Genomic DNA, 69,994 nt, shown 5'->3' on the forward strand with positions numbered 1-69,994 from the left:
GCTATGAAGAGAGGCGAAAGTGAACTGGGATCTGGGATGATATGGAGGCTGGCTGCCGGGCTCCTTTTATAGGGCCAAGTCCGCGACCCCCTGTGCTTATCCGCCCACGAAAATCTCGCAATTGATTGTTGAGATTTTATAGCGATCGGTTAGGATAAGCGTAACAGCCAAGAAACCAAAAAATCAAACGGCAAAAGGTAGTCGCGCCCCCGCAAGGCGAGGGGCCGGATTTCGGCGGACCATTCACGCGCATGTCGTGCGCCCGCGCCCTTCGCCCCGGCCCGGCCAGGCCAGGCCAGGCCAGGCCAGGCCAGGCGAGGCGAGCGAGCGCGCGCGCGCGTGTGGCTCTCCACACTCTCTCCTCTCATCCATGACTTGGTGAGTGAGTGTGGCTTCCATATTTAAGCTAGCTCTACTCCACAAGAGCTAGCAATATGGTGCTATTGGTTCCACCTATCCCTTTGCCATCCACTTATATGGGCTTTTGAGATTTTCCTGGAATTATTAGAAATTCTTAATTGGGCCAAGCCCATAAATCCTAACAATCCCCCACCAGATCTCAAATGCCCATCTGCAGTTTTCGCCACTGTTCACTACTGTTTAATATACTAGTTTTTCAGCAGAGACTGTTAAGTTGAACTTCCGCCTAGAACTCCAAGTTACACCAACCCACAACTTGGACAATGGACTATGCCTTGAATTGCAAGTTTTGCGTGAATGGGTTTCACTTGAAGTCATGACCAGTACTTGGCTACCAGTAGTCCCCTTCTCGGGTGGAGCATATACGTCGTACTCCAAGGTCTCTTCATGAGTTTACTAGAGATCACCCAAATCTCATAGACTGCGACGTTAGACAGTCTAACTCATATAGGTGTGTTCTTTCAAAGAATGTTCTGCAGGACAACATCTTCGCTAATACAAGCCAACAGAACACATTAAGGCACAAAGCCAACCTGCCTTACAGCATTTGAGAGTATTGCATCTTTACTTAGAGAGGGTCAAAAGTTACTCTCCTCAGTTCACCAATGGCTTGTTCTTCCCAGGACCTAATTCACGGGATCTCCGATCACATAGACTGGGTTTCCACCATGGCAACTTTATTCGGGTCTCATACCCATCTCTCTCGATGCGATTTCTATCACATTACGTGGTAGTCCCTTGGTAAAAGGATCTGCCAGATTTTTATCTGTTGAAATATAAGTCACACTTATAACTCCGGAGTTTCTCAACTTTCTGACAGACTTCAATCGTCTTTTGACATGTCTTGATGACTTTCCATTATCCTTAGAACTCGTCACTTTAGCAATCACTGTCTGATTGTCACAGTTCATAAGGATAGCTGGTATTGGTTTCTCAACCACCGGCAAGTCCATCAAGAGTTCACGCAACCATTCTGCCTCAACGGTTGCTGTGTCAAGTGCAGCTAGCTCGGCTTCCATGGTTGACCTCGTCAAAATGGTCTGCTTGCATGACCTCCATGATACCGCACCTCCACCAATAGTAAAGACATAACCACTGGTGGCATAAAGCTCGTCTGCATCAGATATCCAGTTCGAATCACTATATCCTTCAAGTACTGCATGCTGACCAGAATAGTGAATTCCATAACTCATTGTACCTTGCAGGTAGCGCATAACCCGCTCAAGTGCATGCCAATGATCAGTCCCGGGGTTTGACATGAACCTACTCAATTTGCTCACAGCAAACGAGATATCGGGCCTTGTTGCACCAGCAAGATACATGAGTGAACCGACAATCTGAGAGTATCTCAATTGGTCTAAACCAATTCTCTTGTTCTTTCGCAGTGTCACACTGGGATCATAAGGTGTTGGAGAAGGTTTGCACTCAGAGAAGCCAAATCGCTTCAAAACCTTTTCAACATAGTGAGATTGCGAGAGAGTAATCCCACCATCTGCCTTAATCAGCTTGATGTTTAGAATCACATCAGCTTCTCCCAGATCTTTCATATCAAAACTCTTTGATAGAAAAGACTTGACTTCATTGATCACATCAATGTTTGTGCCAAATATCAATATATCATCAATATATAAGCACAATATAACTCCTTCGCCCCCACCACAGCGATAATATACACACCTGTCTGCCTCATTAATGGCAAAGCCTGCAGACGTTAGAGTAGTGTCAAACTTCTCATGCCACTGCTTTGGTGCTTGCTTCAGACCATACAAAGATTTCAATAACTTGCACACCTTGCTTTCTTGACCCTTTACTACAAATCCATCAGGCTGTTCCATATAGATTTCCTCGTCCAGCTCTCCATTAAGAAAAGCTGTCTTTACATCCATCTGATGAACAAGGAGACCATACGAGGCAGCCAAAGAAAGTAGTACTCGAATAGTGGTCATTCTAGCAACAGGTGAGTAAGTATCAAAGAAGTCTTCTCCTTCTTTCTGAGTATAGCCTTTAGCCACAAGCCTAGCCTTGTACTTTTCAATTGTACCATCAGGCTTGAGCTTCTTTTTAAACACCCACTTACAACCCACGGGTTTACATCCATAGGGTCGATCAGTGACTTCCCACGTACCATTTGAAAGAATGGAGTCCATCTCATTATGAACTGCTTCTTTCCAATCATCTGCATCTGGAGATGCAAATGCTTCTGCAATGGTAGTAGGAGTATCGTCCACAAGGTACACAATGAAATCATTACCAAAGGATTTTTCAACCCTTTGTCTCTTGCTCCTTTTAGGAGCATCATTGTCATCCTCCTCTAGGACAATTTCATGTGGCTGTTCAAAACTCTCAATAGGTGTATTATGTCCAGGAATTATCTCAGAAGAGTATCTAGAATTGCTATGAATGTCTTTCATTGGAAATATATGCTCAAAGAAAGTAGCATCACGTGATTCCATAATAGTATCAACATACACATCAGGAACTTCAGATTTAACTACTAAAAATCTATAAGCTATGCTACACGAAGCATATCCAAGAAAGACACAATCCACTGTCCTTGGACCAAGCTTGCGCTTTTTATTATTTGGTACATTGACTTTCGCCATGCACCCCCAAGTGCGCAAGTATGAAAGTGATGGTTTTCTCCCAACCCACTTCTCATAAGGGGTTTTCTCTTCTTTGCCCATAGGAATTCTATTCAGAACATGACATGAAGTCAGGACTGCCTCCCCCCACCATGCCTTAGATAAACCACAAGTGTCTAACATGGCATTCACCAGGTCAGTCAACGTACGGTTTTTCCTTTCAGCAATCCCGTTTGACTCGGGTGAATAGGGAGGAGTCCTCTCATGAATAATGCCATGTTCTGCACAGAAATCATCAAAGACTTTGGGAAAGAACTCGCCACCACGATCTGATCTAAGACGTTTGATCTTTCTCTCTAGTTGGTTTTCAACCTCAGCCTTATAGATTTTAAAGTAGTCTAAAGCCTCATCTTTAGTTTTTAGCAAGTATACATAGCAAAATCTAGACGCATCATCAATCAATGTCATGAAGTATCTCTTACCACCTTTTGTCAACACACCATTCATCTCACAAAGATCAGAATGTATGAGTTCTAGTGGTGCCAGGTGTCTCTCCTCAGCAGCCTTATGAGGCTTTCGAGGTTGCTTCGACTGCACACAACTATGGCACTTAGAACCTTTGACTATGGTGATATTCGGAATTAAACTCATGGTTGCAAGCCGAGACATAGAGCCAAAATTAATATGACACAAACGAGAATGCCAAATACTCGCAAGATCATCAACATTAGCACAAATATGGTTCACAGACTTATTATTGAAATCTAACAAAGAAAAGCGGAACAAGCCTCCGCAATCATAGCCTTTACCAATAAATTGTCCAGACTTGGACACAACTAATTTATTGGACTCTAAAACTACCTTGAACCCATCTCTACATAGAAGGGTTCCGCTAACGAGATTCTTGTGTATAGAAGGGACATGATGCACGTTCTTCAGCTGCACGATCTTTCCCGAAGTAAACTTCAGATCCACCGTGCCAGTGCCATGAACAGAAGCATGTGACCCATTCCCCATTAGCACGGAAGAATCCCGGGCGCCCTGATAAGAAGAGAACAAGTTAATGTCAGAACACACATGAACATTAGCACCAGTATCAAGCCACCAACTAGGTGATTGAAATACTGAGAAGATGAAAGGTAGATTACCATACCCTTTGTCTTCCTCATTGCTAGCGATCACTGTGTTGACATTGCCCTTTTTGCCACGGCGATCCGCTCGATCAGGACAATCCTTGGCAAAATGACCCGCCTCGCCACATGCGAAACATGTCAATTCAGCCTTGTTCTTCTTCTTCTTGAAGTTGGTAGTTTTATTGGGCTTGTTAGATTTTGGCTTCCCTTTGCCCTTGTTGTGGTTCTTCTGAACCATGTTGGCGCTGGAGTGGCCCTCGCCTCCTTTAGATCCCGTGTCCTTAGCCCGAGCTTTCTCCTCAACATCCAGAGACGCTATCAGATTTTCGACTGATATCTCCTGTCTCTTATGTTTCAGAGCTGTGGCGAAGTTCCTCCATGTAGAAGGCAACTTTGCAATAATGCACCCGGCCACAAATCGGTCAGGAAGGACTATCTTAAGGTGGTCGAGCTCCTTGGCTATACACTGTATTTCATGAGCTTGCTCTACAATAGAGCGATTATCAACCATCTTATAATCATGAAAGCTCTCCATGATATACAGGTCACTGCCAGCATCTGATGCACCATACTTAGTAGTAAGTGCATCCCACAACTGTTTCCCGTCTGTATACTGCATATTCGCATCAACCAGACGGTCAACAAGGGCGCTAAGAACGGCTCCCGTGAACATAGTGTTGGCATGGTCGTACTCTTTCTCCTGTTCAGGAGTCAGTGGACCCTCAGGTCTGCCTTTACTAACATGGAAGACATTCATAGCAGTAAGCCAGAGCGTGGCCTTGACTTGCCATCTCTTAAAGTGCATACCATTGAACTTTTCTGGCTTGAGCGCATCGGCAAAAGCAGCCATAGAAAAACTAGGAAATTGTCTACAATAAGGTTTTTGGATTGTTGAATAATTAGACAAATTCCAAATTAAATTCCGAATATAAATCATGACCAAATCAGAAGAACTGAAATAAAAGCCAAATCAGATGATGCGTACTGATTAGACTTACTGATTGTTGGCGCGCGCCAGGATCAGCTGGGTCGACGAGGTCAGCAGATCACGAGCAGTCGCGTGAAGACGCTTCCCAAAAACCTTATTCGCCCTCTCCCGGTGCAGGATCTAGAAGACGAAGGGTTCCGGAGACCTGCTCTCCTGATCGTAGATGCACCTCTGCGGTCGGGACGAAGGGAACTAAAAGGCGGCTCAGCTATGAAGAGAGGCGAAAGTGAACTGGGATCTGGGATGATATGGAGGCTGGCTGCCGGGCTCCTTTTATAGGGCCAAGTCCGCGACCCCCTGTGCTTATCCGCCCACGAAAATCTCGCAATTGATTGTTGAGATTTTATAGCGATCGGTTAGGATAAGCGTAACAGCCAAGAAATCAAAAAATCAAACGGCAAAAGGTAGTCGCGCCCCCGCAAGGCGAGGGGCCGGATTTCGGCGGACCATTCACGCGCATGTCGTGCGCCCGCGCCCTTCGCCCTTCGCCCTTCGCCCCGCCCCGCCCCGCCCCGCCCCGCCCCGCCCCGCCCCGCCCCGCCCCGCCCAGGCCAGGCCAGGCCAGGCCAGGCGAGGCGAGCGAGCGCGCGCGCGTGTGGCTCTCCACACTCTCTCCTCTCATCCATGACTTGGTGAGTGAGTGTGGCTTCCATATTTAAGCTAGCTCTACTCCACAAGAGCTAGCAATATGGTGCTATTGGTTCCACCTATCCCTTTGCCATCCACTTATATGGGCTTTTGAGATTTTCCTGGAATTATTAGAAATTCTTAATTGGGCCAAGCCTATAAATCCTAACAGCAAAAACATCCAGACCAAAGAGCAGCAAGAGTCGAATCGTGTACTTTTCGTCGAGCAAGCAAGGCATCTCGCCGTCCACGCGTTGCTAAAAACACTAAAACAAGCACGCAACTGAAGGATCGTAACATTCTCAATAACAACAAACCACTAGCAACTCACCGACGAGCAATAAGAAGAGGAGCACAGGGAGCGCCAGCATAAGCCGCCTCGCCATTGCCAACCGAGCGCCGAGCCCTGGCACCGCCGCCGCTTCTAGCCCTCGGTGTCCGCGCTTGCAGCGGCAATGCGTCGATGGGCTGCACGGCGGGGGCCTCACCGTTGGGGACTGGGGAGGAGAAAGAGAGCCGGAGAGGTGAGGATTGAGAGAGAGAGAGATTGAGGACAAGACGTGACAGGCACGGGCGCAGCCGCTGAGCCACTGGCTGCGACGCAGGCAGAGCAGAGGCTGCTGGATTGAAGTGCGTGACGGCTGTTGCGGGAGCGGACGCCAGCCGGTGGCTATGAAATGGAGCTGAGGGCGTTCAAACAAGGCCGGCTCAAGTCCGGAAAGGAACAGTGGAGAAACGGAACGACGAGGGCACAGGAAAAACGGGGGCGAGGAATGTCTGCTGGTAGGGAAGTTGTCGCATAGGCCAGGACCACACGAACGCAGAGTGACCCACATGTCAGTCGCTGGAGTACGCATCGGTACAGTATCCGTGAGAGGAGAAAGCTTTGTTGTTGCGGCTACGGCTTAGTACTGAAGTTGCGCTTTGTTGTTGCGGCTACGGCTAAGGGCATGTTTGGTTTGTGGCTAAGGGGCTGTTTGGTTCGTGCCTAAATGTGTCACACTTTGTCTAAGGTTAGTCGTTCGAATTGAAGAACTAACCTTAGGCAAAAAAGTTAGGCAAAGTGTGGCAACTTAGACATCAAACCAAACAGGCCTTAAATGTGTCACATTTTGCCTAAGGTTAGTCGTTCGAATTGAATAACTAACCTTAGGCAGAAAAGTTAGGCAAAGTGTGGCAACTGAGGTAGTGAACCAAACAGTTAGTACTGAAGTTGCGCTTTGTTGTAGCACTTTTGGGTGTGTTTGCCGCTATGGCCCAGCAGACTGTGGAATGTAGCTTCTGTGTTTGCGTCGTCTGACTTACTTAGAGCATCTCCAATAGACCCTTTACTTTTGACTATCTATTTGACTCTGTATTTGTCTCTCCATAAAAATTAAACTCTATATATAACATCTCATTCCAACAGATTCTCCAACATGCAATTTAGCTTTGCTAGCGAGGGTTGCTAGCTAAATTTGGCTAGTAGAGGAGTCAATTTAGAGAGCCGGATAATTTGACAAGTTAAATGACTAGTCTGTTGGAGAGCTATTTTGTTATTAAATAGCTAAAATTTAGCTCGATAAAGTATTTAACTAGTCTCTTGGAGATGCTCTTAGGTGTCTGGTTGCGCGCGTGCAAATTTAGTCTCTTGATTTGACTCTATATAAACGAAATCAAGGTTCGTTTCTTTGGAGCCTGGCTACTCATGGCACGAGGCTTTAGTTTTAGCCTTTTAGCTCGGATGTCTACTGGATGACAAACACCAGCTCGTCTGAGCCAGACTCATATGGTATAAGTGCGCAAATAAAGTGAGTTTCAGTAGCCAAGACAGGCTAACTTTATTCTAAACCAGTTGAACAGACCGAGCCGGTCAAGGACAAGGTCGCAAACACGCCCTTTGTTTCCAAACCCAAATTTGAAATCTTGTTATTTATTGACTCTGTCACAAAATATAATTTATTTTAGACTAAATATATATTCATTAATCAATTTATGAACGTAGTTTATATGTATTTCTATATTTATTGTCAACGTGGACACAAAAAAGAGCTAGAAATACCTATATTTTAGTATATAGGAAATATTTTATGTTTGGCGTGTCTATCTATATGTCATCTCAACGTAAAAAACTAGACGTAGATTTTTTTCTAAAAAAAACTTGACTCTTCTAGCAGCGTCGTAGCGTTCACTTGTTGGCTGTTGCAATGTTTCGGTACATATAAACAGCTCTAACTCCTTCGCTGACACTATGGCAGAAAATGAGAAAATACAAACAGCAGTTTCGTTGAAAAAAAAGGACGGCTACAAGACGATAGGAGCGTGGGCTGCGGCCCATCAAATTTTCAAAGTGTGGTTGAGTTGGGCCTTAGCATAGAAGCGCGAGGTCCGCATATGCTACCAGGCCACTAATGTGATGTGATTCCGGGCTTCCGGCCACCTTGTTTTCCGCTTTCTGTAATCGTCTGCAGCTCTATGAGTTTCTGATTGGAGAAAGACTCCAAATTTCATTTCCCTACGTCTGATAAGCACTCACGTCATTATTTGTCTGATGATACTAGAGGGCCGTTTGCTTCAAGAAATATAACATAAATGATAACAGCAATAATTCACCTTAAATATCGATGGTAACAAATTTAAATAAATCGATATCAATTTTCTTATGTGGCATCTGATTATAGTTAGATTTAAATAAACATAATTTAATATTATTAGTTACTCGTTACGTCACAAATGTGTCGCTATCTGATACGAATCGTTGTCTATTCAAAAGTTGTACATGTTTGCGTCCTATTCGATTTCGATTCGAAGACTGGATCCACGCGTCTGTGCCCCCTCGAAGCTCACATGTCTCTAGTAGATCCAATTACTGAAGTTTAAAACAAAACCATGATCTCGATATAACGCAACAGCATGTAACTAGTTTATTTTTTAAAAAATAAAATAAAAGGTACTACAAATCCTCGTCGCTTCATCATCTTCTCTTCTGGCGCGCTGCATGTGTAAGACTATCCGCACTCATACTACTCTAAATTTCTACCCTAAAAAGAATATTCTGTCCTGGTCAGCAAAATTCTTTACTCTATACCACAATCTTCCGCACTTATGTTTACTTTATATCCCAACCATATACCAATTATCATATATAATATTGTTTACCACCCAGTCACACATTACCGTTGCCAGCCAATCCTCGGTGTTGTCCGCACACACAGTACCGCTGCCAGCCAATCAGAAGTGGAGAGAGAATATAGAGTTGGAGCATCAAGAACGCTGGATATGAGGTTTTCGTTGGAGCCCGTAAACTTGCAGTGCCCTTTACAGTTCACCGCTGCGGTGTTCTGCGAGCTGTAAATATTTGAGGTCTTCGGTTTACCGTCGCGGGTGCGGACAGCCTAAGAAAGAGGAAGGCAGCGAGCTACATTCGCCGTCGGCACGTCACTGGTCATGAAGAATCATGATCTGGCCCCAATCCGCCGAACTACTCCGTATGACGACCAAATCATGGTCCGAATACCCATCCCTCCTTCTCCTTATCCATTAGGTTGACCAGCACAGGCATCCAAGAGATAACATACATAACGGCGGCCCAACTCTTGCCTGCCTGCCTGCTACCAGTTCCAATCCCAACCTCCGTCTCCCAGCTGCCGCCGGTCGGCCGCCCGCCACCTGCTGCATCCAATCCAATCCAATCCAAATCGATCCGCTCCATCTGCCCAACTGAATCGATATCTGCCGCCGACTGGCGGATGGCCGTGCTCATTGGCTGCGGAACGGCCAGTCCGACCGGTCCGGTAAGGTCACGCTACAGAGAGTACAGTTGCCTGTCGGATTGGGCCCGTCGTCGGATGAAGCCGCCGCCGCCACCACTTGCCTGCGACGCTGAACGTTTCCGCAGGAGAGATCAGGAGCTAGCTAGCTAGCTAGTTGTACCTTTTAGCCGCGTGGCGTGGACTCTGGACTCGAGCTGCGTCGCGATCTGTCCATACGTTGCTTGGATTGGATGATCCGTTCGCTACTGAGCAGCAGAGGGAGGAGAGAGGTCGAGTCCGCGACGTCTCTTCGTACGTGTCGCGTAGGTTCGGACATGCCGTGAAGGCAGGGCTCAGGAACAGAAGGGGGCGGCTCTGGCTCTGACTGTGTCGTCTGTCGTCCGCCGCCGCCGGGCGCGGGAAGCTACTCCGTATCTAAGGACGACTCACTTGGCATCCGAAAACCACCACAGCGTGTCGGAGTACTTAGGAGCTCCCACGACAGTGACGCTGAAAATGAGAGCCCATATGCTAGAGCCATTGCACAGGTCATCCGACGACATAGGGCTATAGCTATGCCGAACGTTTGGATGCAGTCTTGTCACCCAAATCCCGATCAGCGTTGTCATAAAACGACTTGTTGTAACCCTGGATTTTGCTTCGTCACTGCACGCGCCACTCCCTCGTGAGACGGCAGGTAGCAGGTGTCCCGACTCCCCCCCCCCCCCCCCCAGGCCCCAGGCATGGGTTCTTCGAGGCGCATCCATGATCTATCGTCTATCTTTTTTTTCCTGGCAGGATGCGCGCGGTGAGGCGCCGAAACACTATCCCCAGGACAGCGACGCGCGCGACGCGGTCGGCGGCGATCTGTGCGTGGACGATCCTGGCCGGGGTTCACATGACTGGCTGGACGCTGGCGCCTGGCGGGCAGGCCCCGCCTCTCCATGGCATGCTGCCCGCGCCTGGGGGGAACAGCTAGTCCACGCGTGGTCCACAGGCGCGTCGCACATGGTTTTCCCGGGGCGCCGGTCGCTGTCGTCGTATCGCCCGCACGATTCGGCCGGAACATTCTTATCCTCGTCCCTCTTATCGGCGCATGCATGGTTTAGGTTATACGAGGACCACGCGAGCGCGGCGGTGCTGCGTGCCTCCAACTCCAAGAGTCGTTTTCTGTGGGTGGTGGATTAATTGGACGATAGGTTTGGAAGGGGCGGTAGTGTTCCACGTTCCACGCACGAGCTAGATTGGTCGTCGTCGACCTCGGTATCCAGACGTGTTTGAATGGTTCGGGAAAGGACCAACTGGACTATAGGAAATAAAGACCTAACAACCTTTATTAAAACATGGTTTGCTACTGTTAGAGCACCGAGATTTGTTTAGCCGAAACGCGACGAAGAACCAACTGGACTATATAGGACGCGTGGTTCGCTGGGACAGGAAACGGGAAGACACATTGAACAGACATGGCCATATGGGTTTCTCATTTCTGCGTCGGCGCGGGGCTTGCAAAAAATAAAAAATGAAAATGAAACCACGTCCTGAAACACCGTTCGCACGCAACCAAGCGGGCAGCACGCATGTTGCGAACACGAGGGGGCTGTCGCCGGTTTTGTTGTTCAGGCGGTTCAGACCACACAAAAAAAAATGTCTCGATATTCCTCGCGCGCGCGCCATTGGTAGTATTCAATCAATGCAACATTATCTATAGCATACATTTTCATGCATGTGCGCTTTCATGGAAAATAATCTGTAGTTGTAGGTGAAGCTACGACTTAAAATTTGAGCCAGCAGGCATATATATACTCATGCTGCTTTTCACCCCCTTTTTTTTTCTTCTCTTCTCTACTCTCTCTTGCATTCAGTAGAAGCCAAGGATCGAAGGAACGAATGAACAACAACAATGTATCGTGCAAATAAAAACAGAGATGCGATCGATGCGCGCGCAAATAACCATACACGTGTTCAATCACCTACTTCGGGTAGGGCCGATGGGTTTCCACTTCTGCTCTTGTATTGTATTGCCCGAGACGGCATTGAGAGAAAGGGCAACCAAAAACGTCCAGGACCAGGACCACGGCACTTGCAAGCCAAGTCGACTGTGCTGTGGCTTACGGAGCACGTAAAAAAATTTGCATATTGCAGCCAGCCAGCCTCTCACAGTCTCACTCACACCTGCTGTGCCGAAACCCAGCAACAGCACGCCGCGTGTCCTTTCTCGGCTCCGTCCCGCTCCCGCATAAACAAGCAACACGATGCTGGGGCTGGGGCGCGTCGTCTCCACGCCAACACTCACGGCCCGCATGTCAGCCAGCCCAGCCCCACGTACGCCCGACCTGACAGAGACAGAAGAGAGATCGACATGCGAACAATCCCGCCCGGTCACATTCAGCAACAAGCTAGCTAGTACTGTACAAGATAAGATCAGACCAGCTGCAGAATCTGCGCAAAGGCATGTGCGAGTGGCCAACAGCCTTTCGCACTCGTCCGTATATATCTAGTGCAATTTTTTTCGAGCTGTCGGATATATATATATATATATATATATATATATATATATATATATATATATATATATATATATATACTAACTATAATATATATATATATACTAACTATAATTACTTAATTAGGTTAGTGGGTTCTTTTAACTGACGTGCTTTCGTATATACTTTAACATATGCTGTAACTTGTGCTCGTTTGCTTCGTGCTTACAGAAATCAGAAGGGTACGGTGCATACTTCATACTTTTTTTTTGATAAACAGAAGTGCGTGTGTGTGTGCGCGCATATTTCTTACTGTTTCAGAAATCTGAAGGGTGTATGCGCCATCATACTTTTTTTTAAAATTTAGGTGTATATATGCGTTCGTGCTTGTTTTTAACGAAAGTGGATATGTGTGCATATGCTCAGGCGGGAGTCCCAAGAGCTGAACCCTTTCTATGTCGTTGTTCTCTATCTCCTTTATAGCACGGGAGAGAAGGGAGTTGCGTCTCTGACAGATGGCCCTAACCATTATACCGTGTTTAGCAGTTCATCCATATGGTTCACAAAAAACAATATTTTACACGGTTACCGAATGCACTATTCGCAGAGTGAAGTTTGAATATAGATATGGACGGAGATGGGTAAGCTGCTGGAGATAGCCTTAGAGGTCAAAATACTCAAATCATACTAAAGTTGTTGTACCGTATGCGAAGTATGTCTCTAATGTGTCGTAGCGGTGAGTGTGACATACTAAGGGCATGTACAACCTAGACACTGCTGCACGGTACTCCAAGTATAAGACACAACTAAAACACAACATAATACAGTGGTCATGTCTAAAACATGTGTCTTACCATATTCATTGTACCAATCAGAGCATTCAATAAATTAAAGTGACCAATCAGATAGTCTCCTGTCTCGAATATAGAGCTAAGACATTGTGTCTTCGTCAAGATACATGTCTTGAGATTTTTTACATTCACCCCCCTAGACACACTCTAAGACACAACTTAAGACACCCACTGTACATGCCCTAAGTAGGTCTCTAATGTGTCGTAGCGGTGAGTGTGACATACTGTAGTGGCGAGTATGGGTGCCACGCCGTTGACTATAGCATAGCTAATAGTTGTTGAAGGCGCACATACTACATAGGGTGTGGCCCGAGGCATGTGTATAGTCACAACTTTTGCCCGCTACATCATCTCTTGCAATAAATGTGATGGACAAAACCATTATCTTAGTCGCTCCATGCCACATGTAGTCAACCTAGTCAGGGATACACATGGTGTCATGGAGGTGGTGCCTAGGCTGTCCTGCCTAGGCATCTCAGGAGTGCGAGAGGGTTTATGTGTAAGGCCCCTAGGTCATAGGCCCTAGGTCTAACCTCCGTGGGTCTTGGCCCCCGTGCATAGGGCCTCAGGAATTCCATGTTGCCGTTGACCTAGGTCCTTTGTGGGTCTGTCTTTTGTTGATGAAGTTCTGGAGGGTATTTTACCATCTTACGATAGTGTACTTTTTCCTATATGCTGATAGTGTTCCTCAAGCCCACCGTAGACCAAAAGAGGCCTACAGGTGGTACCACTCTTCGTGCAAACGCTTGACACAATAGGTGTATTGTGTGTGCAAAAATATTGTCTACTTCAATCGCCTCGACTAGCAATCAATGTATTAGCCACTAGTCATATTCCACTGCAAGGTCCCCATAATAATTCCTCAGTTGGTCTGGAGTATCATCAGTTCTAAAGATATGGTAGGTTGCCATTGCAGGACTCGGGGCCCTTGTCACCATAAGGGTCTTGAATGGGTATCTCCATTGCCCCCCTGAGCTGAGATAGAATTGCCCCCACACTTGGTCATGCCTCTGATCGCACCGCACCAACTCCGGTCGCCCCGACCACCATGGCCTACGATTGGTGGTACCAACTCTAGAATACTCGAAGCCACCTCTAGCCACGCCAGATCGCCATAGCTCATGCCTGGCCGTACCGTTTCTAGCCCTCGTGAAGCCGCCTTGGACGCCTCATAGCAAGGCTAATAATATAGCCAATTGTTGGCTGTAAGGAATAATGATTGTCGCAGCCAATCTCTTAGCCTATATGTATAATGGTGAGCTCTTCATTATTAATGTATGACCTACTTATCTCTCTCACAAGGATATTTGGTTTTCTATCTCAGCGTTTATAGGATGCAACTATATACTTGCTCTCACCAGGCATAAGTCATAAGTCGTGACTTTCCGGCCATGTCACTAGGCACCGGCCAGTCGCATCGGGGGGCGCTCGCACCCTCACATTCCAGTGGTGACGACGTGTATCTCTTCTTCTTGTTCTTTTTTTTATTATTTTTCTTTTTTTGCTAAAGAAAAAAGAAAGTCCATTCTAAAAATAAAATAGGTCACTCTTGCATAGAATATGTAGCTGTTGTGTTTCAGGATAATTATAGATCTAGATTTAGTTTTTTTGTAAGATAAAGCTGCCTCGAACATAACCGGTGACAAAGGACAAAAAGAACTTCCATCTTACCTGTCGATTGTTTTACCTGCCGGACAAATGAATGAAAGAAGAGCAAAACGTGGTACCGCTATTATCCACGCAGCAGACAGCAGAGGACAGGAAGGGCTGTGGAGAACGCACGGCCGCGTGTCGTCCAACCGGCGGGGACACGAGCAAAGATGAGCGCGGCCGTGATCCGATTTTCACGCGAGTTATCCGCACGCGACCCTGGTTTTTTTTTCCTTATTTCCACGTATAAAAACATACGCTCAGCTGAACCGAGAATCTCTTCGTTTGTGTACGTACCGAGTTGGAGTGGATTCACATTCTACACCCGTTACCGCGTGCTAATTGGCCGGAAGGGAAAAAGAATTTCCATATATATAGATAGATAGATAACAGAGGAAGAAAAAATAGGACAGATGCACAGACCATGTCGATGGGGTCCATGTCAGTGTCCTAGAAAAACCTAACAATTAGGCCATGTTGGCAGACAGCAAGATGGTGATGTCACCGACGCAAATTATACTAGTCAAAGCGCACCACGCCGTGTTTGAATTTCCGGGAGAAGTCTCCTAGCATTATCCTCCCATTGCAGGTTGGGTTCCACAGCTAGAGCTAGCTGTGTTCCTGTGTGTATATATATACCCCGTGCCCCTCGCAGCGGCCCTGGCAAAGGTCGTGGAAGAGAGGAAGCAGCGAGAGGAGCCGAGGAAGAATATATCCATCCTAACATCCACCCACCCACACACCAGACACACATACCTTATTCTCCGCCGTTTCTTGGCCTCCGGAAATCTCCTCCCCCAAGTTGCAAGCATGGGCGGGTTCAGCCTCAGCGGCGCTACAGGTCTCGCGGCGTACCGCGAGGAAGACGACGAGGAGCTGTTCGAGACGTCGTCTTCGATCTCCGGCGACTCCGACGATGAGGGCCACCAGCTCTCCGATGGAGAGGGGGGCGCCTATGATTTGTCATCTGTGATGGCACAGCTCCCTGTCAAGTAAGTCGTCCGGCTTCTCTTTCTTCTAACGGACATCAAAACTGAAAGGGGGGAAGTTCTCAACTCTTTTGTTGTCGTCCTCTCCAGGAAAGGGCTATCCAGATACTACGACGGCAAGTCCCAGTCCTTCGCGTGCATGTCTGAAGTGCGATGCCTGGAAGATCTGCGCAAGAAAGAGACGCCCTACAAGAAGATCAAGACATCAAGGAGTAGCGTCGCGTTAGACGAAGAGCAGGACTGTCATACGCCGGGTCGTACGAACAGCAGCAGAGCGCCCGGAAGTTGTTGCGCAAACCTGGTGGCTCGGAACAACGGCAAAAACATGCTGTACAGACCTCCCCCAGTCCCTGTAAACAAAAGTGGATACCGTCAGTAGGCTCTAGGACATTACTGGATGATATCTATCCAGGGTTTCACCTCTTGTTTTTTTTCCATTTTTGAGGGATTTTGTTGACAGGCGTATTGGCCTGTCTCAGATGTAATGTAAGAGGGTTTCCTTCTCTGCTCTTAGCAGAGTTATCTCCTATGATCTTGTCCATGAGACATTGGTTCGTGTAAATAATAGTGATGTTGTAACCACTTCAAAAGATCCAGGTAACTTGTCTATTTTGTGGTCGGATCGAAGAGACAAAGTGGGTAAAAAAAAGGAAAGCTTTTGCATAAAAAAATGAGAAAAAAATAGTAATTCGGTTAGCGGTTACATATCCAGCCAAGAGTATGTCGAGCTGGTAGCTGGATTTCGGTTCATGCCAACTAAAAAATGTCTTACAGTTGCAAACAGTTCAGAAACTGTAACACCAGAGCGAGATTGCGCTCCGGTGGAGCGGTGTGTACTTGCAAGTTGGAACCACTACAATTGTTCTGTGTTGAGTCCACGAAAAATGGGAAATCAGAAGAAATTAACCCAGTCCAAAATGATTCGTTGCTCTTAGAAGGCATATTCATAAATAGCCTGTGCAACTCCATCTTCATCATTCGTGGCGCCAATTACATTTGCCGCTGCTTTTGTCTTGTCAGATCCATTTGCAAGAGCAACCCCAAACGAAGCTAGTTGCAACATTTCAATGTCATTTTCTCCGTCACCAATTGCCATTACCTTGCACAACAAAAAATGATTTCAGAACTGTGCAACTCAGTTAAATACATAATGGAAATTATGTTGCAGCTGATTTTTTTTTTCCAAGTCAAATAGGTTGGAATCGTACTAGTGCTTGCTCAAGGGGCTCAGGCAGTCAGGCTGTTATCCATGCCAGATTTAGTTTAACTATGTTGCTTTTTTAAGTCATAAAAACAGAAGAGGTTTCACAAACTATACACAACGATCAGTACCCAAAGAAATGGGTCTTGAGAACACTTGCAGTGATATAGCCATAAGTTCCATTTAAGTAACCAACTCATCCAAAGTTTTGGTAGGATAATATCATCATAATATCATTCCTTTTTTACTAACATATACCTATGACAAATGAGTTAGTGATGGGACCAGGACCAACTGCATGGGTGCATCCTCAGACCAAACATGTAGACTAGGTTCAGAGCTATAGATTAGGAAGATTCATTCGTTTTTCCCTTTCCTCAAACCAAACACACTTATAATTCCTCAAGATCAATTAGCATGACACGCACACACTATTAACATCAGAAGCATCATAACAGCTGCTTCGCTGGCATCTCCATGCTTAAACTTTTACCATGAACAACCACTTGAATAACCAGGAGTTGAATGCAAACTTCCATGGTCAGAAATGTTGGAAGAAAAGGTAAATAATATGGATTGCAGAAATTAGGAACCACCATATTTCTTATCCTGCACATTTGTCACAGAGTTTAGAGGTAACACTGATGTTGTTGGTCTAGAATAATGTTTTGGTATCTTAATTTTACTGAACCTTTTCTGCAGCTACTTCAATGTTCTACCTCAGCTAAGGTTAGCAAGTTTTTATTAGTGTAATGCAAATATATTAGTTGGAGACTAGATTAATTCTACCTCATCTGGACTAATGGAAAGGTGGTTCAACAGAACCTTCACACCATTGCCTTTCGAAGTTGCAGGTGGTACAAGTTCAAGCATATCAGGCTGTGCCTGAACAACATGGGCCCTTCCCTCTATCGCCTTTGCCCAGTACGGTCTCAGTGCAGACGAAATCCTCTCAGGAGTTTCAAGGAACAATACTTTCTGAATATGAAAAACATGGCATGTTAAGCTGCAACTTGTCTTAGCATCACAAATAGTGAATACATGTAACATAAAAATGTGCAATCGATCCAATGATATTAAAATTGTAGCTATCTTGTATATAAAATGGAAAATTCAATCGAAATCAGCATTTTGTTTAACAGCAACTGGTCTTTGCTGTGAAGGAAACACTAAACCTCCTCTATGCATTTGTAAGAAACCATGTTTCTTTTTATGTTAACTAAATAAAGAGTTAAATGCATGAGCACTGAACTTGTCAAAGGATGTCAGTTAGGTGATTAGGTCCACGAACTTTGAAAACACATTTCTAGTCACTAAATTTGTTAAGTGGTGCACCGTAGTGGTCGGTGTGGTCCAGAAATAGACCCGCAGCGGCAGTGCACTGTTTTACAAGTCTAGTGAAGTGTGGTACATCACTTAACAAGTTTAAGGACAAGAAATTGTTTTCAAAGTTCATGAACCAAGTGGCAACCCTTGACAAGTTCAGGAGCCACTAATGAATTTAACTCCAAATAAATAACGTTAGAAACCAGATACTTGAGCATGGATTTTTCAAGTAACAAATTTCCTACAGATAAATGTTCTGATGCTAATAGTTTTCAAGGGAGGGAACAATTAAACTATTCGTGCATTTTCTGAATAAACTTTTCAGAAAATTTATTTGATACTTAACGAATAAACATACTTACCTGTATCTCAGCTGTTTCTAAAAGCTGACCAATAGATGGCACTATTTTAGCCTGCAAAAGAAATTCCAACTACACTCAGAATGGACAGGAATACGATACCCAGAGAGTGATTAAGAACAAACTGACAAACCACATCATACCTTAGGTTCATGGTATATGTAATGGAGAGAATCGACCAAAGGGTGGTCAAACATCGAATAACAATGATCCTGACTAAATGCTACAAATGGTATCTTGTTCTCTATAGAATATGAGAGTGCCTGCATGAATGTTAATTATATCATATTCGTAGAACTGTAGAAGAATAGTTATATGTTGCCTAACAAACTAAGGACAACAGTAGTAATATGCCACTAATAAGTAAGGAGTACCGCAAGTTACCAGATAGATACAGGAGCACCAAACAAGCAGTGCAGACTACAGACAATGGAGAGTAAGATTAGTTTATTCGGATAAACAGATCTGCAAGTTCTTTCTCTAGAGCATTCAGGTTTTATCTCAGATATAAGAGTTATTAAGCTATAAGTTAGCTCTTAGTAACCGGGAACTGGGAACTTGGCCACGTTCCTTGTTCCGGGAACGTTAGTTCCGTTCCGGGAACGTGGGAACAATCTCGTTCCAGTAGTGTTAAATCCTAGTTTTAGTAGCGTACCGCGTACAACGCTCCCGTTCCTCGATCCGGGAACCTGGTTACTAAGAGTTAGCTAGAGTCCTCCAATCTAATTATAGTTCACTTTGGCCTTGTCCTAAGTCAAACCTCTAACTTTGACCAAGTTTTCCTCTAACTTTGACCAAGTTTTTAGAAAAAAAATATTAACATCTACTAGTTCTCATAAATGCAACACTTTTGAAAACGTATTTCGTGTTGAATTTAATGAAACAAATTTGACTTTGCAGATGTTGGCGCGTTTTTTATAAACTTGGTCAAACTTAAAGAAGTTTGACTTAGGACAAAACCGAAGCGAACTATAATTTCGAAGAGAGGAAGCTCAGCTAGCTCAGTTGGTCAAGGGTGTGGATGTATACCTAGACCACCCAAGAGTCCACATTAAGGCAAATTTGGGTGCCTATTTTCTTCTTAACAAAATACCACCTGGTTCCTCCTAGGTTGGTCTAGTTTTCCCCCCTTTTTTGACTAAGGCCATGTTTTATTCTAGAAAAGGTGTGTATGTATTTTTAAGTTATTGGTGTGGGTGGTGTATTGTAAGGGCTCTTCCCTTTTTCTTCATATAATGATATGCAGCTCTCCTGCAAGTTTTAGGAAAAAAATAGAACGGAGGGTGTAGCATATAAAACAATATACCAGTGTGCAAAAAACATGAAAATTATGTATCATCAATTATGGTTGTTGTGATAAATGAATGCAACCTGTTTATCTGCAGACAAATTTGCTAATTATAATGACTTTGTTGATATGGATCCAAAGAAGATATCCACTACTAAATATACATAAAATATAGTCTAAATGTTTAAATGACAATTAAGAGTATTAAATATAGTCTAATTACAAAACTAATTACACAAATGAAGACTAAACAGCGAGACGAATTTATGAAGTCTAATTAAGCATATATTTTATACTCTTAATTGATATTCAAACATTTGATGTGACATGAATTAAACTTTAGCCACGGGAACCAAACACCCTTAAGTGCATTTGAAAAGCCATGAGATTTTGAACAGAGGCAACTGCCCTTCCATTTATACTGCAACTTGTTTCCACATTTTCTTATCTCAAACAAAAACAATCTTTTTACCTCTCTACATACTTCTTGGTCCAAATTTCTTTTATAAATCCGTCTCCCTTCCAAACCATAAACCAACAGCCCCTACAAGTGGAAGTATGGACTTGATGAGAATAGGGATAATGGTCACAGGTATAGTCAATGATGCACAATTTATGTGATAAGAATACAACAGTATTCTTCACAATAATATTAGAATAAAAAACTACACTGACATACATAATTCAAAGGGCATCAACTATCAAATATAGCAGGACACTGGATGAAGAGTAGAAACACTAAGCACCATGGAATTAACATAAGTCTTATGTCCAATATGTAAGAAAATACAGCACTGGGTTTAAGTTGTTCGCCCTGACCTATTAGGCTGAGAAGGGTAAGTATATAGAGAGCAAAATCCTGCCATCAGGATTACAACATGACAGGGAGTCCAACTCGGGTACAACTACCTTAATCGATTCCTATTTTAACTCTAGTATCTCTGGGACAAATCAAACCTAATTCTATCCTATCCTTAGTCGGAATCGGGGTTAAGGTCTTCGTCTTCGTCTTCCTCTGATGTGATATGACTGTAGCCTGATATCCAAGCACATTCTATTCTAACACAATGCCATCAGTATATCATCTCAGCCAACTAATAGGGACCCAAGTGAACCATGTGGATTGGTGTGGAGGTGAATTAGTCCCAAACTGGAAGTTTTAGGGCCTGTTTGGTTCTCGGCTAACTGTGCCACAACTTGCCTAAGGTTAGTCGGTTAAATTGAAGAACTAACCTTAGGCGGAAAAAGTTAGGCAAACTGTTATAAGTTAGGCAGCAAACCAAACAGACACTTAGACTATCTCCAGCAATTTACCCATCCCCATACCCATATTCAAACTCCACTCTGCGAACAGTGCAATCTACAGTACAGAACAGTGCAAAACAGTGTTTTTGGGTAAACTATGGATAGACTGCTGCAGACGGTCTTAGATAGATAATAGAAACCTTCAACTATGATTGAGGGTGACCATAGTGGTTTTAGTTAGAAAGGTTTCTGTAATTTTTCCCCAATTCTGGTGAATTCTACAAGTACACATAAAATGCATAAAGTGCAAAATCATACATGATAATCTGTCCTATTGGGTTTATCACCCTGGATGTTGTTAGGATCCCAATAAGGACACATTGTAAGCGATACAAGGTTTTCAGTAAACTGAATGTATTGACAATGATCAGCATGTTTAGAGGTGCAGCACTTTCATCAATCAATGAATCACAACTAATAAGTAATAACTAAAAAGACTGCATTTTCCAATAATGTACTTCACAGTAACCTGAAGGAATACACCAGGTGATGATTCTGAAACAATACCAGTCCTTCCAGATAAGTCCACCATACTAAGAGCGTCGATTACAGCAGGACGTGCCTGATTTCAGAATGAGCATGGAAGCAAAATAATCATCAGCAGTACTGAAAAGATATAATTCTCCAAATAAAGGATAACCAAGACAAACTGTCCATTCAAGCTTCATACAAATCATGTTCAAGGGAAAGAAAAACTGAACAAAGCTGGTCCAAAATATTAAAGATATGTCAAGAAAGGCCTGTATGTGTCCTATTGCAGCAATTTAGCAACAGTTTAAGTTTGTGATTTTTAGATGAGTTTTGCTTTGCCCAAAAAGAAAATAAAGTGGAGTATCGATGAAAGCAGATCACACAGGGGAAAGAAAAGCAATGCAACATAGTCCTTTTTTCTTATGGAAATTCTAGCTGGACAACTTCTCAGCATGTGAATTCTGTGACAAAGCCATACACTTTAAAAGTCTATTTCCAGGCATCTATTCTCCACTAATGCTGTAACACTAGGTGCTTGGACCTCGTGGAATCACAGCAACAAATATAATTTTGATGGTGCATCCCCTTCACTTCTGATAGCCGAGCAGTTTTTTTTTACGAAGAGGAGATGAGGTTATGGTGCCGCACTGGAGCCCGTAAGCCCTAGTGTGAGTGGTCCTAGGTCAGATCATTTCTTTGGTTTTAGGTGATTACCTCCTAAGTTGTTTTTTGCAATCTCCTCTTACTTCATAGGTAGGTAAGGGGGTTGCCTTGTACAGGACCATTTTCTTGTCTCTACAATGTAGACATATGCAACTCTCTTGCGTGTTCAAGGAAAAAAAAGGTGGTGTGCCTAATCAAACTTAGTAATTATTTCCCAAGACATACAGTTCCATACATCTTGGTTTAGAAATTAGGTGACATATCGAAGGCTACAAAATTTCACCAAGAGGGTAGGATTTCTGCTATGAAGTTTTTCCAAGCTAGCATAACTGAGTCTTAACTATTTTAATCCCTCAAGATTTATGATGATCAGTTTTGGCATCTTGATATACTAGGCTATATCAAGGTCTTCCAATTGTTTCAATGAAAATAGTTAAAAAACATATAACACATATTATCTTCAAATAAATTAGCTGAGCAAGAGCAAATAAAGTAAAATACCTTTCCAGTGGCAATAACTATGTTTACTCCTCTTGACCTAGCTTCCCTTAGAGCTTCTGCATTCCTTGCTGAAACTTGACTTTTACTGTTGAGCAGCGTACCTTGTTCAAAGGGGGAAAACAATAGTAAGTGAAAACTATAGCAAATAGACTGTAAAGATGTTCAAAGAGTAAAGACATACCATCCATATCACAAAAAATATATTTGAATTTTGGTTTGTAAAATCTAAGGCTGCCAGCTTTCTTCAGGTCATTTGTCACTTGTCCTGTAAACATTCTTAGACACCAAGAACATGATTAGATCATGAGTGGCGAGCATTTCTATAACATATCAACTTAGAAAATTCGTTAAGAATATACCATCCAATGAATCTGTTTGAGGCTTGCTTGAATCCAGAACACTTTTAGCTAGACCTTTTCCTTTCCACCTTAGACTTTTTAAAATGAGCTGCTCCTCCTTCTCCAATTCTGCTGCAGCCTCATTGCTCGACTCGTGTTGAAAACCAAGAAGATGCAATATGCCACGAACCTAATAGAGTAAACAAGTAATGTATAGAATAATATCAGAAACAGTAATAGTAAGAGTCGGTGCAGCTATACAGTTAGGAACCTAATATGCTAGCAATATCTTACTGGATTGATTAAGGTGCATTTAAGTAGAGGTAAAACAGGAATGTGAACTGTGCCTAGATGAACTTATTTTGGAAATTGAAATCAAAGGGAATAATATATGAGTTGAAGGGCTTGGGAAGTCCATAAAGAATACACACATTATAATCAAGTTCTAAATGTACTGTGAGGAATGAAAACCATTAGGTAAGTTCAGGGAAGAAAATAAAAAGGAACCATACCACTAGGACCCGCACTTCATCAAGAAGTGTAACACCTTTCTCCCCAGCTTGCCTTTCAGCTGCCTCAACAGATATTACTATATCACCTAACATTAGCTGCATTAAAAAGATACAGATAAGGAGAAGAAAATAAGATGCACGGGTAAAGCTAAGAGCATAACCTCATTTAAAAATGTATTCCTACTTACGATGGGAACATCAAGATCTGGAATGTACTGGGACATTGAGAGTATATCAGTAGCGCAGTCCACATCTCTCCATTCTTTGTTAAGATCTTGGATGAAGTTATCATTGCATAGCAATACAGAAACCTCAACCTTATCATACTTCCCAACATCACTTATTGAGGTATCTCGGGTGCTGTAACTGGAATCCAGAAGTCCATCAAGTGCAATCTTCATTGCCATTGGGACATTTAACTTAAGGATTTCTACAATGTTCTGCATGTGCATATGACAACAAATTGCAAACACGTGTGAACAACTTATCAGTCTGAGAGAAAAAATCTACTAAAACCTAATCACAGCACAATACAAGAACTATATGTATACACATATAAATAGTTAAATTCAGGTTAACCTATAGGCACCCAACTACCCAAACAAAAGCCAGAATCGCACATTACAGGTGTACTTAGGTGTGACCTAAATTCTCCAAGGCTACCCATGCCTTGGCCAAAGAAAATTCTACCCAGACTGCTACTAAAATCACATACTTCATTTAATGTAAAGGTAGCTTTTGGGGTGTGGTGCATTACCAGAAACCCATGTTACAACTTAACAAAAACTGCAACAACTATACAGACATATCCAACGATCAATCGCCATTTACCATGAGGAAACAAACTGCTCAAAAGCCACCAGATAATAAGTCCAGAATGCATAAACATAAATAGGTGAAATAGCTTAAGCAACCAGAATGCATCAATTACACAAATCTGAGCCATGATTGCAAACCAAACACTGTTCCATTTTTTTTCTTAAAATAACCTACATTGTTCTAGACATACATATTACTGGTGAAAGAGATCTATACTAGAACATGTGCTGAGAAACCTGAATCATATAGGTCCTTAGTGCATAGATACTTCTCCATATGCCACCCCAATCATTTATGTTGAGTACATGGAGACATAATCAGTTGAAAATGGCAAAACATGGTCTTTAATAAGCTAGTTACATAAATGAACAGCTCCATTGATTAAAAGAAAAGGGCAACAGTCTTACATTCTAAATCAGTCTGCAATATCAGGACAAAAAATGGTGCGACATAACAGTGAGCCAAATATAACAGTTGCAGGATTCTCATCAGCATTTCCAACTGACACTTTCAAAGCGGCAGAAATAATAAGAATACAGAGAGGTTCCATAAAACGTGATGTTTACCAGCACTTCTGGGTCGTCAGGCATGTCCTCCTCGATGCCGATGCGAGCGACGAGTTCGATCTCTCTCTCCTTCGGTGGAGGCGGGGGCGGGGGCGGGGGCGGCGGGGCGTCCTGAGGCTGCGACCGCTTCGCCGACGCCTGTCCGCGCCGTCCCTTGCGGAACCTGCGGATTCCAGCGAGAAACCCTGCGAACGGCGGCGGCGCCGCTATCGAGGACTCGGGGGTGGCCGTGTGCCCGCGCCAGGAGAGCAGCGAGGCCGCGAGTGCAGCCTCGGCAGCTGGGGGCAGGGGCGAACCCGCAGCGGCGGAACGGACCAGCGCCGCGCCGGGGAAGGGCGGTGGGAGCGGGAGGCGGAGGGACGAGCGCGAGGCGAACGGGAGCGCTCGTGACACGATGCGCGCCATTGACGTGCCCGCGTGGTGTGGCGGCCGGAGCGAGGGGGAGGGACCGAGCGAGGACGGGAGGAGGGTTTTGGTGGTGGTTTGTTTGGCTCGTATACCTACCTGTTTCCACGGAAGGCGTTGTTCGCTTATTTCCATGGGATAGAATTAGAAAAATTATAATTTTTTTAACTTACTACTTAATCCCGTTCAATTCACGTACTGCCTGTTTGGTTGACATGCGGGAGGCTGTAATTGCACCTGTGGAGTCTCAAAGTGTGTATTGTTTGGTTTACTTCTCGTATAGCTTAAACAGATGCAAAAATGGACGACGAGCCAGACCCACGACGAGCCAGACCCACGAGAGATGCTCCCAAGTCCCAACGCGCGTACATCCGTGTTGCACGCAAAACAAGAAACATTTATATTTGTTTTTATATCATATCTTTTAAATAAAAATTAATCATGGAACCGATTTTATATTCGTGTTCCTGGATTTTTTAAACAAAATTAGACCACATATACTATATGATATTTAAAGATTTATTTATTCATTCTTCTTTAATACACAAGCTATATTTGTCATGAATGTAATAATACAACCAACCAAACAAAAGCATATGTACAGACTAAACCTGTGCACAAGGAGCCTGATCCCTGTACAACAACCAAATTCTAAAACGAAAAGGCCGGAACATGGTTCGGTACTTCGGTCGCACTTTTCACCTCTAAATTCTGAAATGGGATCTTCACTCTTCAGCTCACTCTTGTTTGTTATTTTGTGCTTGGGCGTTAGGAGTGCGAGTTCTAACTACGCCTTTCGATTGCTTCACATGTACATGTATTCCAGTTCCGATTGGAGATTCCGTTTTTGTTCTGCTTGCGTAGCATGCTGGATGCTCGCTTGGTCGTTCGGATATTCCATGGAGCGCCTCCCCAGAAAGTGAACAGATGGAGGCAAGGAGTTCAGCAGTGTAACATGAAGCATGAATAGTATACCACGCTCATCAAGCAGTACGAGAACAACTTTAGCAAAGTCGACCACAAATTCACGACAATTTCATGTACAGACAGAAGGAACTAAGTTGCAGGTAATACAAATTTTGTCAATAACCAATCAAACTTAAGTCGTTGCCGCCTCCGTTGGATGGAAAGAAAACTTATTTTATTTCAAGTAAACAATGATGCAAATTGCAATGAATCACATGCTCTCAAGAAAAAACAAGGATATTCGACGCGTTCACAGCTCTACACTCTAATGAAAACTAAACAACCCCTCTGGCTATGCACACAACTTTCTTCCCGATGGCACTGCCCCATGGCCATGAAATGAACACAGGCTTCTACAAATCCTTTTTGGATGATTGCCTGCCTATCTAGAGATACACTCTTGATGCAGCATGGAAAACTGGAGGAAGACACTACCTACCTAGCAGGCGCGAACCTCAGTGAACCGGCTTGAAGCTGGCTCACAGTTGCTGTTACTAAGTTTGAGGGAGCCAAAGAGGCAGGACAATCTCCTCATGATGGGACTGCGAGTGGCTACTTCCAACGACACCGCATCTTTCCTGGTACCAATATAAGTATCATAGCCCTCAAGATCTGCTTCTGTTACGAGGACTGCATCGGTGCACCCAGACCCAGTGGGGCTGGCTGGCCTAGGTAGCATAATTTGATAAAGTGGTAAGCCACTATCTTCGCAGTCAAACTCCATCACGTGGTAATCATCATTTCCTGTTGTGTTCGTACAGCCAGCTTCAATGGCTTCTAGGAAACAGGCCAGGTTTGTACTCCGTACTGGAAGTTGTCCACCGGTGAGAGCTCCAAATGAATTAACAGCCTGCAAAATTGTGTGGATTGTCATAGTGTCTTAACGCCAGTAGTATTGTACTAATAACTTATAAAGCAATCACAAAAGACTGCATACATGCCACTGCGAGGGTGCCAAAAGCACTCGAGGCCTAATGGATCGTACATGATCCAAAGCTGCTTCAGGGGTCATGTTCCTGTATTTAATCTGCAACACAAGGATTATCAGGAAATTGAACAGGAGCATGCGTACTGAGTTGCAACTACAAATGCAGTTCATCCTACCAAGTAGCACAATACAATAGTGGTGCTTCGTCCTCTTCCAGCTTTACAATGAACATATGTAGTACCGCCTTGTGATGCATTCCCTGAAAATGCAGCTATATGTTGAATCTACCAATTTGAGAGCGTGTATTCAGAATTTCAAAGGCTAAAAGGTTTTTTTTGTGCTGATTGCATAAATCGTAGTTTCTGGCAATGTATATTCGATTAAAAATCACAGTACTAATTGTATAATTGATTTTGGGTTGAATACTTGAATAGCCTATCATTTTGTGTCATCTTTATTTTTTTAATACATCTACATAATATATATTATATATGCATAACTTTTTGGCAAAAGTGGCTATGCATTCAGCTGAAGTCCTGAATCCACCCTGTCATAGATTGCTGTTTGACACAAAGCAAAGATTTTAGATTATAGATGTGCTTTGATAGGTTATGATTCTACTTCGTTTGAATTACTGACAGACATTGTGTAATGGCTAGGCTCATTTCAATTTTTTTCAATAGCATATCTACAATGATTTGACATAGTTGTCATGCATGACATCATATACAACGACATCTAACAGAACCTTAATCCGGAGGTTGGGAGTGGACTGTGCATTAAAAGATAGTGCTGCAGCTTCTTTGTAACCATACCTACCACATCAAAATTTAATTGGCCATGCATACCTAATAACATAAACATTAGTTGACCAGTGATCAAAATAATAACCAGCTTTCCTTTTCTGAGTTAACTGCTACCTGCTTTGCTTCCCTAAGTTTTTGAGTCAACCACAATAAACTCTCCTACCTATAATTCAACGGTTGCTCTTTGGGGGAAATACATAACAAAAGGTACCACGGATGCAACGAAAATAAAATAATAGAAAACTGATCAGCGCTGGGGTTATGTTTCAGGAAAAGGTGTGAATTTGCTATCGTGTACTTATTCCCTTAAAAATAAACAAGAAAGGGCAAGAACTTACGATGGATGAAATCTATGGCTTGAGAAATATCCTCGAATGAAGGTGCAAAGAGGTAATCTCTTGTTGGAATTACCAGGTGCTCAATCTCATTAGCCTGGTAAGAGAAATTGTTATTTATACATGTTTTCGCATTGCATATGCACAAGAGTTCAATTGAGTCCCCTGAACTCTGAACCAACATAATATACATGCAAAAGGATAGCCTTGGCCAGTGCAGAATCTCAAAATAAGTAGATAATGGAGCCCAGAGTTCTAACATGATAACTCTAATTTTAAACGCAAATGGAGTCACATAACTAGCATAAGATGGAATAGTACCTGGTATAAAGATGTTGGGACAAGAGTTTCATAAGGTTCATTCAACGTTACAACCCCTTGAACTCCAAGCTGCTTCAACCGTGGAACATCACTTGGGAAAGGAACAGCGCCCAGCAAAATAAACTGGATGTACATCAGAAAAAAGATTAGACAGAGGCATTTCAGAGTGCACATTCTGATACATAATTAGAAATTTACAATACTAGGTTGTGCGAAGACTGAAGAAAAACGAAACAACTAATAACACCAGTCAAGGACTCAAGATTTGCAGTTTGGTACTCTTGTGAAGGCAACGATCCAGGATTCCAGGGCCCTAGGCTTGTGACTATTCATCCTTGGTGCTAAATGATATACCAAATACTAAGTCCCCTTTGGAGGGCAGGAATTTTACAGGAATCAAATCGTTTTTCACAAGAAAAAACGTAGGACGGGGGGGACCCCCCTCAGCCTTCTCACAAGTCACACTGGGTTAGAGTCGGAACGTCTGACAAAAGCAAGCACGTGAACAATCACTGCTCACAGGGGGGCAATGAGGCTATGAGATGATATATTTCCTCGCTGCTGAGTAGAAGTCACTCTTAAACATAAACGAACTTTGTTGGGCGATATATTTCCCTTCTGCTGAGTAAAAGTCACTCTTAAGCACAAACGAGGTAACAAAGCAAAGCCAATCCCTGCGTAGAACTCACTAGCAAGTGCATAACTTCATAGGGAAAAACTGATAAAACACCGACTATCCGAGCATGAGAAATCCAACATTAACAGTACTGAACTCAGCCACAGGAATAAGTCAATAAGCACATCACTACCACTTACGAGCAAATTAAATCAGAACGTACAATACCATCCGGAATACAACAAACCACACAATCCACGCAGAACAAAGCAAGGAAGGGCCAGTACCTGGTCGACGCGATCCCACCACCGGAAGTCCGCCTCGAACCGGTTGCGCAAGACGTTGTAGAGCAGCGTCGGGTAGAACAGCACCCTCGCGCCGGCGCCGACGAGCGCGTGCTTCGCCTTAAGCCGTACGAGCTCGCCGCTCGCCTGGACCTCCTCCTGCTGCTCTTGCTGAAACACCAGGCCCGCAACGTCGTCACCGTCTCCCGATTCGCAGATCCTCATTTCCCACCACCGCAGCAGCTCGCAAATCCTCGCGCCGAGACGCCTCCAGCGTCCGCCTCCGCTTCCACAACGAGAAGATCCGTGGAGGCACAGAAGAGGGAGGGAAATCGGTGGATCGAGACAGTGGGGTAGCCTTGCTCGCGACCGTGGCCTGGGGACGCGAGAAATGGGACGAGTGATTTTTGTCTAAAACCCCAGCAGCAGAAGGCGGAATGGCGGAATGCGGAAACAGGTGGCACGGATTGCTGATTCGGAAGGAAGCGGAGCTGGCTCGCTGTTTTTAGTTGGTGGAGTTATTGGTGGCGGAAACGTGGGTGCGTTTTTCTTGTGAGGTACTCGGTTATTTGCAGTTTTGCAAAACCGCTCCCCTTTTCTTGTTGGGTGTGGTAGGTGGCTAGGTGCAACAACAAATTCCTAATGTTTTTGGTGATCCGCGTTGATGCCTTTGTAAGCTCCAAAAGCATGCTAAAATATCTCCTCTAAAAATGATTATTAGGGCCAGCTAAAATATTTAGTGCAATAATCCGCTTCTTATCCCATGATTCTTCCTCCAATCTACTCTAGTTTTGTGGCTCCCAAATTCACCCCTTAGAGGTGCTCTTAACGTGTATACTCAACAACTCCTTTAAACAAATGTTGAAAATCTAAAAATTAGCCTAAATTTAAAAAGAAAACCTCAAGCATGCATCTATATGGTATTTTTACTTGTGCGCGGCCGAGTACCAGCTACTGGGCTCGGAAGCCACCGTCCGCGGCGGCGCGGCGCTGCCGCCACAACAGATGATGAGATGTCGCACTGGAGAGCTGGCACGACGGCAGGCGCAGACACACATCACCTCTGCAAACGACGAACAGACGGGCCCGCTAGGCCCGACACCGACACACTAGCCTACTGACCGTGTCAAGCCAGCCCGTCGGGCCATTTGGTTAAATCACCGTAAAGTATTTGGTTAAATCAGTGTAAAATGTTAAATAATAGTGCAGGAGGTGGGGTTTGAACCCACACCCTAAGAGAAAAAAGGCGTCAAGCCAGCCCGTCGGGCCATTTGGTTAAATCACCGTGCAGGAGGTGGGGTTTGAACCCACACCCTAAGAGAAAAAAGGCGAGAGACACTGAGCGAAGCTATCTAACCAGTATAACATCATGTTCAAGTGTTTATAATATTGAATATAAATTGTGCATATGTATATATGATTTTTTTGTAAAATAAAAAAATAATCATGTCGGGCCAGCACTACGGGCCGAGGCCACGGCCCAAGCACTGCACGACGCTCGTGCAGGGTTGGACCAGACACTATTAAATGGGTCGTGCCTCGGGCCGGCTCGCTAGACACAGCCCATTTGGCTATCTATACCTCTGCACAATAAAGATGGTCCTCGCCTCAGTTGCCACCACCTCGTTCACCATCCTGTTTCTTTTCTCTCTCCCCTCATGCCTCTACCTCCGCACCACCCCATTCTCGGCAGAGGGCGTAGGAGCAAGCGCCTCCTCCCCGTATTCGTCTGACACCAACCCCGACACCGACTCGCGCAGTGGCTATTCCATGTCCACGAGGACGTTTCACGTTATGTGTGCACCATCATTTTCGTCGTTGTCGGACGTCCTGTTCGTCTTCCCAGTCTTCGTCCTGTTCTTCCTCCCCGACCTGCTGCCCTCGCCCACGGTCACAGCCGCGAGCCGACCAATGCTCGTTGACCTTCGTCATGCTCCTGGCCTTTCTCTGTGTGTGCCGTCGAGGAGGACATGGTGGCGCCTGCCACGTTTAGGTTATCTTGGCGATGAGGAGTCCAGGTCTGAGATACTGGACAACCAAGGCTCGTCCCGTGGCAGCAGTCGACATATGCTATGGAGTTGGTGGTGGTGGTGTGTCGCTTCGGCGGGTCCAGGGTTGGGAAGATACTCGCATTCTCTCGCCCTTCTCGGACTGGTGCCTGGTGCGGGTGCCTCTCAGTTTGGAGCTGCTCCGGCTAGGCTTCTTTCCCCACTTGCGTGCTCTCTCCTTATATGTATCTAGCGGTATACTACCTATGTCGCCTCCAGATGCCCAGGTCTTCATCGTGTCCTTCTCCGGCAACGAACAGGTATGCCCGCCTCTTCCCTTCCCCTCCTGCTCTATGAAACCTTGGAAGTGGGGGGAGGCGAGGGATGGAGTCTCTGATTTACTACCTATGGTACACGTGCGTTCATAAAAAATATTATGTGAAGAGCGGAGACAGTCAATAAAGAACCTTGAGATCTTTTTGGTGGATAGTTTATGTGGGTATTATTGTGAGCCGTCGCAACGCACGGGCAACCGACTAGTTATACTTAAAAGAGCTGTTTGTGCAATGACTGTCTCGTTAAAAACCTTTCTAGGTAAAAACTCACACCTCATGAGAAAACCCTAGAAAAGAAAAGAGTACAGTCCTAGCTCATATATATTGTTCGTTGTTGAGGACTACATATTACATAGATGAAACATGAAGATACAGATACAGTCCTAAGACCCTAAGTCTTAGGTTGCTCCACCTCATCAAGATATAGTCCCTCAAATGCATCTTCTAATTCTTTATTCTGGGCAGAGTGTTGAGTTCTTGCATCACCTAGCTCCCAGTCCTTAATGCAAAGGAGCATCTCAACCATCTCTGGGGCTAATCGCCGCCGTCGTTTCTCGATGATCCTGCCACAAAGACTGAAAGCAGACTTGGAAGATACTGTTGAAACAGGAACTGAAATAACATCTCTAGCTAATATTGAGAGAACAGGAAAGGTTACTTTATGCTCATGCCACCAGTTTAAGAGGTTGAAGTCATCCTCAAACTTCTGAAGAGTGTCACTGTCAAGGTAGGAGGACAGTTCTGAGTCTACAAAATTTATGCATGCACATAGATCCAGCTCCATTGTTGTTTCCTCGTACCAGTAATAGATGTTGTAGGAGTGGGCCTCAGTAGTTTAATTGCACCAAACTTAGCATCATACTTCGTAAACATTGCAGTCAGTTCAGATGCTGATGTTCCCCTAGACAAGTTAGGAGGAGTATACTCATTTTTAGATCCATAGATCCAGCTCCATTATTGTTTCCTATTACTAGTAATAGATGTTGTAGGAGTGGGCCTCGGTAGTTTAACTACACCAAACTTAGCATCATATTTGGTAAACATTGCAGTCAGTTCAGATCTCACATTAGAATAGAAAGTTGAGTAGTCAGTACTAGTGAGACCAAACGATATCCTCAGAATATTATGAAAACCTCTAATCTTTGCTCTACTGTCCAATATAAAAGCAAGAGCATATAACATTGGAATATCCCTCCAGTACTTAAGGAATTTAGACTTCATAGGAAAAATAGCATTTCTAAGCAAGTGATCATTGTCATACTCATTTAAATGTTTAGCAATATCAAGTATGTTATGCAATATCAGAGGAGATGTGGGATAATAAACACCAGGAAGGGATACAGTTGCATCATAGAACAATTCCAAATATTCTAGAACCTTTTCAGCCACATACCAATGAGCCTCTGTTAATAGATTTCACTAGGCTTTCTAGGGTAATGAATATGCATGAAAACAGAAAATGTTGACTTGTATGGAACTAAATGCTTAAGCATGAGATATGTAGAATTCCACCTCACATCCATGTCAAGCCCAAACTTACGAGGGCGTACATTCATAGCAACACAATAACTCTTATAAGCAGCAATGCGCTAATTAGAGGAGTTTAGGAATGAAATAGCAGTTCTAAATGCTTCAATGTAAGGCTTAAGTCGTTTCAAGCCAAACTTCACAATAAGATTGATAATATGGCATGCACAACGCTGATGCAAAAAAAGACTACCAACATAACCAGACAGTAGAGGTTTAAGCTTCTCCATAGCTCTGGAGTTAGAAGATGCATTATCCAAAGTGATAGAGATCACTTTGTTAGTGCATCCAAAATCATCAATCACATTATAGATATGGCCAGCAATGTTCACACAAGTGTGAGCAGACTCTATGAGCCTAAGGCCAATGATTCTCTTCTCTAGCATCCAATCCTTATTAATGTAATGAGCAACTACATTAAGGTAGTTCTCTTTAGCATTGCCTCACCAAATATCAGAAGTAATCGCAATGGACGAAGCAGACAACAAGCAATCAGCTATAACCTTACGACGATCAGTATAGTACTTAACCATATCCCTAGATGTAGTCTGTCTGGTCACAGATTTAAAGCCAGGATTATGGGATAATTTGATGTACTCCTCAAAAGCAGTGGACTCAGCAAAGTTTAGAGGAAGATCAAGACTGACAATCAACCTACACATCTCAGTTCTAGCATGATGGGGACAATAATCAAAATTACGAACAGAACCATAAGGGTTGAACTTAATCATGGACTGCTTGCCCATCCTAGCATTTTTTACTTTGCAATCACGTTGATGCCAAAGCAAATGTCCAGTAACACTAGAAGATACAGCAAACAAAGTTACTTTGCACCAGTGACACTTCCCACCAGTCCTTACCCACTTGCCGTTCTTAATCGTGTACACAGGCTCAAAGTCATCCCATACCTTTGAGGTGTTACACCTCTTGCAGTCGCTGGAGCCCTGACCAACCTCGGCAGGAGCTTCTGCGCCTTGGCCAGCGCCAGACTCCCCGACGACGAGGTCGATAGGAGCTGCAGCACTGCTACCACTGCCACTACCATGGTCGAAAGTGGCAGTAGCATGGCTCTCATGGTCTCCAGGTTCTCCCAGTAGCCTCACATCGTGGTTGGTGGAGCGACTAATGTCACCACTACCGTCCCCCATCACTGACGCGTCGGTTCCTCACGGCATACAAACAAAAGTGACGCAGAAGAAGAAGATGGAGGTGTGAAAGTCGCCTAGAGGGGGGTGAATAGGCAAATCTGAAATTTATAAACTTTAAGCACAACTACAAGTTGGGGTTAGCGTTAGAAATAAAGTCGAGTCCGAAAGAGAGGGTGAAAACAAATCAACCAAAGAAATAGAGCGGATGACACGGTGATTTGTTTTACCGAGGTTCGGTTCTTGCAAACCTACTCCCCGTTGAGGTGGTCACAAAAACCGGGTCTCTTTCAACCCTTCCCTCTCTCAAACGATCACCTAGACTGAGTGAGCTTTTCTCCTCAATCAATTAGGTCACTTAGACCCCACAAGAACCACCACAACTTGGTGTCTCTTGCTTTGATTACAAAGGTGTTGAGAACAAGAATGGGGAAGAAGAAAAGCGATCTAAGCGACAAGAACTCAAATGAACACAAATATCTCTCTCTCACTAGTCACTAATTGTTTGGAGTGATCTTGGACTTGGGAGAGGATTTGATATCTTGTTTGTGTCTTGGAGTGAAGTCTAGAGCTCGTGTATTGGATGCAATGGCTGGAAACTTGGACACCTTGAAGTGGTGGTGGTTGGGGTATTTATAGCCCCAACCACCAAACCAACCGTTGGGGTTGGGCTGCTGTCGATGGGCGCACCGGACACTGTCCGGTACGCTAGCCACGTCACCCAACCATTAGGGTTCGATCGTTGGAGCTCTGACAGCCTGGGCCACCGGACAATCACTATTCACTGTCTGGTGTGCCTTCTGGCGCCTGCTCTGACTCTGCACGAACTGTCTACGCACTGTAGCGCTTTTCAGGTTTCCGTTGGAGTCGACCGTTGTGCTGTAGCCGTTGCTCCACATGGCACACCAGACAGTCCGGTGTCACACCGGACAGTCCGGTGAATTATAGCGGAGTGGCTTTTCTAGAAACCTGAAGGCGGCGGGTTCGAGTTGATCCACCCTGGTGCACCAGACACTGTCCGATGACACACCAGACTGTCCGGTGCGCCAGACCAGGGCAGCCTTCGGTTTCTTTTGCTCCTTTCTTTTTGAACCCTATCTTGGACTTTTTATTGGTTTGTGTTGAACCTTTGGCACCTGTAGAACTTATAATCTAGAGCAAAGTAGTTAGTTCAATTATTTGTGTTGGGCAATTCAACCACCAAAATCATTTAAGAAAAGGTTTTACCCTATTTCCCTTTCAAGGTGTTACCTACAAGGCTACAACAGATCCATACATCAGGTGAGGTCGTGAGGAGGAGGTGTTACCTACGCGGATTGAGAATGAAGCCGGTCTGTCGGAGCACCGATTCCGTTGATGATTGCCCACAAAAGAGACGTGGAAGAAGACAGAGAGGAGACAGAGACAGAGACAAATGGCATAGGAGACAAAGAGACAGATACCATGGAGAGGCGCGGTGCCATAGTCAGTCGGTGACGAAGACGGATCCATGGAGAGGCGCGGGCGCGCGGCGGAGACAAATCCGCGGAGAGGCGCGTCGCCACGGTCAGCCGGTGACAGAGAAGGATTCATTGAGAGGCACGGTGGAGAGGCGCGATGGAGACTGGAGACTTGACCGCTGGAGATGGATTCGACTTCCGAGGAGCGGACGAGCGGTGGTCGGTGGAGATTGGAAACGGATCCGAGTAGCGGACGAGCGGCGGAGCAGAGGCGATTAGGGTTAGGGATTTAGTGTTGCGAGGAAGAGACGTCAGACGGTGCAGATTGTGAATGTGGGGGCTGGGGGTTGGGGCACATACACGTTTAAGCCGAGACGCGACTCGTGAGTGGGCTGCGGGCTGTGGGCTGTGGCGCTGCTGGCCTGTTGGGCCACATTAGCAGTCACGGGCTCTAACCGGGCCTGGTCTATAAACCGGGTCGTGTCGTGCTAGCCCAACGGCCTGTATATTGTGCACGAGCCCGACACGCCTATCCAGGCCAGGCTCGCATGGACCCGGTCAAAACGGGTCGTGCCGGGCTGGCAAAGCGTGCTTTCGGGCCACGGGCCTTCTGTACATCTCTAAAGGTGACGTCTGAGAACAGGTAAATTAGGCCACAAATAAATCACTAAAACAAAACCTATGCAAATAACTTAACTAGATTGTGAAATTAGATTTTGTCTATGTGTTGTTATCTCTACCACAGAAGGAGTTATGCAACCTAAGTTCTAATCCTATATCATCTACACTAAGAATAAAGATTGCAACTTAAGTAGAGAAAGTGAATACGAAAGATTAAAGAGCTAATAGAGAAAGCAAAATCTCGTGGACGATGCTGGTATTTTTTACCAATGCATCCAAAACCACACAAGGTCCCGACTAATCATCGTTGGTGCCCCTATGCAAAGGGTAGCCCACGTGAGGGCCAAGCACCATGGACGAATAACTCCGTAAAGAGTCGCGTGCTTTCTCCTCGCGCAAGTGGTACTCCACTTCCGGCTTCTCTCGGACGGTCCCCGCCGTCTTCACTATCGAGCTTCCAGCCGAAACGCCATGGGAGTCTTACCCTTAACAAAATTAGATAATTTCTTGGGGGCATTAAGCTTGACATTGTCTCCCTGTTGGAAGCCAATGCCATCCTTAATGACTGGGCATCTCCTACTATAGAGCATACTTCTAGCAAACTTAAATTTTTCATTTTCTATCTCATGCTCATTAATTTTAGCATTAAGTTGAGCTATGTGATCATTTTGTTGTTTAATTAAAGCTAGGTAATCATGGATAGCATCAACATTAATGTCTCTACATCTAGTACAAATGGAAACATGGCTAACAGTAGATGTTGAGGGTTTGCAAGCATTTAATTCATCAATCTTAGCATGTAACATGACATTCTCATTTCTAAGATTGGAAATAGAATAATTGCAAACATTTAAATCCTTAGCCTTATCAATTAAATTATCATTCTCAATCTTAAGGCTAGAAAGTGATTCATTCAACTTGTAAATTTTAGAAATCAAACTAGCATTATCATTTTTGAGGTTGACAAGAGAATCATCACAAACATTTAACTTCTCAACCTTAGTAATTAATTTTGCATTCTCATTTCTAAGGTTGGAGATAATATCATGGCAAATGCTAAGCTCACTGGTCAATTTTTCACATTTTTCTATCTCCTGAACATAAGCATTTTTAACCTTAACATGCTTCTTGTTTTCCTTAATAAGGAAGTCCTCTTGGCTATCCAAGAGTTCATCCTTCTCATGAATAGCACTAATTAATTCATTCAATTTTTCTTTTTATTGCATGTTTAGGTTGGCAAAAAGAGCAAGCAAACTATCTTCATCATCACTAGAGTTATCCTCATCACTAGATGTTGCATATTTAGTGGAGGCTCTAGATTTTACCTTCTTTTTGCCGTCCTTTCCATGAGGCACTTGTGGCCGACGTTGGGGAAGAGAAGACCCTTATTGACGGCGATGTTGGCGGCATCCTCGTCGGAGGAGGAGTCGGTGGAGCTCTCATCGGAGTCCCACTCCCGACATACATGGGCATCGCCACCCTTCTTCTTGTAGTATCTCTTCTTTTCCCTCCTCTTTCCCTTCTTGTCGTCGCCCCTGTCACTATCACTAGATAATGGACATTTAACAATGAAATGACCGGGCTTACCACATTTGTACCAAACTTTCTTGGAGCGGGGATTGTAATCTTTCCCCCTCCTTTGCTTGAGGATTTGACGGAAGCTCTTGATGATGAGCGTCATCTCCTCGTTGTCGAGCTTGGAGGCGTCGATTGGGAGCCTACTTGACGTAGACTCTTCTTTCTTATCCTCTGTCGCTTTGAATGCGACGGGTTGCACCTCGAGTGTGGAGGTGGTGCCTCGCTCGATGATTTGTTTGGAGCCTTTGATCATCAATTCGAAGTTCACAAACTTTCCTATAACTTCCTCGGGAGACAATAGTTTGTATCTAGGATCACCATGAATTAATTGAACTTGTGTAGGGTTAAGAAAAATAAGTGATCTTAGAATAATCTTGACCATTTAATGGTCATCCCATTTTGTGCTCCCGAGGTTGCGCACTTGATTCACCAAGGTCTTGAGCTAGTTGTACATGGCTTGTGGCTCCTCCCCTTGGTTGAGCATGAATCGACTGAGCTCCCCCTCGATCGTTTCCCGCTTGGTGATCTTGGTGACCTCATCTCCTTCGTGCGCGGTCTTGAGCACATCCCAAATCTCTTTGGCACTCTTCAACCCTTGCACTTCATTATACTCCTCTCGACTTAGAGAGGCAAGGAGTATAGTAGTGGCTTGGGAGTTGAAGTGCCGGATTTGGTCGACCTCCTCCGAATCATAGTCCTTGTCCCCTTCCTTCGGTACCTGCGCTCCATACTCAACAATATTCCATATGCTTTTGTGGAGTGAGGTTAGGTGATGCCTCATTTTATCACTCCACATAGAATAATCTTCACCGTAAAAAACCGGTGGTTTGCCTAATGGGACAGAAAGTAATGGAGTGTGTTTGGGAATGTGAGGATAGCGAAGGGCATCTTACTATACTTCTTGTGCTCATGGCGCTTAGAAGTGGCGGATGCCGATTCGGAGCCGGAGGTGGAAGGTGGCGAAGAGTCGGTCTCGTAGTAGACCACTTTCTTCATCATCTTCTTCTTGTCACCTTTCCGTTGTGTCTTGATGGAGGAAGAGGATTCCTCCTTGTGCGCTTGGCCGGACTCCCTCGAGTGGGTTTTCCCCGAGCTTGCGGACTTGTCGTCGCCGGTCCCAATATCCCTCTTGGCGGATGCTCTCGACATCACTTCGAGTGGTTAGACTCTAATGAAGTACCGACTCTGATACCAATTGAAAGTCGCCTAGAGGGGGGTGAATAGGCAAATCTGAAATTTATAAACTTTAAGCACAACTACAAGCCGGGGTTAGCGTTAGAAATAAAGTCGAGTCCGAAAGAGAGGGCAAAAACAAATCAACCAAAGAAATAGAGCGGATGACACGGTGATTTGTTTTACCGAGGTTCGGTTCTTGCAAACCTACTCCCCGTTGAGGTGGTCACAAAGACCGGGTCTCTTTCAACCCTTTCCCTCTCTCAAACGGTCACCTAGACCGAGTGAGCTTTTCTCCTCAATCAATTGGGTCACTTAGACCCCACAAGGATCACCACAACTTGGTGTCTCTTGCTTTGATTACAAAGGTGTTGAGAACAAGAATGGGGAAGAAGAAAAGCGATCCAAGTGACAAGAACTCAAATGAACACAAATATATCTCTCTCACTAGTCACTAATTGTTTGGAGTGATCTTGGACTTGGGAGAGGATTTGATCTCTTGTTTGTGTCTTGGAGTGAAGTCTAAAGCTCTTGTATTGAATGCAATGGTTGAAAACTTGGATACCTTGAAGTGGTGGTGGTTGGGAGTATTTATAGCCCCAACCACCAAACCAACCGTTGGGGTTGGGCTGCTGTCGATGGGCGCACGGGACACTGTCCGGTATGCTAGCCACGTCACCCAACCGTTAGGGTTCGACCGTTGGAGCTCTGACAGCCAGGGCCACCGGACAGTCCGGTGGTGCACCGGACAGTCACTATTCACTGTCCGGTGCGCCTTTTGGCGCCTGCTCTGACTCTGCGCGAACTGTCCGCGCACTGTAGCGCTTTTTAGGTTTTCGTTGGAGTCGACCGTTGCGTTGTAGGCGTTGCTCCGCATGGCACACCGGACAGTCCGGTGTCACACCGGACAGTCCCGTGAATTATAGCGGAGTGGCTTTTCCAGAAACCCGAAGGCGGTGAGTTTGAGTTGATCCACCCTGTTGCACTGGACACTGTCCGGTGCGCCAGACTCGGGCATCCTTTGGTTTCTTTTGCTCCTTTCTTTTTGAACCCTATCTTGGACTTTTTATTGGTTTGTGTAAACCTTTGGCACCTGTAGAACTTATAATCTAGAGCAAACTAGTTAGTTCAATTATTTATGTTGGGCAATTCAACCACCAAAATCATTTAGGAAAAGGTTTTACCCTATTTCCCTTTCAAGGTGTTACCTACAAGGCTACAACAGATCCATACGTCAGGTGAGGTCATGAGGAGGAGGTGTTACCTACGCGGCTTAAGAATAAAGCCGGTCTGCTGGAGCACCGATTCCGTCGATGATGGCCCACAAAAGAGACATGGAAGAAGACAGAGAGGAGACAGAGACGGAGACAAATGGCATAGGAGACAGAGAGATAGATACCGTGGAGAGGCGCGATGCCACAGTCAGTCGGTGACGGAGATGGATCCGTGGAGAGGCGTGGGCGTGCGGCGGAGACGAATCCGCGGAGAGGCACGTCGCCACGGTCAGCCGGTGACGGAGAAGGATTCGTTGAGAGGCGCGATGGAGAGGCGTGATGGAGACTAGAGACTTGACTGCTGGAGACGGATCTGACTTCCGAGGAGCGGACGAGCGGTGGTCGGTGGAGACTGGAGACGGATCCGAGTAGCGGACGAGCGGCGGAGCAGAGGCGATTAGGGTTAGGAATTTAGTGTTGCGAGGAAGAGATGTCAGACGGTGCAGATTGTGAATGTGGGGGTTGGGGGTTGGGGCGCATATGTGTTTAAGCCGATACGCGACTCGCGAGTGGGCTGCGGGCTGTGGGCTGTGGCGCTGTGCAGTGGCGCTACTGGCCTATTGGGCCACATTAGCAATTACGGGCTCTAACCGGGCCTGGTATATAAACTGGGTCGTGTCGTGCTAGCCCAACGACCTGTATATTGTGCACGAGCCCGGCACACCTATCCGGGCCAGGCTCGCACGGACCCGGTCAAAACGGGTCGTGCCGGGTTGGCAAAGCGTGCTTCTGTTCGTGCTTTCGGGCCACGAGCCTTCTGTACATCTCTAAAGGTGACGTCTGAGAACAGGTAAATTAGGCCACAAATAAATCACTAAAACAAAACCTATTCAAATAACTTAACTAGATTGTGAAATTAGATTTTGTCTACGTGTTGTTATCTCTACCGCAGAAGGAGTTATGCAACCTAAGTTCTAATCCTATATCATCTACACTAAGAATAAAGATTGCAACTTAAGTAGAGAAAGTGAATACAGAAGATTAAAGAGCTAATAGAGAAAGCAAAATCTTGTGGACGATGCTGGTATTTTTTACCGATGCATCCAAAACCACGCAAGGTCCCTACTAATCATTGTTGGTGCCCCTATGCAAAGGGTAGTCCACGTGAGGGCCAAGCACCACGGACGAATAACTCCATAAAGAGTCGCGGGCTTTCTCCTCGCGCAGGTGGTGCTCCGCTTCCGGCTTCTCTCGGACGCTCCCCGCCGTCTTCACTATCGAGCTTCCAGCCGAAACGCCATAGGACTCGTTCCCTCCACTACATGGTGGGGGGCGTATCACAAACGTGGTTGATACGTTGTCGCGAGACTCCTGCCCCACTCGGAACACTTTCAATGTCTCACGCAAGAGCCGAGGGGTTATATTGGTTTTTCTAACTCACTCATCTAACTCGGGATGAAAGACATACACTCCAAGACACATTCAAAGGATCAAATCCTCTCCAAGTTCCAAAATCAACTCAAGTGCTTAGTGACTTGAGAGAGGACCATTTGTGTTTTTTGTTGCTTTTGTTGTTTGGATTACTTTCTTCTTCTCACTCTATTCTTTCTAAGTGCTTTGTAAAGATAGCAAGAGACAGCTAAGTGTGTGGTGGTCCTTCTGGGGTCTTAGTGACCCAAGTTATTAAGAAGAAGCACTCAACCGGTCCAAGTGACCAATTGAGAGAGGGAAAGGGTTGGAATAGACCCAGCCTTTGTGGCCTCCTCAATGGGGACTAGGTTCTTTGGAACCGAACCTCGGTAAACAAATCATCGTCTTCATTTGTGTTGATCTCCACTAGATTTGTTTCCCCCTTTTCCTCTCTCTAAAGTTCCCTTGGTCATATTGATTTGAGTTTGCTCCCAAGGTTATCCGCATTGATTGAGCAACTCATAGCAAGGAGAACTATTTTCCGCACTCCGAATTATTTCTAACACTAACCCTAGGCATAGTGCATGTTCAAAGTTTATAATTTTCAGGTTTTGCCTATTCACCCCCCTCTAGGCGACTTACAGCTTCCTTGCCTTTTGCTATGGGATGCTGCTCGCTCCGCGAGAGGATCGGCCCCGATTGCAGCTCCTAGGGAGGCAGGTTGAGCTAAGGCGGGGCGGACACCACAGAGCGCTCCATGATGCTGGGCGAGTTCTCGCATGGGCTCCTCACGTGGGGGAAGTGATCTCCCATGGTATTGGTGAAAGAAAAATGGCATCAACATTTCCTATAATCGATTTTGGTGTTTGTCGACCATCACAAACCTTATGGACTAACTAGTTTGCCTAGTTGATCATTTCTTAGGTGCATAAGTTCATCTACAACTATTCTGAGTCAACTGTCCGAAATACCGTAGATTATTCCGGTCAGGAGAAGCTTTTTGGAAAAACACCTATGCGCAGACCGTCCACGCCCTTGCGACGGACCGTCCGTGACACCAGGGTGAGACTTGGACAACAACAATGCAAAAAACATCGTTTATATTGTGGACTGTCCGAAGGAGAAGCGAGCTGCGTCCAAGACCAAGCGCGGACCATCCAGCATCAGGCGCGGATCGTCCGGCCGTTGAAAAACCAGAAAAACCCGAAGGTGACAAGTTCGGTAAAATGCATTTTTAGCGTCCTCGCGGACCATTCAGGGTGCATGGCTGGACCGTCAGTGACTGCTTTATCTGATATCTGATGACACATTAAATGCACTTGTCGGCGTTTTGGACCCGCGTGGACCCTCAACCGACCAGTGAATTTGACGCTGCGTGTCCCTGCCCAGATGAGTTGATGCAAGATGAAACACAGAAGGGGGGTGAGGCTTATATTATCTTGCACCGGGGTGCTCGTAGTAGGGGTTACAAGCTTCACGGGAGAGGGTTTGGCCTTGGAGTTAGCCGTCTGAGTTGGCTTCCTTCGCCTCCACCCTCCTCCCCTGGGAAGGCCCTGGACATTCCCTTTTATAGATACAAGGAGATGATCCAGCTGTACATGTGGGGTGTAGCTATGCGCTAACGTGGCAGGCGGAGAAGTGCTTGAGCCCTGTGGAAGCGTAGCTGGCGGTGCAGCCCGGGGTCCTGCTGATGTTTCTTTGCCTTCGTAATGAGTTGAGAAACAACCGATGTCATGGACGCATGCAGGGAACCATCATTATCTGTTGCCGGAGTAATCTAGATGGGACACCGGTCTTGTTCCTTCGTAGCCTGAGGCAGCTAGCTAGGGGTAGGGTAATGATGTATCCCTTGTGGCGTAGTCGATCTGAGGCCGAGGTCGGGCGAGGCGGAGACTTCTCCTAAGGCCGAGGCTGAGGTCGGGCGAGGTTGTGACTCCTCCCGAGGCCAAGGCTGAGGCCAAGGCCCGAGGTCGGGCGAGGCGGAGACCTTCTCCCGAGGCTGAGGCCTGGGGTTGGGCGAGGCGGAGACCTTCTCCCGAGGCTGAGGCTGAGGCCGAGGCCTGAGGTCGGGCGAGGCGGAGCTCCCTGTTGCGCCCGAGGCTGAACTCGGGAGAGGCCGTGACTTACTATTGTTAGTCTTACCCTGGTGGTTGGCACAGTAGTCGGAACAGGGTGAATAGTGCTCTTTTCCTGTCAGAACGATCAGTAAAGGGGCAAAGTGACTGCGGTCATGTCGACCTTGCCGACTGAGACGCGTGTGTCAGGATAAGGTGTCAGGCGATCCCCGCATTAAATGCGCATGCGATACGGTCGGTTGGTAAGGCGATTTGGCCGAGGTTGCTGTACGACAAAGTTTGCTTGAGCTTGGCCTCGGGCGAGACGGGGTGCGCCCACTGCTTGAGGAGGTCCTCGGGTGAGGCGTGAAACCGTCCGGGACTACTGTTCTTGCCCGAGGTCAGGCTCGGGCGAGACGAGGTCGCATCCCTTGGCAGACGAGGCTTCAAATTTGAACTGCGCTTACTGGTCTTTACGGTCTGTTTTGAGGATGTTTTCCAGCCATGATTAGGAGTATTGGGGGTAGAGATGGCAATGGGTACCCGAAACCCGAATACCCGACGGGTTTTACCCGATATGAAGGCGGGTACGGGATGATTTCTCTACCCGCGGGTATGTTAATGGGTAAAAACCTCTACCCGTTGGGTAGACGGGTATGGGTACGGGTTGGAACTACCCATACCCGTCTACCCATGGGTAAAATATACCCGCACCAATACAACTATAACCATCTAATAGAGCCCATCTTAGCTAAAATAAAACACTTTTCTAGCTATCATTTGTCTAGATACCAAGTTATGTAATCATATGATTTGTTACATGTGAAGTTGAAGTTGTTTTTATATGTTTATTTAATATTTTAAGTGATTGGTATATTGGAATTTAAGACTTTCCTAGCGGGTATGAGTTACCCGACGGGTAAAAATACCCGCGCGGGTACGGGTATGGGTAAGATTTTATACCCACGAGTATATATGGGTAACCCGATGGGTATAATTTTTTTTGATGGGTACGGGTATGGAATGGTAATACCCGACGGGTATGTACCCATTGCCATCCCTAATTGGGGGTACCCCTAATTACGGTACCCGACAGTAGCCCCGAGCCTCAAAGGGAGTGTAGGCACTCGCTTGGAGGTTCTGCCGGATTTTTTGCAAGGGGCCTAGCCTTTCTCGGTTATATTTTGTTCCGACGGGTGTAGCCCCCGAGGCCTCGGAGGAGTGGTTTGACTCCTCTGAGGTCTTAATTCTTCTTGTGATTCCTCGGTCGGCCTTGTTGTTCCCTCATGCGGCCTAGCCGCAGCCCGGGTGCACGGTCAGGCTCCGAGTTTTCAAGCTGTTTTGTCGACGTGGTCAACAATTTGGCCATAGTCTGGTGTGAGAGCAGCCTCCGAGCCTCTGCACGGAGCGAGAGGACGATCGAGGACTGTCTCGACTTTTTTTTGTATGCCCCTTCGTCGCCTTTCCGCAAGGAGGAGGGGGGAACGCGCCATGTTACCCTCGGTGGGCGCCGAACATGGTGTTTCCAGTGAGTTGCTATTGGGTGATCCGAGCGGACGCCCGAGCCCCGTTCGATAAGGGTCGGCTAGTGGCCCAGAGGCGCGCTCCAAAAGTACCTGTAGGTGATTTGCTGGACCCGGACCTATTTGATAGGGTCCAAGGGCTCGGTGCCTCCCTCCGGTGGGATTCCATTACAAATCGTTCCCGCTGGTCTCGGAAATGTCCTAGGGTACCTCGGGAGCGTAGCCTGAGCCTCGGCCATGTAACGGACGTACCCAGGGTCATCCCTGACTCTGCATGCTCTGGGGCGGCTGTCGAACCCTTCCGAGGGGCCAGCCTTCGACCCCCTGATCAGTAAAGGGCTCGGGGCGCAACCTTCGAACCCCTGATCAGTAGGAGGGCTCGGGGCCCATTTCCTTCGCTGAGAAGGATCCTTTCGATCCCCTTTCTAGATCCCTGTGGCAAGAGAGAGAGAAAAAAGGAAAAAGGATATAAATTTAAACAATGTGGCGCACCTTTTTTTGAGGCGGCCATCATGACGGAGGCGAAACGGCGCCCGCTTCGCCTGCCAGAGGTGTCGTGTGCCCTGCCAGGGAGTTAATGCGACGGGACGGGCGGCTCGCAGGGTATTCGTTGCACGTGCGCGAGTCGTTCGAGGAATGGAAAACCCGCTTTGCCTTCGAGTTTGAAATTCACGAAGGGTTCGGGCGAAGTTTTGGGTGGATTTTGCCCGGGCCTTTATATACCTGGAAGAGGGGCCAGCAGTTGTTTCTTACCCTGCCATTTGCGCCTGCCTTCTGCCTTTGTTTTCGCAACCTGAGGGAGTAGACAGAGAAGAGAAAACCGCGCACCTCGTCCCCTCTGCTCCCACCGCTCCCGTTCGGCGATGGCTGATAAGGCGACCGTCATTCCATCGCGCGACCCATGGCCTTTCTCCACCGTCACTACGGAGGATTTGCAGGCCCTCGTTACCGAGGGTTTGCTCCATCGTCTCTCCGGCGGGCCGCAGCCTGAGTGGATGGCCCCCGGGAGCGAGGCCGACCCGACTCCGCCGTCGGGGTACGTGGTCAGTTTCACCCCCTTCCATGAGCGGGGGTTTGGGATGTCGGCGAGCCGCTTCATGCGGACGCTCCCGCACTACTACGGGGTAGAGCTGCATAACTTCAACCCCAACTCCATCGCACAGGCGGCTATTTTCGTGGCGGTCTGCGAGGGGTTTCTGGGGATTGACCCCCACTGGGACCTGTGGACCCATCTCTTCTCCGTGGAGTTCTTCGCCGCGTCGACAGACATGAAGAAGGTCCGTATGGCGGTGCGGGCTGGCAGCTGCACCCTCCAGCTGAGGTCGGGGCGGGAACAGCAGTACATCCCTGCCTCCCTTGTGTCTTCGAACAAGGGGTGGCAGAACCGGTGGTTTTATCTCTGGAACGATGATGGGATGCTTCCGCCGTTTTCTCAATGAGTGGTGACCGCCACCGATGATAACTGGCGCTGGGGGGCCACACGCGAAAACCAGGAGAAGTTCCAGCCCATTCTCCGTGCCCTGCAAAAGTTACAAGCCGAGGGCCTTACCGCCGCGGGGGTCGTCGCCGCTATCCACCGTCGGAGGGTGCTCCCATTGGCAGAGCGGCGGTTGCGGCTTTCGGAGATGAAGCCGGGGGTTGATTTGGAGGGTTCACGAATGTCCTCGACCTCCCTCTCCGCCGACGACCTCCTCAGGCGGGTGGCGGGCACGGTAGGGAGGCTGGACGCTAGCGTCCTTAGCCAACCCCCGATGCGTCCCGACCACGGGTATGTGTCTCTGGTAAGTGTCCGACCCTCCTTCTGTTTTGCGCCATGTTTCTTACGCCTTTAGTTCTTACCGTTGGGATTTTCGTTCGTCCCCAGGGGTTGAGGAATTTTAAACTCTCCCGGCCACCGGTCCCGGAGGACGCGGCAGGCCGGACCGCGCGTAGGCTCGCCACGGAGAAGGACAAGGAGAAGAAAGACGCAGAAAAGGCCCGAGCTCACGAGAGGATGTGAGCTCGGGAAGCTTTGGAGAAGCGTCGTCGGAGGCAAGCAAGGGACAGGCTCCCGTTGGAGCCGTCGCCGGACACGCCTGACGACGACGACGACGATGATGATGACGACGAAGACGATGACATGGCGGCCCGGCTTGGCCTTAGTCCGAATCCAGGGCTGGGCCAGAGGTCGTCAAGCCAGCTTCCAGGTGGGCTGGCGTCACCAACGTTCGGGGCCGGGATGCCGGGGTCCTGGTCCGAGGAGCGGGCGCGGCCGGGGGGGTACTTGACCCCTTGGCCGAGATAATTGGGGTGGCCCCGGGAGGTCAGGCCGAACCGCGTGTCCCCCAAGAGTAGTTGCCCGTGTCGACCGTACGGGAAGTTGGTCCCCCGGCCGTCGCGACGTCGCCCGGGTAGGCCGCCCCCTCGGCGCTTCGGGCGCCCGAGGTGGAGGCGGCGTCGAAGCCGGCTGCGGGACAAACTTCGGCAGCGCCTGCGGAGACCGGGGCCCGAGGGGTCTCCCCGCAAGCACGGTTGACCTTGCCCCGGAGCGGGTAAGTATATGAGGGTACCTCTGTTTCAGTTATTTCGCTATGTATCTTGAATTTGCCCCTTCTCCCTTTCAGCAAGCGGAGGCAGGGCTCGGCTGGCCTGGCCCCCTCGAAGGCCCTTAAGACGGGACTGGCCTCTACAGCTGGGGCTGCGGCGCGCCACGCTGGTTGGTTGGCCTCCGCGCAAGGCGCCCTCCGGTGGGGGGCCCAGGCGGCACAGGCTATCATGGGGCAAGCCTCCCAGGTCGAGCCCCCTATTGGAGCGGCTGTCGTATCGGGGGAGGCCGTTGACACAGCCGCGTCCCCGAGGCCGTTGGTTGCCGGCGCTGGCATCGATTCCTGTCGGGGTCGTCGCTGATTCGCCTGCGGAGCCGCCCGTCACCGCCGATGTTGAGATGGCTGAGGCGCCTCCGCCCATGCTCATCCCTGATCTCCCCATTCTCGACCATGAGGAAGGGGTTGCCGTTGTTGCCGAGGTCAGTGAGCGGAGGCCCGTCACCTTGGCCGAGGAGAGGCCCGATATGTCGACGGCGGTGGCACCCGATGCATCGACTGCAGGGGGACCCGGTGCCTTGGTCGCGGGGCGCGCAGAACCGTGGCCTGTCTTGGGGAGCAGCGGCCTTATCCCCACGCAGCTCAATCCCAATGAGTGGTGTGGGCAGCCGCTCCTGTTCTGGAGCCGCGACACCTCGGAGCTCCTCCTTTCCCTTAACGATGAGCTGGAGGAGCAGTTCCGGGATAATTTCCGGGAGTATACCGAGGCGGCAATGAGGTCGCTTCGGACGGCCTTGGAAATCCTTTCTAGGGACGTTCCCAGGGTCTTCCAGGTAAGGATTTAGACGTACGCCTCGCGTGATCAGGGCATTCTTTGTGACATCCTATTTTCTCCCTCAGGAGCTTGCGGACGTGAGCACCGCTAAGACGCTGTTCATCCGTCGCGAGAGCGACGTTTGGGAGTCGCTGTGGTCCCAGTGGGCCGCGCTTACCGAGGCTAATGAGTGCCTCGCCCAACGGAGCGTCGAGGTGGCAGACCTTCGGTTGCTCTGTGATGAGCTGAAGTCGGAAGCAGCGGCGGCGCGGACAGAGGCGGCGTCGGCACGAACGGAGGCTTCATCGGCACGGGAGCAGGTGGCTTCCTAGGCCGAGGCGATGCGCCAGCGACAGCTGGAGCTTGGCCAGGTCACCAGCGAGTGGGACCAATTCTGGAGCCAAGCTGCCGAGGCCGTGAGCCAGGCCGAGGCCCTTAGGGGACAGCTGGCTGAGGGCACGGAGCGGCTAGCCGCGGCGACCGCTCGAGCCGGGACCTTGGCGGAGGGTCTGGCCGTGGCCGTTGGGTCTGCCTGGTCCGCCCGAGTCGTGGCCTCACAGCAGCGTGCCCGGGCCGAAGGTATGTCTTGCCTGCTTTGTGACTTTGTTTTAGCTTCATTCTTGTCCTCGTGTTTGAAGAATATTGTCCGGTTGTCTTCAGGGTTCGAGACGGCTCTTAACGAGTCCGTCAAGAACTGCAAGACGCTTGCCCGAGTGGCTAAGCAGAAGGAGGCCGACCGCATGGCCATGTTCGAGGCTATCTCAGTTTTTTGCCGGACCTTTGGCCTCGACGACGTCCCCTCGGGTAGCTCCCCCCAGAGTCGCCTGCGGGCCTTGGGCGACCACGTGCGCAGCAGACTCCTCGGGGCGCTCCACCACGACATTAGGCGGGCCTTCGCCGTCCTCGCTTCCCACTATGACGTGGATTTGGAGCGGGTTAGCGAGGGCTACTGCTTACCCGACAAAGAGGAGGCCGCCTTAGCTGAGGTGCAAAGGCTTGACGCGGCTGCCGAGGGCCCAGGCGCGGTGCTGGCTTCCTTTTTCAAGGTGGAGATACTTCCGCCTGTGTCGCCGTCCGAGGCTGGGCCAGATTCCGCCGCGGGTAGGAATGACGCCGAGGGTGCCGCTCCTCCCCCTGCTGACACCTGAGCCTATAGGGAACAATTTGTTTTAAGTATGTGTATGTTTCTTGCAGCTGCTGAGGCCAAAACATTTTTAGTGCTATAGTATGAAGCTGCGTTTCTTTCCTCTTGTTTTGAGCGTTAGGACTTGTTCGGTAGCAGAATCACTTGCCCGAGCGTGAGTGTCGGCGTTTCGAGACAGGGGGGTCCCTAAGCCGACGAGTGAGTGTGCTGCGTGCCCCAGCCCAGATGGGTCGAGCGCGTGGGCGAGCGCGAAGGGGGGAGAGGCGAGGTGGCCGGAGCCGAGCGTGAGAGAGGTGGAAGTCCCGCGGCCTTCGTGTTCGTCCCGCGCCCAGGTCAGGTGCGCTTGCAGTAGGGGGGTTACAAGCGTCCACGCGGGTGAGGGAAGCGAGCGGCCCCAAGAGAGCGCCTGTCCCGTCCTCGGTCCCGCGCGGCCAACCTTCTCTGAGAAGGCCCTGGTCCTTCCTTTTATAGTCGTAAGGAGAGGATCCAGGTGTACAATGGGGATGTAGCAGAGTGCTACGTGTCTAGCGGAGGGAGAGCTAGCGCCCTAGGTACATGCCAATGTGGCAGCCGGAGAGATCTGGGCACCCTGCTGGCGTGATGTCGTGGCTGTCGGAGGTGCGGCGGAGCTTGATGGAGGGACAGCTGTTGGAGCGGTCGAGTCCCTGCTGACGTTGTCCTGCTTCCGTAAGAGAGCTGGGGGCCGCCGTCGTCATAGAGCTTGTGGAGCGCCATCATTGCCTCTCTGGCGGAGCTGGCCGGATGAGACGCCGGTCTTGTTCTCCGTGACCCGAGTCGATTCGGGGTAGGATGATGATGGCGCCTCCTGTTGACGTGGCGGTCTCTGCCCTAGGCAGGGCGACGTGGGGTTTCCTCCGAAGCCGAGGTTGAGTCTGCCTTCTGTTGCCGTGGCCGAGCCCTAGCCAAGGGGTCGGGCGAGGCGGAAGTCGTTCGGCCGAGGCCAGGGCGGAGTCCGAGCCCTGGGGTCGGGCGAGGCGGAGTTTCGTCGTCTTCCGGGTCTTAGCCCGAGTCCGAGCCCTGGGGTCGGGCGGAGCGGAGTTCGCCGTCTTCCGGGTCTTAGCCCGAGTCCGAGCCCTGGGGTCGGGCGGAGCGGAGTTCGCCGTCTTCCGGGTCTTAGCCCGAGTCCGAGCCCTGGGGTCGGGCGGAGCGGAGTTCGCCGTCTTCCGGGTCTTAGCCCGAGTCCGAGCCCTGGGGTCAGGCGGAGCGGAGTTCGCCGTCTTCCGGGTCTTAGCCCGAGTCCGAGCCCTGGGGTCGGGCGGAGCGGAGTTCGCCGTCTTCCGGGTCTTAGCCCGAGTCCGAGCCCTGGGGTCGGGTGGAGCGGAGTTCGCCGTGGCGCCTTTGGCAAGGCCTGATTGCCTGTCAGACTCACTCTGTCGAGTGGCACTGCAGTCGGAGTGGCGCAGGCGGCGCTGTCTTTCTGTCAGACTGGCCAGTGGAGCGGTGGAGTGACGGCGGTCACCTCGGCTCTGCCGGGGGCGCGTGTCAGGATAGAGGTGTCAGGCCACCTTTGCGTTAAATGCCCCTGCAATTTGGTCAGTTGGTGTGGTGATTTAGTCAAGGTTGCTTCTGAGCGAAGCCAAGGCCTTGGGCGAGCCGGTGATGTGTCCGCCATAAAAAGGGGGCCTCGGGCGAGACGGAAGTCTCTCGAGGTCGGCTGCCTTTGGCCGAGGCTAGGCTCGGGTGAAGCGTGATCGAGTCACTCGTGTGGACTGATCCCTGACTTAATCGTGCCCATCAGGCCTTTGCAGCTTTATGCTGATGGGGGTTACCAGCTGAGAATTAGGCGCCTTGAGGGTACCCCTAATTATGGTCCCCGACAGTAGCCCCCGAGCCTCGAAGGGAGTGTTAGCACTCGCTTGGAGGCTTTTGTCGCACTTTTTTGCAAGGGGACCAGCCTTTCTCGGTTGCATTTCGTTCCGGTGGGTGCGCGCGAGCGCACCCGCCGGGTGTAGCCCCCGAGGCCTCGGAGGAGTGGTTACACTCCTTCGAGGTCTTAATACTTCGCTTAACGCTTCGGCTGGTCTGGTCGTTCCCTCATGCGAACTGGCCGTAGCCCGGGTGCACGGTCGGGGCCCAAGCTCTCGGGCTGGTATGTTGACGCTGTCAACGATTTGGCCGGAGCCGGTTTTTGCGAGAGCAGCCCCCGAGCCTCTGCACAGGGCGAGAGGACGATCAGGGACAGACTCGGCTTTTTACATACGCCCCTACGTCGCCTTTCCGCAAGGAGGAGGGGGGGAGTGCGCCATGTTACCCTCGATGGGCACCGAACATGGTGTCTCCGGTGAGCTGCAAGCGGGTAATCCGAGTGGACGTCCGTGCCCCGTTCGTTGGGGGTCGGCTAGGGGCCCAGAGGCACGCCCAAAAGTACCTGCGGGTGATTTGCCGGACCCGGTCCCCTGGCGACGGGGTCCGAGGGCTCGATGCCTCCCTCCGATGGGATTCCATTACAAGATCGTTCCCGCTGGTCTCGGAAATGTCCTAGGGTACCTCGGTAGCGCAGCCCGAGCCTCGGTTATGTATCGAACGTACCCCTGGTCATCCCTCGCTCGGTGTCTGAGGCGACTGTGAACCCTTCGGGGGCCAGCCTTCGAACCCCTGATCAGTAATGGGCGCGGAGCCCGAGTAGCCTGAGGCGGCCATGGAGCCCTTCGGGGGGCTGGCCTTCGAACCCCTGACCAGTAGTGGGTGTCGGGCCCACGCGATCTGAGGCGACTGTTGAACCCTCGGGGGGCCAGCCTTCGAACCCCTGATCAGTAATGGGGGGCTCGGAGCCCGGTTCCTTCGCGGTGAAGGATCCCTTTCGGGGTATCTCCCTTTCCCGGTCCCTGTTGCAAGAGATAGAGAAAGAGGAAAACGGAAAAGGATACGAAATCGGACGACGTGGCGTACCTTCTCTGACGCGGTTATTACGGCGAAGCTGAAGCGTCGCGCGCTCCTCCTGCCAGAAGCGCCGCGTGTCCTGCCGCAGAGTTAATGCGACGGGGCGAGTGGTTGGCGGGGCGGCCGTTGCGCGCGTGCGATCCGTTCGAGGAACGGGTCACGGGTGCACCGTCTTCACGCCGTGAGAGGAGGCTCTCTTGCTGTCTCAGGATGGGACGTGAGCCTGGCTGACGACGTGATCGCTGCGCCCGCCCGCCTGCCACCGCTATTACTGCCGGCCCACTTTCGGTCGCTTTGACCGATGCGCCAGTCTGGCGCTGTTGGGTCGCCTCGAGTCGTGGCATAGGCTTCGCAACTGAAGAGGCGCGATGGTGGCACAAGTGGCGGTGTGGTTGCTTGCATGCAGCAACTGGCGCGCCGGTTGCTCGACGCGTGGGCCTGGGTTCCAAGCTGGCGTGTCAGAAGTCGGAGAAGCGCGTCCATCTGGCGCGGTTGCATGCCGCCTGCATGGCTGCCCGCCCCTTCTGCCCGTTGGTCTGGGCGAAAATGGGGGGTCGCCTGTAACCGCTGGACGGTCGTGCGCACCATGCGCGGCGGTTTGGCTTCTTCTGCCCTGAGCCGGCTTGCATGACATGCGGGACCCAGCCCCCGAGTCGCAGGGGAGGGCCTTGGAGCGTGTTGGAGAAGACTCGGCCCGCGGCGCCTGGGGGCGCACGTAGGGGGAGTTGCCTTTAAAAGGAGGGGGGCTCCTTTCGTAAGGCAACCATGTCTTCTTCCTCCCTTAAGCGTCGGGTCTTCCCGTCTTCCAAGCCCCCGGATGGGGGGTATCCGCCGCCTTTCCGCCTCCTCGTTGGAGGAACGCAACTCCATGGGAGTTGGCACCTCTCAGCCATCGTTCGGCTTCAAGGATTTTCATCACGCAGCCCGGTCGCACCCCTTCACCAGCGGTCACCCGAGATGGCGACCTCCAGCTTGATGGTGGGGGAAAGCGAGCCGGGCTGCGGCCTCTGCCCCTTCCTCAGCCTCAAGGATTTTCATCACCAAGGCTGGGGAGGGGAGAGTGCCGAGTTGGGGTCGGCCCCTGCGTGGGCGGTGGCCCGCTCCTTCACTCAGTGATGGGGGGAGAAGCGGGCATTGCCCGTGGCGTCCGGCAGCTGCAGCGTGCCTGGTCTTCAGCCGCGAGTGGCTTCGGGGCCACTTGCGGCGTCGGCGTCTGCCACGGCAGCCGGAAGAGGTTCTTCCGCCGGCGCGGCGGCCGGGACCGGCCACAGGCTGACCTCCAACTTCTACGGCCTTCTGCCCGTCCTTGCCTCACGAGTTTTGGCATGGGCGGGGGCCTCCTGGCAGCGGCATCGAGCCTGAGGTCGGCGTTGCCGCTGCTTGGTCCCTCGGAGCAGAAGGCGTCGTCGTCGCCGCTGCTGGAGCGGGTGACGGCGCACCATTCGTCGGCCTTCCGTTGCTCCGCAGGCCTTCCCCCTCGGAGTGTGGTTGTTCGTACCTGCGGAGGGGGAACCGGAGTTCCGTTTGTAATGGCACTTCGAATGCCAGTGAGTTCGTTCATTGTGGCTGTCGAGGCCTGAACGTGTATGTAATTTTGGCACGGAGCCGTGTTTTTTCCTCATTTTCGAGCACTAAGTCTCGCCTGTTTGATTATCTGAACCGCTTTACCAAGCATGAGTTGCCCCGTGCCAAGGTGACGGGTGAGGTATCCGTATCCCGGAGGCGTAGGAATCCCTCGGTCCGTTCGGCCTTGTTATGTGAGGCTCCTCTAGCTTAGTTGGAGAGACCCCTCGGCCGCCCTTCGGTGGACCGAGGCCGGGGGTAGCGATATCAGTATGAACAGAGGCGGAGTTGGCTCGAGAATGGGGAACCTGGTTGGCCGGAGCCTAGCCGTGTTGTCCGTCAGCGGAGCCGACGCCAAAGTCGGTCAGTCGAGGCCTCGGATCGGGCTGGCGCCCTTGGAAGCCGGTTGACCGAGGCCCCAGGGGTAACCGGTTGAGCCGCCTGCTCGGGCCGGATTCCCGGAGGAGCCCCTGGACCGCGGCGCCGCCCGAGGTTGGGTCGGGCTTTGCTGAAGACGTCGTCGATGCCGAGGGTGCTACGGCTCCCTTCAGCGTGAAGACCCGAGCCTGCAGGATCAGATCATCTTGTAGCGTGTGCTTTCTGCGGCCGCCGAGGCCAGAAGAACACGCCCTCGCCGCGCTCGCGAAGCTGCGTCTTTTTTCCTCCTGTTCCGAGCATCTGGACTTCGTCGGTAACAGGGATGTTTGTGTGAGCGAGAGCTGCTTTTCGCGGAAGGGACGAGTGAGGTATCCGTATCCCAGAGGCGTGGGAATCCCTCGGCTCGGTCGGCCTTGCCGCTTACGCGTACTTTCACCCGTCCATGAGGCCCTGTCCCCGACTTAGCCGAGAAAGCTTGAAGGACTGCTTCGGCAGGAGAGCTTCCGAACGTGATGACTCGTTCGGTCCACGGAGTCGCCTTACCCGAGCGCAAGTTACTTATCGCAGAAAGGGACGAGTGAGGTATCCGTATCCCGAAGGCGTAGGAGTCCCTCGGCTCGGTCAGCCTTGGCTGCTTACGTGTACTTCGTCGTTTCCAGGATCCGCTTTCCGAAGTAGTCAAGAAGCACGAAAGAAATCCTGCTAAAAAGAGATCCTTTTTCGAGGAAAGATTCGACGCAGAGGGGGTCTCCCCCCTTTTAGCCCCCGAGGGAGGGTCGGGCTTTGCCGAGGCTAGGCCGACCCTTCCTTGACAACTAAACTTTGCGTAGGTGCGAGGTATATGAACAACTTGAAAACATCTTAAGGGTAGAAGCGACGTAGCTGTTTGATGTTCCAAGCGTTGCCGTAGATCTCGCCTTGATTGCTGGCCAGCTTGTATGTTCCGGGCTTCAGAACTTTGGCGATGACGAATGGCCCTTCCCAGGGGGGCGTGAGCTTGTGCCTCCCTCGGGCGTCTTGTCGCAGCCGAAGCACCAGGTCGCCCACCTGGAGTTCTCGGGACCGGACCCCTCGGGCGTGGTAGCGTCGCAGGGACTGTTGGTACCGCGCCGAGTGCAGCAAGGCCCTGTCCCGAGCTTCCTCCAGCTGGTCCAGCGATTCCTCTCGGCTGGCTTGGTTGCTTTGTTCGGTGTAGGCCCTCGCCCTCGGGGAGCCGTATTCCAGGTCAGTGGGCAAGATAGCTTCAGCCCCGTAGACCAGGAAAAACGGCGTGAAGCCCGTGGCACGACTCGGCGTCGTCCTTAGGCTCCAGACCACCGAGGGGAGTTCCTTCATCCATCGCCTGCCGAACTTGTTGAGGTCGTTGTAGATCCGAGGCTTGAGCCCTTGTAGAATCATGCCGTTGGCACGCTCTACCTGCCCATTCGACATGGGATGAGCCACGGCGGCCCAGTCCACCCGGATATGGTGATCTTCGCAAAAATCCAAGAATTTTTTGCCGGTGAACTGGGTGCCGTTGTCGGTGATGATGGAGTTCGGGACCCCGAAGCGATGGATGATGTTGGTGAAGAATGCCACCGCCTGCTCGGACCTGATGCTGTTCAGAGGTCGGACCTCGATCCACTTGGAGAATTTGTCGATGGCGACCAGCAGGTGCGTGTAGCCCCCGGGCGCCTTCTGCAAGGGACCGACGAGGTCCAGACCCCATACAGCGAAGGGCCAGGTGATGGGTATTGTCTGCAGAGCCTGAGCGGGCAGGTGTGTCCGCTTCGCATAGAATTGGCACCCTTCGCAGGTGCGGACAATTCTAGTGGCGTCAGCCACCGCCGTTGGCCAGTAGAAGCCTTGCCGGAAAGCATTTCCAACAAGGGCTCGGGGTGCTGCGTGGTGGCCGCAAGCCCCTGAGTGTACTTCTTGCAGCAGTTCCCGACCTTCGGCGATGGAGATGCATCGCTGGAGGATGCCCGAGGGGCTGCGATGGTAGAGCTCCTCTTCGTCGCCCAGCAAGATGAATGACTTGGCGCGTCGCGCTACCCGCCGAGCCTCGACTTGGTCGAGGGGTAGCTCTCCTCGACGGAGATATTGCAGGTACGGGGCCTGCCAATCTTGGTCTGGCGTGGCCGCGCTCTGCCCTTCCTCGACGTTCAATGCCCCGCCCTCGGGGGCCGAGGGTACCTCGGGCTGGGCCGAGGGTACCTCGGGCTGAGCCGAGGGTGCCTCGGGCTGAACCGAGGGTACCTCGGGCTGAGCCGAGGGTACCTCGGGCTGAGCCGAGGGTACTTCGGGCTGAGCCGAGGGTACCTCGGGCTCGGGCGCGTCGTCGAGCTTGACGGAGGGTTGATGCAGATCCCGGGAGAAGACGTCCGGGGGGACTGTCGTTCGCCCCGAGGCTATCTTAGCCAGCTCGTCTGCGGTTTCGTGGTAGCGCCGAGCGATGTGGTTGAGCTCGAGCCCGAAGAACTTGTCTTCCAGGCGCCGAACCTCGTCGCAGTAGGCCTCCATCTTCGGGTCGCGGCAGTGGGAGTTCTTCATGGCTTGGTCGATGACAAGCTGCGAATCACCGCGGGCGTCGAGGCGTCTGACCCCTAGCTCGATGGCGATCCGCAATCCGTTGACCAGAGCTTCGTACTCGGCCACATTGTTGGACGCCGGGAAGTGGAGGCGCAGCACGTAGCGCAAGTGCTTACCGAGGGGCGAGATGAAGAGCAGGCCCGCGCCGACCCCCGTCTTCATCAGCGACCCGTCGAAAAACATGGTCCAGAGCTCCGGTTGGATCGGAGTCGTTGGCAGTTGGGTGTCGACCCATTCGGCCACGAAATCCGCCAACACTTGGGACTTGATGGCCTTCCGAGGGGCGAACGAGATCGTTTCGCCCATGATCTCCACCGCCCACTTTGCGATCCTGCCCGAGGCCTCTCGGCACTGGATGATCTCCCCTAGGGGGAAGGATGACACCACAGTCACCGGATGGGACTCGAAGTAGTGTCGTAGCTTCCGCCTTGTCAGGATCACAGCATACAGCAGCTTTTGAACTTGTGGGTAGCGGATCTTAGTCTCGGACAGCACTTCGCTGATGAAGTAGACCGGCCTCTGAACGGGCAATGTATACCCTTCCTCCTGCCTTTCGACCACAATCGCGGCGCTAACCACCTGAGTGGTTGCGGCGACGTAGACCAAGAGGGTTTCTCCGTCCGCCGGCGGCACCAAGACTGGCGCCTTTGTAAGGAGCGCCTTCAGGTTGCCGAGGGCTTCCTCGGCCTCAGGGGTCCAAACGAAACATTCGGCCTTCCTTAAGAGGCGGTACAGAGGCAGACCTCTTTCGCCGAGGCGTGAGATGAAACGGCTCAGGGCCGCGAGGCATCCCATGACCCTCTGTACCCCTTTTAAGTCCTTGATGGGTCCCATGCTGGTGATGGCCGCAATCTTCTCCGGGTTGGCTTCGATGCCTCGCTCAGAGACGATGAACCCTAGGAGCATGCCTCGGGGTACCCCGAAGACACACTTCTCAGGATTAAGCTTGACTCCTTTCGCCTTGAGACACCGGAATGTCACTTCAAGGTCGGAGAGGAGGTCGGAAGCCTTCCGTGTCTTGACTACGATGTCATCGACGTAGGCCTCGACTGTGCGACCGATGTGTTCGCCGAACACATGGTTCATGCACCGCTGGTACGTCGCGCCTGCATTCCTCAAGCCGAACGGCATGGTGACATAGCAGTACATGCCGAACGGCGTGATGAAAGAAGTCGCGAGCTGGTCGGACTCTTTCATCCGGATCTGGTGATACCCCGAGTAGGCATCGAGGAAGGACAGGGTTTCGCACCCAGCAGTGGAATCCACGATTTGGTCGATGCGAGGCAGAGGGTAGGGAACCTTCGGACATGCTTTGTTGAGACCAGTGTAGTCTACACACATCCGCCATTTCCCCCCTTTCTTCCTCACAAGCTCAGGGTTGGCAAGCCATTCGGGATGGAATACCTCTTTGATGAACCCTGCCGCCATTAGCTTGTGGATCTCTTCGCCAATCGCTCTGCGCTTCTCCTCGTCGAATCGGCGCAGAGGCTGCCTGACGGGTCGGGCTCCGGCCCGAATATCCAGCGAGTGCTCGGCGACATCCCTCGGTATGCCGGGCATGTCCGAGGGACTCCACGCAAAGACGTCGGCGTTTGCGCGGAGAAAGTCGACGAGCACTGCTTCCTATTTGGGGTCGAGTCCGGAACCGATCCGGATCTGCTTGGTGGTGTCGCCACTGGGGTCGAGGGGGACGGCCTTGACCGTCTCCGCTGGCTCGAAGTTGCCGGCATGGCGCTTCACGTCTGGGACCTCCTTGGAGAGGTTCTCCAGGTCGGCGATGAGGGCCTCGGACTCGGCGAGGGCCTCGGCGTACTCCACGCACTCCACGTCGCATTCGAACGCGTGTTTGTACGTGGGGCCGACGGTGATGACCCCGTTGGGGCCCGGCATCTTGAGCTTCAGGTAGGTGTAGTTGGGGACGGCCATGAACTTCGCGTAGCATGGCCTCCCTAGCACGGCGTGGTAGGTTCCTCGGAACCCGACCACTTCGAACGTCAGGGTCTCCCTTCGGAAGTTGGAGGGTGTTCCGAAGCAGACTGGGAGGTCGAGTCGCCCGAGGGGCTGGACGCGCTTCCCAGGGATGATCCCGTGGAAGGGCGCAGCGCCTGCTCGGACGGAGGACGGATCGACGCGCAGAAGCTTGAGGGTCTCGGCGTAGATGATGTTGAGGCAGCTGCCCCCGTCCATCAGGACCTTGGTGAGCCTGACGTCGCCGACAACGGGGTCGACGACGAGCGGGTATTTCCCCGGGCTTGGCACATGGTCGGGGTGGTCGGCCCGGTCGAAAGTGATGGGCTTGTCGGACCAGTCTAGGTAGACTGGCGCCGCCACCTTCACCGAGCAGACCTCCCGGCGCTCTTGCTTGCGGTGCCGAGCCGAGGTATTCGCCGCATGCCCTCCATAGATCATGAAGCAGTCGCGGACCTCGGGGAACCCCCCTGCTGGGTGATCTTCATTCTTGTCGTCGTCGTGGGCCCTGCCACCCTCGGCGGGTGGCCCGGCCCTGTGGAAATGACGCCGAAGCATAACGCACTCCTCGAGGGTGTGCTTGACGGGCCCCTGATGGTAGGGGCACGGCTCCTTGAGCATCTTGTCGAAGAGGTTTGCACCTCCGGGGGGCTTCCGAGGGTTCTTATACTCGGCGGCAGCGACAAGGTCCGCGTCGGCGGCGTCGCGTTTCGATTGCGACTTCTTCTTGCCTTTCTTCTTGGCGCCGCGCGGAGCAGACGCCTCGAGAGCTTCTTCCGATGGGCGGCCCTGGGGCTGCTTGTCCTTTCGGAAGATAGCCTCGACCGCCTCCTGGCCGGAGGCGAACTTGGTGGCGATGTCCATCAGCTCGCTCGCCCTGGTGGGGGTTTTGCGACCCAGCTTGCTCACCAGGTCGCGGCAAGTGGTGCCGGCGAGGAACGCGCCGATGACATCCGAGTCGGTGATGTTGGGCAGCTCGGTGCGCTGCTTCGAGAATCGCCGGATGTAGTCCCGGAGCGACTCCCCCGGCTGTTGCCGGCAGCTTCGAAGGTCCCAGGAATTCCCGGGGCGCACGTATGTGCCCTGGAAATTGCCAGCGAAGGCTTGGACCAAGTCGTCCCAGTTGGAAATCTGCCCCGGAGGCAGGTGCTCCAACCAGGCGCGAGCAGTGTCGGAGAGGAACAGGGGGAGGTTGCGGATGATGAGGTTGTCGTCGTCCGTTCCACCCAGTTGGCAGGCAAGGCGGTAGTCCGCGAGCCACAGTTCCGGTCTCGTTTCCCCCGAGTACTTTGTGATAGTAGTCGGGGGTCGGAACCGGGTCGGGAATGGCGCCCGTCGGATGGCCCGACTGAAGGCCTGCGGACCGGGTGGTTCGGGCGAGGGACTCCGGTCCTCCCCGCTGTCGTAGCACCCCCCACGCCTGGGGTGGTAGCCTCGGCGCACCCTTTCGTCGAGGTGAGCCCGACGGTCACGTCGATGGTGCTCGTTGCCGAGGTGGCCCGGGGCCGCAGGCGCGGTGTTGCGCGTGCGCCCGGTGTAGACCGAGGCTTTCCGCATGAATCGGGAAGTCGCGGCATGAGGTTCCGAGGGATATCCTTGTCTCCGGGATGCAGTGCTCTCGGCCCGCCGGGCCGCAGCGCCTTTCAGGAGATTCTTGAGTTCTCCCTGGATTCGCCGACCCTCGGTGGTTGACGGCTCCGGCATCGCGCGGATGAGCATCGCTGCGGTTGCCAGGTTCTGACCGACCCCGCTGGATGCGGGCGGCGGCCTGATCCGGACATCGTTGGCGACGCGGTGCTGGAGACCTTGGGGCAGATGACGTATTTCTCCGGCCAGGGGTTGGCCCACCCATGCCTGTCCGACGTCCCGACGGATCGGCTCAAGCGCTCCTGTTCCCTCGTTGAGCCTGGCCTGCGCCTCGCGGACTTGCTCGAGTTGTGGGTCGTAACCCCCCGCCGGAGCGGGGACCACAGCTAGCTCCCGTGGGATGTCGGCGCGAGGCACCGGCCTGGGGAGGTCACCATCCTCCGGCATGCCAAGATGGTTGCCTTCGGTGGGATCCCCTAGCTCGATGTGGAAACATTCGCGGCTTGGGCCGCAGCTCTCGTCGCCAAGGCTGCGGCTTCCATCGGAACAGTCGGATAGACAGTAGTCACATGCGGTCATGAAGTCCCGCACGGCACTGGGGTTGCCAAGTCCGGAGAAATCCCAACCGATGCTGGGATCGTCATCTTCCTCGAACCCAGAGGGCCCGTAGGTCGAGACGTCCGTCAGTCGGTCCCAAGGCGACCGCATACAGAACCTCAGTGGGGTTGCACTCGCCTCAATGAGAGCGCCCGCCAAAACGAGGTCGTTTGGCGGGTTGAGGCCGAGTCGAAATGACGCAAGATGGGAGTTAGTCGTTACCTTTTGGTCGACGAGGAGCGACGTAGTCACATCGGGGACTGGTTGCACCGTCATCTCTGGTTCGAGGGCGACGTCCTGCAGGCTTTCCGCGAGCGCGCCGGCGTCGTCTTCTTGCTCAAGGTCAGCGTGCCGCGGGGGGACGGCGCTCGCCTCCGTCTCGAACGCGAGGTCGACGTCCGGCGTGCCTTCCGTCGGGGCGTCGGGGGCGTCGATTCGCTCGACGGCCGACGAAGCACGGCCTCCCATCTGGCCTTGACGGCTCTGCCTCCTCCTCCGTTGGCGGGGGAGAGAACGGAGCGAGCCCGAATATTGCTCTTCCACCACGCGGGGAAGACGTCGTCGATTCCGCCGCCAGCGGGCGGGTTGTCGGCCGCCATTGTCGTAGTCGCGCGGCGGTGGAAGAAGTGTCATGTCGTAGCTGCCGTCGAAGGACATGAACTCGAGAGTCCCGAAACGAAGCACCGTCCCGGGCCGGAGAGGTTGCTGGAGACTGCCCATCTGGAGCTTGACGGGGAGCTGTTCGTCAGCACGCAGCAGGCCCCTACCTGGCGCGCCAACTGTTGGCGTTTCGAGACAGGGGGGTCCCTAAGCCGACGAGTGAGTGTGCTGCGTGCCCCAGCCCAGATGGGTCGAGCGCGTGGGCGAGCGCGAAGGGGGGAGAGGCGAGGTGGCCGGAGCCGAGCGTGAGAGAGGTGGAAGTCCCGCGGCCTTCGTGTTCGTCCCGCGCCCAGGTCAGGTGCGCTTGCAGTAGGGGGGTTACAAGCGTCCACGCGGGTGAGGGAAGCGAGCGGCCCCAAGTGAGCGCCTGTCCCGTCCTCGGTCCCGCGCGGCCAACCTTCTCTGAGAAGGCCCTGGTCCTTCCTTTTATAGTCGTAAGGAGAGGATCCAGGTGTACAATGGGGATGTAGCAGAGTGCTACGTGTCTAGCGGAGGGAGAGCTAGCGCCCTAGGTACATGCCAATGTGGCAGCCGGAGAGATCTGGGCACCCTGCTGGCGTGATGTCGTGGCTGTCGGAGGTGCGGCGGAGCCTGATGGAGGGACAGCTGTTGGAGCGGTCGAGTCCCTGCTGACGTTGTCCTGCTTCCGTAAGAGAGCTGGGGGCCGCCGTCGTCATAGAGCTTGTGGAGCGCCATCATTGCCTCTCTGGCGGAGCTGGCCGGATGAGACGCCGGTCTTGTTCTCCGTGACCCGAGTCGATTCGGGGTAGGATGATGATGGCGCCTCCTGTTGACGTGGCGGTCTGTGCCCTAGGCAGGGCGACGTGGGGTTTCCTCCGAAGCCGAGGTTGAGTCTGCCTTCTGTTGCCGTGGCCGAGCCCTAGCCAAGGGGTCGGGCGAGGCGGAAGTCGTTCGGCCGAGGCCAGGGCGGAGTCCGAGCCCTGGGGTCGGGCGAGGCGGAGTTTCGTCGTCTTCCGGGTCTTAGCCCGAGTCCGAGCCCTGGGGTCGGGCGGAGCGGAGTTCGCCGTCTTCCGGGTCTTAGCCCGAGTCCGAGCCCTGGGGTCGGGCGGAGCGGAGTTCGCCGTCTTCCGGGTCTTAGCCCGAGTCCGAGCCCTGGGGTCGGGCGGAGCGGAGTTCGCCGTCTTCCGGGTCTTAGCCCGAGTCCGAGCCCTGGGGTCGGGCGGAGCGGAGTTCGCCGTCTTCCGGGTCTTAGCCCGAGTCCGAGCCCTGGGGTCGGGCGGAGCGGAGTTCGCCGTCTTCCGGGTCTTAGCCCGAGTCCGAGCCCTGGGGTCGGGCGGAGCGGAGTTCGCCGTGGCGCCTTTGGCAAGGCCTGATTGCCTGTCAGACTCACTCTGTCGAGTGGCACTGCAGTCGGAGTGGCGCAGGCGGCGCTGTCTTTCTGTCAGACTGGCCAGTGGAGCGGTGGAGTGACGGCGGTCACCTCGGCTCTGCCGGGGGCGCGTGTCAGGATAGAGGTGTCAGGCCACCTTTGCGTTAAATGCCCCTGCAATTTGGTCAGTTGGTGTGGTGATTTAGTCAAGGTTGCTTCTGAGCGAAGCCAAGGCCTTGGGCGAGCCGGTGATGTGTCCGCCATAAAAAGGGGGCCTCGGGCGAGACGGAAGTCTCTCGAGGTCGGCTGCCTTTGGCCGAGGCTAGGCTCGGGTGAAGCGTGATCGAGTCACTCGTGTGGACTGATCCCTGACTTAATCGTGCCCATCAGGCCTTTGCAGCTTTATGCTGATGGGGGTTACCAGCTGAGAATTAGGCGCCTTGAGGGTACCCCTAATTATGGTCCCCGACAGTGAGTTACTTTTCGCGGAAGGTGATGAGTGAGGTATCCGTATCCCAGAGGCGTAGGAGTCCCTCAGCTCGGTCGGCCTTGCCGTTCAATGTCTCTCCAGCTCATTTTTAGGATTCCGTTACCGACATAGTCGAAAGGCACGAAATCCGTTTTGGTAGAAAACTTTTCCGAGGAAAATTTTGACGCAGAGGGGGTTCCCCCCTTCTAGCCCCCGAGGGAGGTTCAATTTTTGCTGTGGCAAGGCCGATCCTCCCTTGACGGTTAGACTTTTTATTTATACATGTAAAGGGATCGAGATACATGAACGACTTGAAACACTTTAAGGGAAAAAGTGACGTAGTTGTTCGATGTTCCAAGCGTTGCTGTAGACATCGCCTTGATCGTTGGCCAGCTTGTATGTCCCGGGCTTCAAAATTTTGGCGATGATGAACGACCCTTCCCAGGGAGGAGTGAGCTTGTGGCGCCCTCGAGCGTCTTGTCGTAGCCGAAGCACCAAATCTCCCACTTGGAAGCCTCGGGGTCGAATCCTTCGGGCGTGGTAGCGTCGCAGAGAATGCTGATACCACGCCGAGTGTAGTAAGGCTACGTCCCGAGCCTCTTCCAGCTGGTCCAATGAATCCTCTCGGCTGGTCTGGTTGTTTTGGTCGTCGTATGCCTTTGTCCTCGGGGAACCGTATTCTAGGTCTGTGGGTAGGACGGCCTCGGCCCCATAGACTAGAAAGAACGGCGAGAAGCCCGTGGCCCGGCTCGGCGTCGTCCTCAGACTCCAAACCACCAAGGGTACCTCTTTCATCCACCGCTTGCCAAACTTGTTGAGGTCGTTGTAGATCCTCAGTTTTAGTCCCTGCAAAATCATGCCATTGGCGCGCTCCACCTGCCCATTTGTCATTGGGTGAGCTACGGCGGCCCAATCCACACGGATGTGGTGGCCTTCACAGAAGTCTAGGAACTTTTTCCCAGTGAATTACGTGCCATTGTCAGTGATGATGGAGTTTGGGACCCCAAAGCGATGGATAATATTTGTAAAGAACGCCACCGCCTGCTCGGACCCAATGCTGGTTAGGGGTCGGACTTCGATCCATTTGGAGAATTTGTCGATGGCGACCAGCAGGTGCGTGAAGCCCCCGGGTGCCTTCTGCAAGGGACTGACGAGGTCTAGACCCCACACGACGAATGACCAAGTGATAGGTATTGTCTGTAGGGTCTGAGCGGGCAGGTGCGTCCGTCTCGCGTAGAATTGACACCCTCGGCAGGAGCGTACAATCCTAGTGGCGTCGACCACCGCGGTCGGCCAATAGAACCCTTGTCGGAAAGCGTTACCTACGAGGGATCGAGGTGCTGCATGGTGACCGCGAGCCCCCGAGTGTATTTCCTATAACAGCTCTTGTCCTTGGGCGACGTATATGCATCGTTGGAGAATGCCTGAGGGGCTGCGGTGGTACAACTCTTTTTCATCACCTAGTAAAACGAACGACTTGGCGCGCCGAGCCAGCCGCCGAGCTTCGGCCTTATCGAGGGGCAGCTCTCCTCGGAGGAGATATTCCAGGTACGAGGTCTGCCGGTTTAGGTTTGGCATAACCCCATTCTGGTCTCTCTCGACGTGCAGGGCCTCACCCTCGACGGCTGAGGGTACCTCGGGCTGGGCCGAGGTCTCCTTGGGTTCGGGTGCGTCGTCGAGTTTGACGGATGGTTGATATATGTCCCTGAAGAAGACGTTCGGGGGAACCGTCGTCCGTCCCGAGGCTATTTTAGCCAGCTCATCCGCAGTCTCGTTGTATCGTCGAGCAACATGGTTGAGTTCCAGCTCGTAGAACTTATCTTCCAAGCGCCGAACTTCATCGCAGTAGGCCTCCATTTTTCGATCGCGGCAGTGGGAGTTCTTCATGACTTGGTCAATAACGAGCTGCGAGTCGCCACGAGCGTCGAGGCACCGGACCCCTAGCTCGACGGCGATACACAATCCATTAACCAAGGCCTCATGCTCGGCCACGTTGTTTGACGCCGGAAAATGGAGGCGTATAACGTAGCGCACATGTTTCCTGAGGGGTGAGATGAAGAGCAAGCTAGCACCTACTCCGGTTTTCATAAGCGACCCATCGAAGTACATGGTCCAAAGTTCGGCCTGGATTGGAGATATCGGCAATTGGGTGTCGACCCATTTAGCTAGGAAATCTGCCAAGACTTGAGATTTTATGGCCTTCCGAGGAGCGAATGACAGTGTTTCCCCATGAGTTCCACTGCCCATTTTGCTATCCTACCCGAGGCCTCTCGGCATTGGATGATCTCTCCCAAGGGGAAGGATGACACCACAGTCACCGGATGAGACTCGAAGTAGTGTCGCAGCTTTCGCCGTGTTAGAATCACTGCGTACAGTAGCTTCTGGATTTGTGGGTAGCGATTTTTGGTCTCGGATAGCACCTCGCTGATGAAGTAGATTGGCCTCTGGATGAGCAGTGCATGTCCCTCTTCTCGTCTCTCGACTACGACCGCGGTGCTGACCACCTGAGTGGTTGCGTCTATGTAAATCAAGAGGGCTTCTCCTGCAGCGGGGGGCACCAAGATGGGCGCATTAGTAAGGAGTGCTTTAAGGTTTCCGAGGGCTTCTTCGGCCTCGGGAGTCCAAGTGAAGCGCTCGGCCTTCCTTAAGAGGCGGTACAAGGGCAATCCTTTCTCGCCAAGGTGCGAGATGAAGCGACTCAGAGCCGCAAGGCATCCCATGACCCTTTGTACTCCTTTAAATCTTTGATGGGTCCCATGTTGGTGATGGCCGTGATTTTCTCCGGGTTGGCCTTGATGCCTCGTTCAGAGAAGATGAACCCTAGGAGCATGCCTCGGGGGACTCCAAAGACACACTTCTCGGGATTGAGTTTTACGCCCTTCGCTCTTATGCACCTGAATGTTATCTCAAGGTCAGAGAAGAGGTCGGAGGCTTTCCTTGTTTTGACAACGATGTCATCGACGTAAGCCTCGACCGTTCTGCCGATGTGCTGCCAGAACACATGGTTCATGCACCTTTGGTATGTTGCACCTGCATTCCTCAAGCCAAATGGCATAGTAGTATAACAATACATGCCAAAAGGTGTGATAAAAGAAGTCGCGAGCTGGTCGGATTCTTTCATCTTGATTTGGTGACAACCTGAATAGGCATCGAGGAAAGACAGGGTTTCGCACCCAGCAATGGAGTCCACAATTTGATCGATGCGAGGCAGAGGGTAGGGAACCTTTGGACATGCTTTATTTAACCCAGTGTAGTCTACACACATCCTCCATTTCCCACCTTTTTTCTTTACAAGTACAGGGTTAGCTAACCATTCTGGATGGAATACCTCTTTGATGAACCCTGCAGCCATTAGCTTGTGGACCTCCTCGCCTATGGCTCTGCGCTTTTCCTCATCGAAACGGCGCAGGGGCTGTTTCACGAGTCGGGCACCGGCTCGGATGTCCAGTGAGTGCTCGGCGACATCCCTCGGTATGCCTGACATGTCCGAGGGACTCCACGCAAAAACGTCGGCGTTTGCGCGGAGAAAGTCGACGAGCACTGATTCCTATTTGGGGTTGAGCTCGGAGCCGATCCTGACTTTCTTGCCGGCGTCGTTGCTGGGGTCAAGGAGAGACGAACTTAACCGCCTCATCTGGTTCGAAGTTGTCGGCGTGCCGCTTCGCGTTGGGCGCCTCCTTGGAGAGGCAATCCAGGTCGGCGATGAGGGCTTTGGACTCGGCGAGGGCTTCAGCGTACTCCACACATTCCACGTCGCACTCGTAAGTGTGGCGGTATGTGGAACCGACGGTGATGGTTCCCCTGGGGCCTGACATCTTGAGCTTGAGGTACGTGTAGTTGGGGACAGCCATGAACTTGGCGTAGCACGGTCTTCCCAACACTGCGTGATAGGTCCCTCGGAACCCAACTACCTCGAAAGTGAGGGTTTCCTTTCGGAAGTTGGAGGGAGTTCCGAAGCAGAGGGGTAAATCAAGTTGCCCAAGGGGCAGGACTGAGAGCACCTAGAGGGGGGGTGAATAGGTGATCCTGTAAAAACTTAACTTATAGCCACAAAAACTTGTTAGAGGTTAGCACAATAATTGCCAAGTGGCTAACGAGAAGATCTTGCACAATACGACAATCACAGAGAATTCAACACAGAGGAGACACGGTGATTTATCCCGTGGTTCGGCCAAGTACAAAACTTGCCTACTCCACGTTGTGGCGTCCCAACGGACGAGGGTTGCAATCAACCCCTCTCAAGCGGTCCAAAGACCCACTTGAATACCACAGTATTTTGCCTTGCTTATCTTTATCCCACTTGCGAGGAATCTCCACAAATTGGAGTCTCTCACCCTTACACTTAAGATTCACAAAGAAGCACGGAGTAAGGGAGGGAAGCAACACACACAAATCCACAGCGAAACGCGCACACACACGGCCAAGATTCGAGCTCAAAGACTATCTCACAGTTTCTCACAAGAACAGAGCTCGAATCACTTAGAATCACAAACGGATGCGCAAAGACTGAGTGTGGATGATCAAGAATGCTCAAGAGTTGCTTGGTGTTCTCCTCCATGCGCCTAGGGGTCCCTTTTATAGCCCCAAGGCAGCTAGGAGCCGTTGAGAACAAATCTGGAAGGCCATCTTTGCCTTCTGTCGTCGGGCGCACCGGACAGTCCGGTGCACACCGGACAGTGTCCGGTGCCCGATTCCTTTCCTTAAATGGCGAAGCCGACCGTTGCAGATGCGGGAGCCGTTGGCGCACCGGACATGTCCGGTGCACACCGGACAGTCCGGTGCCCCCTTCCGACCGTTGGCTCGGCCACGTGTCCTGCGCTGATCGCGCGGCCGACCGTTGGCCCTGGCCGACCGTTGGCTCACCGGACAGTCTGGTGCACACCGGACAGTCCGGTGAATTTTAGCCGTACGCCATCAGCAAATTCCCGAGAGCGGCCTCTTCGGCCGAGATAGCCTGGCGCACCGGACACTGTCCGGTGCACCACCGGACAGTCCGGTGCCCCAGACCGAAACAGCCTGTTGGCTGTACACAGCCAACTTTCTTCTCTTCTTCTTCTTCCTGTTTCTAATACTTAGACAAGTATATTAGTACACAAAACCAATGTACTAAGACTTAGAAACATACCTTTGCTCTAGATTTGCACTTTGTTCATCCATGGGTATTGATTCACATTTAAGCACTTGTGTTGACACTCAATCACCAAAATACTTAGAAATGGCCCAAGGGCACATTTCCCTTTCAATCTCCCCCTTTTTGGTGATTTATGCCAACACAACATAAAGCAACTAGAACAAGTGCAAAATCACTTCAAATAAAAACTCAAATTGGTTTTGATTCAATTTTGGCATATATGGATCATCCTTTGCCACCACTTGGTTTGTTTTTGCAAATCAAACTCAAATCTCTATTTCTATGTCAAACACACATGTTGAGGCATAAAGAGAGTCATTCCAAAAGAGATTGATCAAAGATTTCAAAAACTCCCCCTATTTCCCATAATCAACACTTCTCCCCACAAGAAGCCAACTTTTGACAATAGAGACAATACGAGATAATAAAAGCCTTTTGACACAACAAAAACTCTATTCTACTATTTTCAAAATCTCTCAAGTGGTAGCTGATCCATTTATCACTTTGGCCTTTATTTTCTCCCCCTTTGGCATGAAGCACCAAAACGGGATCAATCTTGGCCTTTTAACCCCATTGCCTCACCAAAGTCTTCAATTAAGAGCAAATGGCAATAAGATTTCATGAGATGAACTTGGAATTAGTTACCCTCTCATCGGAGTGCAGTGGAAGTCTTTCATGGTCCAAGTCCACCTTTTCCCTTTCAATCCTCCTTCGAGACTAAATTGTCAAACTCAAGCACATGGTTAGTCTCAAAGGGTCAAGTTGTAACACATCTCCCCCTAAACATGTGCATCACTTTGCAACGGACTTGTGAGGTCCAGGGAGTGTTTGTACAACTTGAGCACCATAATAAGCAACAAAATGCAAAAAGGAACATGATCAAAAGCA

General features: G+C 50.6%; 3 protein-coding genes and 1 long non-coding RNA gene across 6 annotated transcripts; 1 reads left to right on the plus strand and 3 right to left on the minus strand.

The window, feature by feature from the left end:
• Positions 1-3,681: 3,681 nt before the first annotated feature.
• On the minus strand, positions 3,682-6,512 carry LOC118476741 (uncharacterized). The gene is made up of 2 exons (XR_004857349.1): positions 6,082-6,512; positions 3,682-4,043 (listed from the first exon to the last, which is right to left on the minus strand). It is a non-coding gene; the product is annotated as an uncharacterized lncRNA (long non-coding RNA).
• An 8,641-nt stretch (positions 6,513-15,153) lies between these two features.
• LOC100275200 (uncharacterized) lies at positions 15,154-16,050 on the plus strand. Its single transcript, NM_001149348.2, has 2 exons — positions 15,154-15,457; positions 15,545-16,050. Exons 1-2 carry the CDS (start codon positions 15,276-15,278, stop codon positions 15,831-15,833), a joined length of 471 nt encoding a protein of 156 aa, NP_001142820.2. The 5' UTR covers positions 15,154-15,275; the 3' UTR covers positions 15,834-16,050.
• Positions 16,051-16,092: 42 nt separating this feature from the next.
• Positions 16,093-25,311, minus strand: LOC100280165 (uncharacterized). 3 transcript variants are annotated; one of them, XM_035965812.1, is made up of 12 exons: positions 24,804-25,311; positions 23,607-23,858; positions 23,419-23,514; positions 22,928-23,096; positions 22,750-22,833; positions 22,569-22,669; positions 21,403-21,495; positions 20,101-20,172; positions 18,484-18,603; positions 18,344-18,394; positions 17,445-17,633; positions 16,093-16,553 (listed from the first exon to the last, which is right to left on the minus strand). In XM_035965812.1, the coding sequence occupies exons 1-12, from the start codon at positions 25,206-25,208 to the stop codon at positions 16,386-16,388; spliced, it is 1,800 nt and encodes a 599-aa protein (XP_035821705.1). In that variant the 5' UTR covers positions 25,209-25,311; the 3' UTR covers positions 16,093-16,385. The 3 variants fall into 3 exon arrangements, 2 of the variants coding, with proteins under 2 accessions (XP_035821705.1, NP_001353050.1); NR_158743.1 differs by lacking the exon at positions 16,093-16,553 and having other exon boundaries at positions 16,819-17,633; positions 22,750-22,844; positions 24,804-25,259; NM_001366121.1 differs by lacking the exon at positions 16,093-16,553 and having other exon boundaries at positions 16,819-17,633; positions 24,804-25,259.
• A 1,019-nt stretch (positions 25,312-26,330) lies between these two features.
• Positions 26,331-29,922, minus strand: LOC100282515 (uncharacterized). Its single transcript, NM_001361151.1, has 6 exons — positions 29,468-29,922; positions 28,565-28,687; positions 28,247-28,340; positions 27,279-27,361; positions 27,112-27,201; positions 26,331-27,024 (listed from the first exon to the last, which is right to left on the minus strand). The coding sequence occupies exons 1-6, from the start codon at positions 29,687-29,689 to the stop codon at positions 26,614-26,616; spliced, it is 1,023 nt and encodes a 340-aa protein (NP_001348080.1). The 5' UTR covers positions 29,690-29,922; the 3' UTR covers positions 26,331-26,613.
• Between the last annotated feature and the right edge of the window lie 40,072 nt (positions 29,923-69,994).

The sequence above is a fragment of the Zea mays genome, chromosome 3, assembly GCF_902167145.1.
Source record: "Zea mays cultivar B73 chromosome 3, Zm-B73-REFERENCE-NAM-5.0, whole genome shotgun sequence".
Classification (NCBI taxonomy): Eukaryota; Viridiplantae; Streptophyta; class Magnoliopsida; order Poales; family Poaceae; genus Zea; species Zea mays.

Coding starts and splice junctions, on each gene's coding strand:
- LOC100282515 (NM_001361151.1), bottom strand. CDS start 29,689: ATGAGGATCTGCGAATCGGGAGACGGTGACGACGTTGCGGGCCTGGTG. Junction 28,341..28,564: donor TCCCAACATCTTTATACCAG/GTACTATTCCAT, acceptor TTCTCTTACCAG/GCTAATGAGATTGAGCACCT. Junction 27,362..28,246: donor AGCCATAGATTTCATCCATC/GTAAGTTCTTGC, acceptor CTGCATTTTCAG/GGAATGCATCACAAGGCGGT.
- LOC100280165 (XM_035965812.1), bottom strand. CDS start 25,208: ATGGCGCGCATCGTGTCACGAGCGCTCCCGTTCGCCTCGCGCTCGTCC. Junction 23,859..24,803: donor CTGACGACCCAGAAGTGCTG/GTAAACATCACG, acceptor ATGCACATGCAG/AACATTGTAGAAATCCTTAA. Junction 23,097..23,418: donor ATGAAGTGCGGGTCCTAGTG/GTATGGTTCCTT, acceptor TTACTCTATTAG/GTTCGTGGCATATTGCATCT.
- LOC100275200 (NM_001149348.2), top strand. CDS start 15,276: ATGGGCGGGTTCAGCCTCAGCGGCGCTACAGGTCTCGCGGCGTACCGC. Junction 15,458..15,544: donor ATGGCACAGCTCCCTGTCAA/GTAAGTCGTCCG, acceptor CGTCCTCTCCAG/GAAAGGGCTATCCAGATACT.